Source organism: Abramis brama (genome assembly GCF_963993115.1).
Source record: "Abramis brama genome assembly, chromosome: 13".
Classification (NCBI taxonomy): Eukaryota; Metazoa; Chordata; class Actinopteri; order Cypriniformes; family Leuciscidae; genus Abramis; species Abramis brama.
This window is the reverse complement of record NC_139975.1, coordinates 5,789,321-5,859,886: the sequence shown is the minus strand read 5'-3', so window position 1 is coordinate 5,859,886 and position 70,566 is coordinate 5,789,321. Positions and strand designations below refer to the sequence as shown.

Sequence of the window (70,566 nt, the reverse complement as noted above, 5' to 3'; positions counted from 1 at the left end):
TTATCAGTTCATACCTGTTAATTTCACTGGGAATTGAACCCATGATCTTGGGGTTGCGAGCGTCATGCTCTACTGTTTGAGCTATAGACTTAAACGCTGTCTAAAATGATAAAATCTTTTTTTTTTGAAATGTGTAAAAAAATACTTACAGTTTTAAAATCATATGCTCTCATGTTCGTCTGTTTGTTTGTTTTTTTATAATGTGTGAGAACTATTAATGTTAAAGCTTTCTTGTTTTTACCTGATTTGTTTTACATGGAGTACACCTGTTTTCACTTAGTTTTGCATGTACTGTACACCTGCTAATCTAAAAAACATCATCAGGCATCTTTAATACATAATAGATGAATCATTCCCAGTCTCATTGCACACACAGGTGTGAGATTTTGACTCGTCTGCATGTTTCTGCAGGGAAGAGCCCGTATCCCAACGTCCTGGTGGACTCCAAGTTCTATAAAATGATCAAATGTGGATATCAGATGTCCAGACCTGACTTTGCCCCTCCAGAGATGTGAGTGAGATTTTCATTATCAGACACAAATATGAATTCTTTATTATGACCATTTCCCACAATTTACAATAATAATAAATCATCAAACCTATGAAATTATACAAATGGAAGTGAGGGAATGACGTAGTGATTTCTACGTGAGATCTACATCGTACTGTACGTTTAAACTCTTTTAAAGAAGGAATATGTGCAGAAGCCCACTTACGCCACAAAGAAAAAAAAGCATGCTTCAGTAAATCTTAATTATGACATAAATAAGTAATATTTATGGCATTCAAAAGCAAAATTATTAGATAAATAGTCGAAAATATGACATATATTAAGTCATAATTATGAGTTAAAAAATGATGACATAGTAGTAGTTGTGACTTTTATGTCACAATGACAAAAAGTTGATATTATGAGAAAGTCGAAATTACTAAATCGTAATTATCAGATTAAAAAATTGTATTTATCAGATTATAAAGTCATAATTGTCTTTCTGTAGTAATTACGACTTATGTAAATTTTGACTTGTTATTATTTTGTCTTTTAATGTCATCATTTTGATTGTTGTAGTTGATTGTCATAAAAATAGTTTTTGTCGTAATTATGACTTTTACATCAAAATTTCAACATTGTCATACATTTTAATTTTCATAAAATTTTAACTTCTCATAATTATGATTTAGTATGTCATAATTTCTACTTTTTATGTAATAATTATGAATTACAAAAGCATGATTTATTTCTCCATAAATATGTGTGATGATGAGGAGCACTTAAATATATTTCATTTTGAATAGACATTCATAACTACAATATTTGTATCCAAAACTAATTTCATGCATTTAATCAAGAAGATTCAGATGAAAATGTTTTAAATATCGATAGTCAAGTCAGGGTTTTCATTAACTAAAACTAAAGCCATTCAAAATATATATATTTTCTTGAAGAAAAAAAAAAACTTAACTAAAATGAAATAAAAGACAAAAAATTAAACTTATTTTATTTCAGCTAGTTGCCAAGGCAATGTTTCATATTTTCATTCAGTTTGACTTGATGCACTGCAACAACTAAAACTAAATCTAATAAAAAAAACTACATAGACATATTTTTAAAAAATGACAAAAACACAGTAAAATTACTAAAACTTGAATTAAAATTAAAACCAAAACAGAAAATGTACAAATAAAATCTAATTCAAAATATGAATAAAAACTATAATGATATATCAATGAAATAACAGGAGTTGAGTGTCCAAATCTTTGACTGATCATGTATGTAGTTTTCATTCTATTGACATCACGACAAGCTTGAATCTTTCTAGTGACTCTAGTGAAAAATAACGCACAAAATAAAATAAAAACCGTGGAAATTTCCCACGAGTGGCTCCGTCTCGGCTCCTGTTTGTGTCGTCCTGCACGGATCTTCAGTTCTGCGTGTTAAACACATGATGCGACTGCAAGCCTTTGATTTTCCACACATTTCATGCTCGTCCTCTCGTCTTCATCCACGCTCGTCCGTGTGTCTTTACTCTGCTTCACTGTCAGTGTTCTTACTGGAACTAAAACTATTACAACTGAAATAAAGCTGGTGGAGAAAAAACTCATTTAAACTTATTTTATTTAAAAATGAACTTATTTAACTTACACTTTTGAAGAATGAAAACCCATTTCTGCCACACAAGGAAGAAAAATCATGCTTTAGGGAATCTTAATTAAAAAAGATACAAATTTTAATTGACATACTAAGTCATAATTTTTCATAATTATAACATAAAAATACATAATTATAAGGTAAAGTCAAAATTATGAGATTAAAAATTAGAAATGATGACTAATAATTCTAAATGTTATTTTATTATTAATTTATTTCAATTAGTTGTCAAGACAATATTAAGATTAAGTTTGTTGAAGTACTAAAATTACTAAAACTAAAAATTAATTATAACTAGGCTATATAGAAATATTTTAAAATCAGAACTTCAGGGGCCTCATTTATAAACGTTGCGTACACACAAAAGAAGGCGTACGCCGCTCTCTACGCAATAATTGGTATTTATAAAAAGCAAACTTGACGGGAAAATGTGCGGTCCTTCACGCGAGCTCTGACCCAGGCGTACGCACAAAAACGGGTGAAATGAGAAATGGCGACACCGTCGGCAGATGGAAGAAACACGTGAAAGTGTGTGAAACTGTAGACCGTTGTGTAAAAGAAATGGCAATACTGCCTCATAAATAACATGAAGACTTCACAAAGCAAGTCTTACAATTAACAGCCTACACAAACACCCGTTTGATCGATCTGCAGTGTAAAACAAACAAAATCAAACGAAGATTACAACAGAAATGCAATTTAACACATATTTGCAAAAAGATATAAATATGTTCTGCAATAATATTAGCATGTTATGCAATTCATCCTCATAACACATCTGTAGCTTGTCAGATGCAATCAAATGGATGGTAATAAAATGCCATGATGCCATCACAATGCGTAATGACGCACAATGGCTGATCATGTGCTTCACGCTTGCGCGTGAGTGAAGTTACGGTTCTTGGTTTTCCTCTGTGTTTGCCATGATTTCGCAATCGATGAATATTAACTTGTGGGCGTTTCACGGACTAGTTATGGGCAACTATGGGCGTGACATGAAGCCGCAAAAGCTGCGCTACATTTAGAATTGATTGTGATTTATTAAGGGAAAACTGCGTAGGATGTGCGTGCGCACGGTTTTATAAATCCGAATATTTCTGTGCGTACGCACGTCCTATGTTTCATCCGTACGCCACTTCTGACGCAAATCCTACGCAAAGTTTTATAAATGAGGCCCCAGAACTTTAAAGCCACTAATACAACTATAACTATAAGAGCGTGTGTTTATTGCTTTAGTTTATGCGGCAGTGAAATTGCGTGCAAAAAACAATGTGACCCAAAAACAGCAATCAAGAGTTTAGTTCCGCTGAAGTGAACAGTGAGAGAGGCAGAACACACACACTTCACCTCGAAGTACAAAGAAAAACCTCAGAAAATGTCATGACAATGAAGAAAAAATAAACTGGTGTAGGATTTGCTTTTACATTTTCACTCAGAAATTGCTAATCATTTTCACAAATAATTACAAAGAAAAATACTCTCAATTATTTTTGACAAATTCCACAAATCTTTTTTACAGGTAATGATTTAATCACCATAAAGGCAATATAATACATATAATACAGTACATGCGTTACAGTTCATGTCAAATAAGAAATGTGCTAAAAGAAATGTGCTGAAATGGCAATATCACAATGCAAAAAATCATGATGCTCATCAAAATGAAGGCTCCATTTTCCATAATCCATATTTCATCTTGTGGTTTTGTGGTAAATGTGATTCAGACGACAGGTTCTGTGATGATGAAGCTCATGATCTTGTGTGCAGGTACACCATCATGAAGATGTGCTGGAACCTGGAAGCCTCTGAGAGACCAACGTTCAGTAAGATCGGTCAGCTGATCGAGAGGATGCTGGGAGACACACCTGACGCACAGGTAAACTGAGATCAACACAATAGATAGTCATTACCCGCTATCGGTGTAAGAATAAATAAACCGGATAGCTATTTGGATAATAAATAAAATAGTATAAGAAGAAATACCAGTTAACAGCATCGAACAGCATAAACAAGTGTTTCTGTTCGGCTTCAATAACTAGAAGCAAATGACACACATTCAAGTCATGAAAGGCCTCACTTTTTTTACAGTTTTTTTTTTTTGTGAAACTGTACAACACTTAACGGTCACATCACATTTCTGAGCATACATTTAAATTTTGTGTTATACATTTAAATTTAAAACTAAATTTTAGAAACATTTTCGTTTCGTTACTAGAAAATTAAATAAACATTAACTGAAATATAATGTAAAAAAAAAAAAATTATTTTATTTCAGCTAGTAGCCAAGGCAACATTTCTCATTTTCATTTAGTCTAACTTGATGTACAAAAATGATTAATAACTGAAATATATATATATATATATTATATATATATATATATATAACTTTAAAATTAAAGTGAAAGTGGAATATATATAAAAAACTATAATGGTGTGTCGATGATATTAAAATAACATTGCATCACCTTAGCACATTATGCATTTCAATTTTGTGTTTTGCATATATTGCATATTACAACTTTTGCATTTTAATTTGGAATTTTGCATATTTCACATTAAAATTTTCTGCAAAAATAGTCCCTGAACTTTTGTTAGTCTGATCAAATCATGAAATGGGATGTTAAAAATTGAGGTTGATATCACTTCAAGGCAAGCACATTGAATTGTGGGATACGGTATCTCACACTCTTCACATTTGAAAAATGTAGTCCATCCATGCATACAGTAAAACCGCATACTGTGCACAGTCCATACTGCAGTTAAAATAGCATGTTATTTCCAGTGTTTGTGAGTAATGAGCCAGTCACATTCTGTAATTATTTCCATAATCCTTCACAGGAGACAGAGTACCAAAATGTGCAGTCTGAAGAGCACAGTGACCAAGAACCAGAGTCATGTGACCCTGTGAAGCATGAAGAGGAGTCAAATGAGACATCATGTGACCCGGAAGAAGAAGATCAGCCACTTATGAATGCCAACAACTACCAGTTCTGCTGAGGACACACACATGTATGCATCATTCATTCATCTGATCTGTGGACGCTGGTTTTCGTCACAGAATAATACAAATAAAAAAGGTGATTGTGACTTTTTGCGAGTTGATTGTGGGTTTAGATCACACAATTCTGACTTTTTCTCTCGCAATTCCAAGTTTATGAGGGAAAAAAGTCAGAATTGTGATCTAAAAAGTCAAAATTACCTTTTTATTTTTTTATATTCTGTGGCAAAAACAAGCTTTCGTGGTTCTCAAACACAGTCCCGGTGTGATTTTACACGCTCTGGTTTCGTTGCTGCTTCGATGAAATCTAGTACACTTTGTCTGCTAAGATTAAGAGTGAACCGGTTTCACTTCTCTGCCAAGTGCTTGAGTGGAAAACTCCAAACCTCGGACGTGCCTTTTTTGGTAAACGTGTGTCTTTTTGTCGTTACTTGAACTTCTCGGTTGCCAGGGTTGGAAAGCATCGTGTTCAGCATTTAACACACATTGCATTTGCAAACGCTGCATGTTTCACTTCCACTTCATACTTTTGCAATCACTGAAAAACAAACAAACATGATGTGCATCTGCATCACACACCTCTCCTAATGTCAGCACGGGTTTCATGCAGGACGTAATCAGTGGAGGTCAGAGGTCAGATATTAATCATTCATGTGCTCTAGTTCTTACTCAATCCGTGCAGGAAAACAGTGTTTTATTGCTTCCCGCAGTGATTACTGGGGTCTGGAGTGATAGCGCGAGGTCAGCGCGGGTTTGGAGGACAGATTCACGTCTCCAACGGGGGAAATATTGACACTGCTGGTGCAATAATGTCGTCTTGTTTCTTTAGATAGCTGCGGGTCAAAGGTTAAATGCATTCTCATTAAACGACAACCTTAAAAAGCTTTAAAAATAGTGAGGAAAACAACGACTGACCGACCGCACTGAAACCATTTCAGGAAGAAAAACTAACCATTTGCTTTTTCCTGTAACGTAGAATGAAAGGTAGACAAGTTTCATTTCATGTTAATCTGCACATTTACACTGCAAAAATGATTTTCCTCAGAATTTTTGACTTGTTTACAAGTGATTCTTAAATCAAGATGCGTTTACTTGAGAAGAAAAGTTACCGGTAACACTTTACGATAAGGTTTCATTTCTTAACACTAGTTAACATAAGAATGAACAATACTTCTACAACATTTTAATCTTTCTTAGTTCATCTCAACATTTACTACTATATTTTAAAGATCAAAAGTTGTATTATCATTAATGCACTGTGAACTTGCATGAACATTTTTAGTAAATGCTATAAAAATCTATTGTTTATTGTTAGTTCATGTTATTAATGGATTAACTAGTGTTAATAATGAGACTTTATTGTAAAGTGTTTCCAAAATATCTGTCAGTTGGTTCAGAAAAATAATCTTTTCACTTTGATTTAAGTTTATTTCTCTGACCCAAATGGAAGATATTTACTAATATTTATAAGCATAAACTCACTTCATTATGATTTTGATGTTGATATTTTTTTCAGAAAGCAAGACTTAATATCATAAATCAAGATCCATTTACCTATGAAGAAATATGACTTAAAAATTAGATATTTGTAATGAAAAAAAAGTTTTCTTTTCTTTTTTCCCAGTGTAAACTCCTCTTTGATTATTTTGTGTGAAGGAAATACATTTAAATGGTGGAAATGTTTTAAGCTGAATGTCATATTTTGTGTTCAAACTTTATTACTTTGGTCAAACATTGTGAGTAGTGAAAAATCTGTGGTTTTGTTCTGTAGTTTAATGTTTGCAATGGTTCTCAGAGCATATATTAGCATCGTAGCATCAGACACGCACTGCCAGAGTAACTTCAGGTTGCTTAGAAATATATGATTAACCTGATGTTTTCTTTCTCAAAGCACAAACTGCCATATGTTTATGTTCATATTACATCTTTTTTTTTTTTTACATTTATATAAAGTTTAATTATATGAGATTTCTCAATCAGAATGATGTCTTTTCTCAGTGTGTATCTACATGTATATTATCTAGAAGTATATTAATAGTTCCCTTGATGCTCTCATTAATGAATTCTACAGATCTATGTATTTTTGTTTCGCTACTAATAAGGCAGGAAAATGTGAGGTGATCTTGTTTTCATCAGTGAAAATACAGTTTATTGAGAGCGAGTGTGAGGTCACTCAATGCAGCTGCTGCTCCAGTGATCAAGTCAAACACACACTTCAATATCTGAGTCCAATTCTGTTATGACAGATCAAAATGCACTCCGAATAAATACTTTAACTTGTCAAAGAGTCTTTCTATGCATGAAAAAAGCTGTCAAAATATGAAATGAAAATAAATACTGTCGGTTTTCCACCTGTAGTGGGTTTCGCTTTTCTGTTTTCTTCTTATTTACAATCATTAACGTGTCAGAAGATCAGGATTCAGAGACACGCTGGATTTTTCAAGGAAAATGAAACTGCCGGCATCATTTACTCGCCCTCATGTCCTTCCAAACTTGTTTTTTACACAAAAGTACATGTTCACGCTGCTCTTTTCCACACAATGAAAGTGAGTGGTGATTTATACGGGCTTTAAAGCTCTAAAAAGCAACATACACTCAAAAAAAATATATATGTAGGTGTAAATTTAAGATGTATTTTAATTGCATATAAAATATCCATCCATTTGGATTTCACCGTTTTAACAAAATAATAAACTTTAATGTAATGCATATATTTTCAGTCATACATAAATGAAACGTCATGGTAGTTTATTATTAACTAATTGCAACTATTTGATTTTTATTTCAATTATCATATTCGCAAAACGCATTTATCAGCATAAATCTGCTGATTGCGAAAATAATTTATTCAGTTAAAAAGTATAAAGTAAAATACGGCTAGCTGTGGAACGAGCAATATTTAATTTGTTAAAATTTCAGACAGAAACAAACTGTAAATATTGTAATAAATATATAAATATGATGTATAAATACTAATATGGTTATTGTGTATTTAAATTACATTACATTTTATTAGTTAAACTAATTAACTGTATTTGTTAACACTGATATCCAAATGGATTGAAATTTTGTATGTAATTTAAATATGTAAATCTTAAAGGGATAGTTCACCCAAAAGTGAAAAACCTGTCATCATATACTCACCCCTCAAGTTGTTGAACTAAAAAGAAGATATTTTGAAGAATATGAGCAACCGAACAGTTGTTTGGCCCCATTGACTTCCATAGTATGGAAAAATAAATAAACTCAAACAGGTTTGAAACAACTGAAACAACAGAATTTTCATTTTTGGGTGAACTGTCCCTTTAAGATTAGTATCTATTATCATAACAGTAAATGTGTGCTATATTCATGTTCTTCTGAAATCATAAGAGACTCTTGCTGTATGAAAAAGAGCTGCATGAGCTGCTTTAAAAATCATTTTGTGCTCCACATTTCCAGATGAAACACCAACAACATGCAGGTGAATAAATAACGACAGAGTTTATTTCTGCATGAATTATTCCTCCCAGTTTCAGTTCCTCTCCTCACCATCTCTTAAATAAAACCTGAAGTCATTTTCCAGGCACATTTCCGGCTTGTGTTTGTCGAGTAACCCGTCCCTGATTCAGTCGAGCATCACCTCCTCAAACACAAGTCCATCTGAGTGTTTGTCCAGTTCTTCTTCCTCCGGGTCAGTGTTGATCTGCGCCACCCCGAGCCTGTAGAGGGCGTCCCGGATCATCACCACCTCTCCCGGCTGGCACGCGCTCAACACCTCTGCGATCTGCTGGTTCACGATGTCTCTGCTGCTCAGGAAGTCCAGTAATCTGTTGTAGAGGTAGTAATACGCTGCGTTCTCGAACACTAGAGCCTTACGCCGGTCGCTGTTGCTGGTTTCACCCTCGGACTGGTCCCACATCTCGGAGACGAGGCCAGCGTAAGGCTCGAGCTCTTTGCAGAGGCTCATGGCGTGCTGGGCGTCGTGGGGGGCGTCGGGTCTGTCGGGTCGCACTATCCAGCGAGACGAGGATTTGGTGAGCGGGTGCAGATGAGGGTTTGATTCAGTTGCTGTGAGATCTAAGCTGTACGGTTGATCCTGAAGCTCCGAGCAGGACACGTACTGAGAAAGAGAAGAAGACAGCTGTGAGATTGACATGTTCAACAGACAATCAGTTGTCATAAGTTCACTGCAAGGAAAATCTAAATTACGTATAGAACTCAATAACACCTTTTTTTAAGGAATATTTTCATATACATTATCAGCACTTGTACACAAAACAGCAGCTTTTTGGAAATAAATTAACTAATTTCTGATAATTTAATGTCCTTCTTAGAGTTGTCAGTATATATATATATATATATATATATATATATATATATATATATAAATTCCTAAACATTTGAAATAAATAAATATATGAGGGTTTAGGAATTAATATATTATATAAGATCAAAAAAGTTCATCAAAGTTGTCCTAAGACAAGAACGAGTATTGTTCAAAATTCATGTATAACTTTGATGAAATGTTTTGATCCACTTCATATGTTGACTACTGTATTAATTCCTAAACCTCTGAAACAAATGCTTACAATTCTTTTACAATTTTAATTTCTTTTTTGCTTTTTTTGTTTCATTGAAGAAATCACAGCAGAATGACATGAGGATAAATAAATTATAATAATAAAAATAAATGTTTTTAATAATTATATATATATAAAAAAAATGCATTATGATAATATTATTATTTGTATCAAATTATACAATTATATTGATGATAATAATCATAATATTGTTATATTTATGTTTTATGTCACTCTAAGATTAAACAAAATTGTATAGAATTTCTTAAAAATGTTAGGTTTTTTTTTAATGAATAAATAAGGATGGATATAATTTATTTTTTCCTAAACCTTTGAAATAAATGCTTAAAAATTCTTTTACAATTTTAATTTATTTTTTGCTTTTTTTGTTTCATTGAAGAAATCAGCAGAATGACATAAGAATAAATAAATTATAATAATAAAAACAAATATGTTTTTAATAATAATTATATAAAAATAATAATGCATTACGATAAAAAAAAATAAAAATATATATATATATATATATATATATATATATATATATATATTTATATTTATATATATATATTATCGTAATGCATTATTATATATTATTATTATATATGCATATATATGCATTTTGTGTGATCTATTCCATTAAATGTGTCACCTGTGGTGTTGTAGTGGGATCAGAAAAACATCCCTGATTCTTCTCCCACATCTGTGACGCCAGTTCAGGGTATAATACGTCAGTGCAGAGCGCCACCTTCTGGGCACAGTCTGTGACGTACACCGGCGGCCAGAAGCGCGAGGACAGCAGCAGGTCCAGGTGATCTCGAGCGCTCTCTCTACGCACAATATACTTGGAGCCGCAAACCACCTGACCAGAGACCAGACATCAGCTCATGTGAACTCAGCATCATCACAGACGTTTATAAGAGTGAGTCCTGTGTACCTGATGAGGACAGACTTTACTGATCTTGCCTGCCGTCATGAGCGCTTGTGGCTGACGTCCCGTCCAGAGTCCATTTTGTGTTTGTGAATACAGCAGCGACACCGACTCCAGCAGCCCGTCCTGCCAACCCAAACCAGAAGCCCATTCTCTACATGTTTTACATGCTTCTTTCAGTTGTCACTATGAAATAAAGTTCTTTATTTATTTTTTTATTGTAAAATTGCAGAAAGTTTTCTGTTAGGCTTAAGTTTTTATAACTAGCTCAGTATATAAGCAATATAAGTTTATGAAATATTCCCATCTAGACGCGTTTTGCCGTGTACTTTTGCACTGTCTTCTGCAGGAGGAATCCCACATTTCTCCAGCACGTCCCTGAGCTCCTCTTCACTGTGCAGATCCATCCGATCGGGAATCAGAAGACCCTCGTGGATCAGACGCACCAGGACTGACGGGTCCCCTGAAACACACACACACACACACACACACACACAGAATGATGCTTAAATCAAGCTAGAAGCTTTCAGGTCACAGCTTTCAGGAATCAGAAACTTCACCTTTCGCCTGTATTTTTATAGCGCTTTATACAATATTAGATTTTTTCAAATCAGCTTCACAGAAATAAACAGGAAAATAGCCAAATGAATGATGCAAACTTCATCGGATAAGAGACTACAGAAGACAATAGTCATTATTCAGCTCGAGTCAGTTGATTCATGTTGATTCAGAAATCACAGTTCGATGTTGCAAAAAGAACTGAGAACTGATAAGAATGTAAAATGTATACCTTGAAATGCAATGTAAGTCGCTTTGGATAAAAGCGTCTGCCAAATGCATAAATGTAAATGTAAAAGTCGATTGAACTATAAAGCAAGACACTTCACCCTTCTTGTGCTCTTCAGTCATTCTGGACTGAATTTTTATTTTTATTTTTTTGTTACTTTATCTGAATGGTACGAAACTTGGTAAACTTGTTATGTGAACAAAAAAAATAAAATAATGGACATGATTTGAAAAGGTTAAATGGTTCTGAAAAAATAGTCACATCGCATTGGAAACATTTTCACCTAGTGGAAACGTTTGGTACTGCGCCCAAACAAAATCTTACTGAAGGATATCAAGTTCAAATTTGGAAAACAACTTGTTTAGATTTATGGCTTTGATTTTCTCGCAGTTGTAGAGTAAAACTTGTTTTGGAAAAATATATATTTCATATTAAAATTTGAAATGGCATTTTTCATAACAATAAAAGTAAAATTCTATAACTTTTTACATTCACTTTTTTAAAACCTTTTTTTCACTTTAGCAATAATCTGCCAAGTGTCTAAAAAAAAAAAAAACTTAAAGGGTTATTAGTTCACCCAGAAATGAACATTCTGTCATTATTTACTCACCCTCATGTCGTTCCAAACCCGTAAGACTTTCATTCATCTTCGGAACACAAATGAAGATTTTTGATGAAATCCGAGAGCTTTCAGTCCCTCCATTGGGAGCAACGCAATTTACACATTTAAGGTTCAGAACAATAGGAAAGACATCATTAAAGTAATCCATGTGACTCCAGTGGTTTAACTTATATAGAGGTAAATTATGTTTTTTTGCGCAAACAAAGCACTTCATAAAATTGAGGTTAAACCGTTGCTCCTAATGGAGGGACTGAAAATTCTCAGATTTCATCAAAAAGAATGAACGAAGGTCTGACTGGTTTGGAACAACATGAGGGCGAGTAATTAATGACAGAATTTTCATTTTTGGGTGAAAAAGTGAATAAATGGATTGTAACAATTGCATAAATATACTTTAGTACCATACAATATTAAATATAAATATAAACTAAAATATAGTACATTCATTTCCCTCTGGGCTTCTTCGTCCGAAAACGACCGAAAACTTGAACGTTTCGAAATGTTTAATTTTTTTGCTTCATCGGATGGGGGTGAAACTTGGTGACTTTTGTTGTATTACCTATATGAACACACAAAAAAATCAAGGAGATGATTCTGATATGTTAAAGGGTCGTAAAAAAAATAGTCACACTTAGCTTCCTCCCGGTCAAAAACGGGCGACATAGGAAATGAATGGGAAATACGAAAAAATAGGAAAACTCAGAGAAACTTTTGGTGGTACAAGCTACAGATCAGCCACTGTGCTGAAAAAAAGTGTACAGCAATGAAGGGGTGACACTCTAAAACATCAAGAGTGCAAATAAGACCCCCCCCCCACACACACACACACACACCCACGCACACAAACACACACACACATGCACAGATAAACTGGCAAGACTGCAACAGCAAATTTGTAGAATATGCAAAATAAAATCAATAAATGAAAAAAAACTCACTCAAATACACACACACACACACAGAGAGAGAGAGAGAGAGAGAGAGACTGGTAAGACTGCAACAGCAAATTTTGAGAATATGCAAAAATAAATAAATAAAAAATACAAGAGACTCTCGCTCAAATGCAACACACACACACACTCACACACACACATTCACTCACACACAGAGAGAGAGAGAGAGAGAGAGAGAGAGAGAGATTAAATTTTTTTTTAACACGAGCAGCACCAGAGGATTGAACACGTGTGTCTGTACCTCTGTGTTGAGTGTCGTCGGTGATCTTGTCCTTCTCCGTGTTGATGGCGACCGTGTTCCTCATGAGCGGAGGGATGAACGGGGCGATGATGGAGGCGTCGAAGCGTGTGAGAGGAACACTGGAGGGAAACACCGCCTGCTCCAGCGCCTCGTTCTCCATCGTCAGCCAAAACTCATCGACGTGCACCTCATCCGGTGCCTGGAAATCAGGCCACGTGAACTACAACACCCGTGACACAGTGTTCATTTACTGAGAGTTTTACACTATCACAGTACAATTTATTTATTCTTTAAATAAACATTTTTTTTTTTCATATTTTAATTGTCATCATTTTATATGCTTTTGTCATTTTTATTAGTTTGTTTTTTAATATTTCTATTCAGCTTTAATTTATATTTATTTTAGTGCTTCAACAAGCTTATTTCAGTTAGTTTAGTTCAGTGTCATTGGCGTTACCTCCACGTTTTTGAGCAGTAAAGTGTTGTTGGAGTTGCGTTGCGCGATCTCCAGTTTGGGTGCGATGCCACACACACCACAGATCATGTCGTTGTAGTCTCGAACCGTCAGACACTCAAACGCCCAGTAACCGCTGCAGAACAGATCCTGAACATGTGACACCTGCTCCGAGCTCAACACAGCGTCTGCACGAGACACAAAGAGGCACGGTAAACTTCACGCACACGTGCAGTGTGTGAGAGATGATGATGATGATGATGATGATGATGATGAAGCACCTGTTAGTGAGTGTTTGATTAAACTGAGAGCAGCATGTGCAGGCTCGTCTCCCAGTCTGATCTGATGTCTCATCTTAAAGAACAAATCCAGCGTCACCAGCAGTTTATTGCCAACATTAAACACACCTGAGAAACACACAAACACACAGAACCTGCAGTAATACATGTTGCATTGTCAGAGTTACGAGAGACGCTTCAGCACAGTGTTATTTCAGTATCATTCAGTTTTCATATTTCATATTTTCAGTTTTCATTTTAATTTAAGTTCAACTTTTAGTCATTTTGTATTAGGTTTTGGGTTTTAAAATGTCTATAGTTTTTATTTATTTATATGTATATATATATATATATATATATATATATATATATATATATATATATATATATATATATATATATATATATATATATATATATATATATAGGTTTTATTTTAGTTTTCATTTGTTATTTTTTATTTAGTTAGTTATTAATTTTGTTTATTTAAATGTCTATATACATTTATTAATTTCTATTGTATTTTGAATTTATTTTTATTTTACTTTTCAGTTGAATATTAGTTCAGGTTTTAGCAATTTTGTGTGTTTTTGTCATTTTTGTTATTTTTGTTATTATTTTTAATTGTCTTTATAGTTTTTTTTAAAATAATTTTTATTTTATTTTGAATGAGTTTTTATTTGATTTTTTATCTTAATTTTAGTTAGTTTTGGTAATTTTGCTGTTTTGTCATTTGTATTAGTTTTTTTCCCTAAAAAATGTCTATATAGTTTTTATTTATTTTATTTTGAATGAGTTTTTATTTAAGTTTTAATTTTAAGAAACGTTTTGTTGCGTGTTTCTGTCATTTTTATTATTATTTTTAATTGTCTATATCATTTTTATTAAGTTTTATTTTATTTTGAATTTGAGTTTTTATTTTCATATTTTCTGTTTTCATTTTTAATTCTAGTTAAAGTTTTAGTAATTTTTTTTCATATTTATTAAATTTTTTAATGCATGTCTATATATAGTTTTTATTAATTTTTATTTCAGTTTTAGTCATTTTAATACATAAAGTAAAATGAAAATGAGAAATGTTTCAATGAGAAATGTTTCCATGACAACTTTTGTGCTTAAATATGCATTTACACAAACAATACCACAAACCGTCATATTCTATGCTCTGTTACTTAAGACAAAAGGATAAAGGACTCTTAGGATAAAAGAGTCTGGTCTGACAAATGCATAAACGAACATGACAAACTACTTTCATGGCAAAGTAACAGTTTTAAAAGAATCTTTCAAAACAAATTATATTTAACACATTTGGTATAATACCAAAAAAAATTGTCTTCATGTTGCGGTAAGAGTGTGTGTGTTTGTGTGTGTGTGTGTGTACCTACTTAACTATATTTTGGGTAAAATTTGTACCCAGAAATGACCAAAACCTGACAAAATATCCAAAAACCTCCCTTTAGGGACGTCCTCATTTGTAAATCTGGTATAAAAAATAAAGTTATTAAAGTTTTTTTTATTTTATGTAAAACTGCAGAAAGTTTTGTGTGATGGGAAGGTTTAGGGGTAGTGTTAGTGTAACGGGAGAGAACATACAGTTCGTACAGTATAAAAACCATCACGTCTAAGTAAACGTGTGTGTGTGTGTGTGTGTTTACCTGGATGTAGGTCTGTGAAACTGTTTATCGCCAGACACTGGAGATTGGTACAGACCTTCAGCTGCAGAGTGACGGGACGAATCACACGATCCGTCAACAACCAGCAATCCTCCAAACCTGCGACTGAACTAAACCACACAAAACAACAACACAACATGAGGATCTCCCAGCGCTTCCCCCCATGCCTCCAGCACACCCCCATGCGTTCCTCTCACCTCGGGTCTCCTCTGAACAGCGCGCACTGACACAGACTGCAGTGTGTGGCCGCAGACTCGTAGAAGCTGGGCCAGCCGCTGCTCTCCTGCGTGTGTTTCTCTTCCTCTAGGCTGTTGAGCTCGTGAATGAGTCTGAACACGTCCTGCAGTTCACTCTCGCTCTCCGGGAACTGCAGACACGAGCGCAGGAGGCTGACGGTGGAGTGACGCTGATGCTCTTTCTGAGACCCGCTCAGAGCCTGAGACCAGTCCAACAGAAGCGCAGAACTGGACACATCCTCAGCGCACGGCTGGACCACACACACACACACACACACACACACACACACACACACACACACACACACACACACACACACACACTCATTAGTGTGGGACTCATCAGGGAAAACACCATTTTAGTTGCGCTGTATTATGCAGACATACAGTCAAACCAAAAATCATTCAGACACCAGATATCATTTTTGATATTTTTTACTAGTGTGTGCAGGACGCTATAGTTCATTTATGTAAGTGAGGAGAGCAAAATAAACTAAACTGTGAAATATTATACTCAAAAATTCTTCATACAGTGACTACCAGTAAATGTATAAAAATTGGGACCAAAATTATTCAGACACTTTGACCCGGCCATGTTTTGCTGAAGTGTTTTTTCTTTAATTGCTAATGCAACATTTTTACACACAGACTGAACAAAATGAAGCATTGCTTGCTGATTGGTTGAGCTAAATTGGTATTATCTAATTGTGAAGTTAAATTTAACAGCTGACAGATATTCAGCATAATTCATGTGTGAGACTGTGTGTCTAACAGAAGGATGGACAAAACCAGTGAAACCAGTGAGAGTTCTTGTCATATTTTAGCACCATTTTCTAAACTATAGCTTATAAACTGTGATAATGTGAGAAATGTTGAAGGTGTCTGAATACATTTTAGTTTGACTGTACATTCACAATGCCAAACTCCACCAGTCCACCAAGAGTGGAGCTGAAACCAGGGCTAAACTAAAACATTTTCACTTCTTGAAATGAAAGAAACATTACCAAACTCTTACTGCAAACAATGCATTAATTAATGATACTTGAATAACTTCAATAAAGCGACTGGTTCTAGTAGATACGGTGTGCTGAAACGCACCGTGAGTTTGTTTTTCTTGACGTGTTTGTTGGCGAGCTCGCAGCCACAGGTCGGACAGTGTTGAGGTTTGTGTCTGTTTTTATAGACGTAATCACACGCCGGATTCTTACAACGACCTCGACCTCTCGCTGTAGACAAACCCAGAGCCTGAAGAACACACACACACACACATTCAGCACTAGTCCACAATCTGATGATCACAGTTATCATAGGAAATCACAGAAGATGTTGAAGAGTGTGTGTTCTATAACACTAACTAGGGAGGATCCGGCGCTCTTCTTGAAGGGCACCATGGAGAGGATCTTCACACCGTTGTCTGTGATGATGTACTGGTTACTGCTGACCGTCAGCGGCTTCTACAATCACACCCGTAAACACATTTACACACCAATTTTACACACCAATTTCAGATTATTATTATCATGTCAGATTATTATTAATATATATATTCTTTCTGTAGTAGTGTTTTTATTATTATTATTATCTTAGAATATTTTAATTATTATTTTGTATGGTTACTATTATTATTACTATTGCTATTTTATTATTTTTTATTCTTCTTGTTGTTTTTATTACTTTATTATTCTCTATATTTTACTATTATTATTGTTGTTGTTGTTTTTAGTATCATTGATGTTGTTTATTATTGAATTGTTACTATCATTATTGCTATTTTTATTATTTTAGATTAAAAGTATTATCTCAGATTATTATTATTATTATTATTATTATTCTTACAGGTTATTTTATTGTTGTTATTTTATTATTATTATTATTCACTCATATCATTATTATTATTTTCAATGTTACTGTTATTATTATTGTTAATATTTTTCTGTCTTAGATTATTATTTATCCTTTTTTTTCTTGTTATTGTTTTTATTACTTTATTCTTTCAGAATAATTGCATTATTATTACTTTGTATTGTATTCTGTATTATTATTATAATGATTAGAATAATAACAACTAATAATTAATAATTATTATTAATATTACTATAATATGTTTTATTTTTATTCTTATTGTTTATATTATTATTACTATTTTGTACTGTTACTGTTGTTATTATTGTTAATATTTTTCTCTTTCTCGGATTATTATTTATTCTTGTTTTTCTTACTTTATGCTGTCTTAATATTTGCATTATTATTTTGTATAGTTTTGTTGTATTTTGTATTGTTAATTTTATTATTAATGTTATTTTTATTATTTTCCTTGCTGTTTTTATTACTTTATTATTCTCTCAGATTATTATTATTATGAACATTACTATTATTATTATTATTGTGCTCATCTCGGAGTGTTGTGTACAGTAATCTCACCTGTTCTAAGGCACTGGGTGTGATCATGTGACCCAGCTGTTTGAGGGTGCTGGGCTTCAGACCGGTCATGTGTTCACTGGGTGACGGTTTCACTACAAACACGACATATCACAACTAATAGAGTCAACAATGAAGATAAGATGAATGCAACCCAACAGAAATATCATCAGATCACTCCTTGGTGTTTGACTCACCAGCTCTGATAATATTCGTGTCAGTTTTGACTTTATCAGGGGGGACCGTGATCCACTGCACCACTGTGGACTGGCCGGACGCATCTATGAGAGACAGGCTACATGTAAACATCAGATGCAGTTCATTTACAGATTCATTAGTGCTTTTAAATGACGGCGGACTCACTGTTGTGGGCGGGTGCTGGAAGAATAGCTCGTATCCGGCGTTTCTGAACTACACTGCTGTTTTTCTCTCGCGCGACAACCTGAATATGCCCACCACCCAATGCTCTGAAGCACACGACACCAAACACACACATTAGAGAGTCGCAGTGAATGAGGAGGACAAAGATGATCAAACATGCATTACTTCATGCATATTGTGCAGTTCACATTGTATGCAAACAGTAAACCGTATGCAGTAATATACATTTCATACAGTGATATGCTACACTGTAGTTAAATCATCTCATTATATTGCATGTTCAATTTAGCAAGTGTCCAGTTATTAGTTATTTTGCATTTTTAATTAAAAAAATTGTGTTAAAATTGATTAAATAATGAGTCAAGAAAGAGATGCTAATGTTCATGTCACACTCAAAATTTAAACTGAAAACAAAACCTATTAAATATTGTTTATATAGCAGAAACTAAATAAAATATAAATATTACATGAAAAACTTAAACAACTTAAAAATTAGAATAAATTATTATAATGAAATAATTCATTTTACATTTCAATTTAATTTAGTTTTTAAATCATTTTAATCCAATCAATTTAAGCTAAATAAAAGAAAAAAAAATTTTTTTTTAAATGACAAAAGTACAACAAAATTACTAAAACGAAGTAAAATGAAAATTCAAAATATAAAAAGAAACACAAATTCAAAATATAAAAGTATATAAATAATGTTGTAAACTGCAGATTTTGTTCAGTATAGCCGGTCATCCAGGTATACAGCAGTAAGAGTGTGAGAAGTGTGTGATTGAGTTTCTTACAGGACCGCAGTGTGTTCAGCATCAGATCTGGTGACACCAGTGCCATCAGGTGTTTGAGGAGCTGACACTGCATTCATCCGCTCTCTCTTTCTACGGCTCACCCTGCGGACAGCAGCGGCCCCGCCGTCCTCAGCTTTATCTGAAGAGCTTCTCTGAGGAATAACGGAAGCGCTCGTGTGTTCTGTGTCTTTGGACGACGTCTCATCAGGGTCTGTCACATGATCTGGAGGCTTGGAGTCGTCACACTGTTTTGCTGAAGACGGGTCTCTTTTAACTGAGCTTCTCTTAGCCTGTGAAACAGGGAAATACAACTTGTTTTAAATTCCTCTAACTTTAAGATTATAATCAGAAAGGAATATTTAAGCACAAAAGCCACATATTTCAGTTCAGGAAGTTTAAAATAACCGTTTTCTGTTCTAATATATTTTAAAATGTAATTTATTCCTGTGATCAAAGCTGAATTTTCAGCATCATTACTCCAGTCTTCAGTGTCACATGATCCTTCAGAAATCATTATAATATGCTGATTTGATGCTCAATAAACCTTTTATGATTATTATCAATGTTGAAAACAGTTGTGCTGCCTTATGTTTTTGTAGAAACTGTGAGACACTACCATTCAAAAGTTTGGGGCAAGTAATTAATAGTAATTAATACTTTTATTCAGAAAGAATGCATTAAAAATGTTTGAGCATCAAATCATCATATTAGAGTGATTTCTGAAGGATCATGTGACTCTGAAGCTGGAGTAATGATGCTGAAAATTCAGCTTTGATCACAGGAATAACATTTTTTTTTTTTTTTTTTTATATTCACATTTTTGCTGTAATAAATGCAGCATAAGTGAGCATAAGAGACATAAAAAACCCACAATATGGATGTTTAGGATTTTGAACTGTATGCTTTGATCATCTATTGTATGAATGTATGTGAATGAGTATCGGCCACGACTAAGCTTGACTCATAGCACAGGTTTGAGGACTCACTGCTGCGACCCACTTCCCCCCGAGGTGCTGTCCACAGTCAGGGCACTGGGGCGGTTTGTGACGGGTGACGTATGAAAACACACACCCGGGTGTGGTGCAGTTGCCCCGTCCTCTCCGTGTGTATTTGATGGGCTGAGAACAGAACACATGTGAGAGTTACAGAACATAAACTGACCTTTTCATTTCATGCATTGTGCACAGAAAACTGGACTGCGGGTTTATTATATATGAACAAAACGTGTTTAAAAGGCAGTGGATTAATATAATGCTTATGAGAAAGAGATTTGTATAAATATTGTATTACTTATTGTTTTTGCTGATGCAGTAATGTGATCAGCTAAGGACAATAAAGGAAAAACACATTCAATGTGTATACACAACAATAACAAACGAGTATTTTTTAAATTATTATCATTATTTATTATTATTATCATTATTTTTTTGTTTTTATTTTATTAATTTAAATTATACAAATTAAATCAATAAAGAAATATATTACTATACTATTGGATTAATACTATTACTGCCAGATTGTAAAAATAAATAAATTATTGTTTACTTCTTTTTTGTTTTTATCTTTTAAATTATAAAAATTAATTCAATAAAGCAATATTTTATTATTACATTAATATTATTACTGCAAGATAACATAGTATTTAATAATAATAATAATTATTATTATTAAAATTATTATTAAAATTACAATAAAAATCAATAAGGAAATATATTGCTATTGTATTAATACTATTACTGTAACCATTTTTTTTATTTATTTAATAATAATAATCATTTTAATTTACCGAACAACAATAACATTACAGTACTAAGATTTATGTCTGTCTATATTAAACAATGCAGCCTTTATTTTGTAGAAAAACATCAGGGAGAATTTTAAAGCTTCTCTTTTGTCAGCAACAGATTTATGAATGATGATCTCATTCTCAAACACACGTCATCAGCCACTCAAACTCAGAGCAGAGGCAGAGATGAAGTTTGTGTGGAGAAGCATTTCCACAAGCCCCGGAAACACAAACCGAAAGAAAGCAATCCATGCATGAAAGAAATGCATTTTAAATGCATTTGAAAAAGCCATTTTATCCGTTTTATTTATTTCTCGGGTAGGAAAATACGGAAATCTGTATGAATATGTAAACATCACATCTCTGCAGATGATTTACTGACCAGTTTAAAGGAAGGTTTGGGTTCTGGTTTCATAGCGCTCATTAACGGAAACATCATTATTGGGCTGGCCGTGCTGATCACTTTATTCTCGAGGCCCTGAGAAACACATGGCACAGGATAAATATTAATCATTTAGAAAAACTGAAAAACTAAAGCTGTACATTCATTAGTTTAGCTAATCAAGGCTCCTTCATTCATGTGCTTTATGTTTTAATGTTGCAGTGATGATTGACAGCCCACCTGATTGGGTATTATGGCAACTAGATGAGTGGCATCTGCTTTAATCTGAGGCATCAAAGCCCCGCCCTCCATTCCATTCTCTATCGCTACGCCAACGTCACCATAAGACACTCGAGACTCCTCCCTCTTCATCAGCAGAGTAACAGCTTTGTGACCGTCCTGCCTAAGACTCGTCAGTCGGTCACTGGGATTGTGGGACGCGGTCGTGTCCTCACTGAGCGCCTCGATGGCGATGCACTGCTCCGAGAGCTCCACCTCACTGCCCAGAGTCATGGGGGACACCAGAGGCTCCTGAGCGGGGGCCCGAGGGGCTCCATCCACCGCCCCGTCCGTGAGGGCATCCATGTCGCTCTCGCCCTCGGCCCGCTCTCCTCCCGCAGAAGTCTTGGGCAGGAGCACATAATTCGCCCTCGGGAGGATCTTGCGGAAACCTGGGACGTCCTGAGACGACGCAGCTGCTGACTGGCTGCTCTGTGAAAAGAGACGTAAAATTTACGGTCATAATTTTATCAATGAAAAAATATTATTTATAAATTATATATATTTTAATATTTAAAATATCACACACACACTTAAAAATGTATTATAAATCTAAAGACTATATATATATATACAATTTTCAGGTTAATTTTTTTATATATATATAATAAATTTGAATTGTGTGTATTTGTATGTATATATACAGTATATACAAACTTAAAAATGTATTATAAATCTAGAAATTACATACACGCACATATTGTTTAAATGACAATTACATTTAATCTAATCTAATAAATTAAAAAAAATAGGCCCAATTTTCAATAAATACTTTAGTGAAAACAATTTGATGAATTAAAAACAAAATAGGATTTTCTTCTTATTACCAGGAGAATTAACAGAATGAAGCACTTTTAAAGTCATTATTATTATTATTAGTTTTTAATTATTATTAATATAATAATTATTTTTATTATTATTATTATTATTATTAGTTTTTAATTCATGCGCCTACTAATCTTTAATCAAAGCATCTTCCCCTCCCTCTTGCAGCTCATCTCTTCTCTTCTCTGATGATGTGTTTACTGGCGTGAGGGCGGGGCAACCTGTCACTCACATGAGATCCACCAATAGCAAACCACCACCATCCAATCAATTCCCCACGGACAAAATCCTGCCCGACATTTATTCTTGACCGAGTTTTCATACATCATAATAGAGAAGAAAAGACTTCCGAATAGTTATGCTGATTGGATTAGGATTGGTAACACTCTAGAGTCTAAGGCGGGTTCCTAAACCTGGATACTTCATTTGCATGCTTTGAGGTCATCACCCAGGTGCTTTGTCTCCATATCTAAGCACTGCCCCTATATAAACTACAATGTACACTGCCAGTTAGACTTGATGACTGCAGCTACCGACAGCTCGCGTTCTCAATAAAGAATCCTGCTGAAGATACAACCAAGTTTCCTGGTCTTCGCTTCTGAGTTTCCTACACATGGAATTAACCATATTTAGCTATTCAGTAAACTTAAAAACACTTAAACTCAAAGTGACAGACTTACAGGGTCGACGCCGTCTTTCTCCATGCGCGCTCTCTCCAGGTAATAACCTCGATCCGCCACGTTCAGCCTCTTCCAGCTGTCGCTGATGCATTTGTTGATCTCCGACTGGGGCAGATCGGGATGCTCCTGCTGAACGCTCTGATGCACGTCAAAGTAGTAGAGCAGGTACGCTGACCTGTGACAGCAGACAGGCTGTTAGAGCAGCTCAAACAACTACAGATGTTAACGCTTCTCACGCCTTCAGCTTTCTCCATGACGGTCTACCTGGGCTTCTTGGGTTTGTCGGAGTTCTCCATGCTGCTTTTGCTCTTGCGTTTCTTCTTGGGCGAAGGAAGCTCCAGAAGCGTGTAGCAGCTCTCCACCTCCATCTCTCCATAAATGGCCTCCATCTCTAGGAGAAATAGAGAAAGAGAATGAAAGAAAAATGTCAAAATGTTTCAATTCAAGCCTTTAACAGTGTTTTTTTGTATTACCGAAAAAATTAGAGAGGTATCATTTAAAACCAGATTTATCCTGTACGACTGGAGATTGCAAGGTTTTTGACTTGAAAACATAGCACTGTACATTTATTTTATGATTGTATAAATTATAAAAAAATAAATTGTTAAATGCAACTCAGGGAAAAGATGTGTTATGTTTCTATGATATTGATGCTGAATTTAAAATGTGGTATATTATAAATGTATGTAGTATATATATGGTAAATTCTTTATCCGCAAATGTAATGGGCATCACAAAAACCTTCTTTTACTTATTTTAAAATAAAAATAGGTCACTACCTTCATTAACAGCAACAAGAAATAACGCAATAAACACTGTAAATTACTGCAAAGCCTTAAATCTATCCTTTGACCGATTATTTGACAATGCACAACATGTATGTTCTTTGCTTATCAAGATGCAGATATACCCTATTTGTATGTTTTATTTATTTATTTTTATTCTTCTATTATTATTCTTGTGTTTATCTCCAACTTAAATAATTCAAATGTAATTAATATGAATTATGCAATTCAAGGTGTGTAGTTAACTTTAATAATAAATAAAACAGAAGCAGAACTCAGCTGTAAGGATTTTTTCATCATCAGCCTTCAGGAATCAATATTTTATTGCCAACCCTTTTTTGGTTGGAAATGTGTTTGCACCATGCCCATAAATAGACAAAATTGACAGAATATAAATAAATAAATAAACTAATCTTTATTCTTTTAAAAAAGACAATCATTGGTATTTTTCTTTCTGCAAATATATATTTTCTTCAGTTTTATATTTCATTTTGGGGTGAAATATCAATGTTTACATGCTCTTTACGGGTAAGTTATCCTGAAATTCCTTATATGATCCTAACGGACTTCAGAGAATACTATAGTATTACTATAGTACATATACAAGACATGGTGGTACGTGTATGCACTGTTTTGTTAGCATTAGTTACACAGCTGGAACAGATGCAGCAGGTAAACAACAAAAACGTTTGAACAACATCACGTGACACTCCTCAACAGCTTCATATAAAAAAATATATACGCATATTTGATTTTAACTGCAGTATATTTACATAAAGCCACGGCTAAAGTGTGTATGCAGACATGTCAGAGTGTGTTTTATTCCCTCCCGTCACCGTGTGTGTGTGTGTGTGATGTCGGTTGTTGTTGAGTGCTGATACTGACTGTCTGCGGCCAATGAGCGCGTGTCTTATTGAAGCCTTACCTGAATGAGCGCAGGATCGGTCCAAATCCAGCCGAATCTCTCAGCATAACACCGGTAAAGCCGCGGGATCGGGGATCTGGATCATGTGTGTGTGTGGGGTGTGAGAGCTCAGAGCTGAGCCGGTGTTTTAGCGGTGTGTTTCCTGCAGAATAGTGCCGTAAAAATGGCGGAGGAGAGATCAGATGAACGACTGGAGGCCCAATGAGAGTTTGATCTACAGCGTTTCCAACTGAATAGAGTACGAGCTTTATTTTGCCCTTGGCTTGTGTTTAAGCGATATTTATTTTTACACTATTTCAGGTCTGGTACATATATATAAAAACTAAGACGCAAATAGAAATCAGCCCCTACAATCTCTATAGAATGATAACACAAAACTGAATTATGCCGCAAAGAGGAACGACAGTGATTGGTCAATCATGAACAGCGATTAGAAAAGTAACAGATAGCACGTGACAACCGTCATTCTGTAAATAACACTGAGAAATTTGAATAGATATTATTATTATTTTTTTTTATTTTTTTTTTTTTTTTGGACTGTTTAGTTGTTCTGGATCATGTTCTGTTGTATGTTTGTAGAAACCATATATGGTAAATATCTGTTTCCTAGGAGACAACATTTTTTGAAGGTTTATATACTTTATTAACAGAAAACCATTTTTTATTTTTTCATAACATGCCGTTTTTATTAATGCAAAAATACAGAGGTGACATGTACACGAAATTGAACAGCAATACCCATTGTCAACAGAATACAGAGGGGGGAAATTAGTTAACAATTTGCTAACGACAGAAAAGGGTAAATCAGAAAGATATGAGGAAAAAGAATAAGAGATTAATTTATAAATCAATTAATAATATTTATTTCTCAGGCGACATAGTTGTAGCTCTGTTGCTCAGGGAGCCGAATAATCCGTTGAGCTGTTGTCAAATCTCAGGATATTTTTGTCATAAAAAAATAATAATATCATTTAAGTCTTTCCAATAGAGGCATGTTTTAATAAAACGCAAATAGAAATCAGCCCCTACAACCTTGATAACACAAAACTGATAACGTAAAAAAAAAAAAAAAACTGATAACATAATGAAAAACTACAGTGATTGGTCAATCAATGAACAGCGATGAGGAAAGTAACAGGTAGCACGTGACATTGCCGTTTATCCCAGATCGGTCTGGACAATTATTTACACCTGAATAATGATACTAATAACTTGAATAAACATTTAGTGGAAAATATGCATTTAAAATGTGATATTTATCATTTCAAGCCATTGTACTAAAAGTAAAACAGCGTGAGTAGTTGTGTTCGAGCGAGTCGTCATTCATTCAGGTCAGATGAATCGAGCGCACATTGAATCGTTTATCATTTCTGCAGTATGGCGGAAGACAAGGTGAGAAACCACGGTCTGTCTCAAACAACGCTGTTTTTATAATGAATCAATGTACAGATAGGAACAAATCTGGTATGTGGTTTATATTTAAGTGTTGTGCTATCAATGTCACCTGCTGTTTGTTTATTAGAGCTGTTGTGACGCTTTATTGGAGTAATGTAAAGTCACTGCTGCCTTTCTGAACTCTTGGCATTTGACGGCTGTCATAGAAAGCAAAGCATCACACTTGTAAGATCTGATTAACTGCAATTACTAGAAATAAGAAATGTATAGAAACGCATCTTATTTTGAAAAATGTAATCTGTAGAATTTAATGTTTTCCTTGTGGGATACAAGAAAATATGTAAATTGATCAGGATAAAATAATGTGTAATTTATGTGATTCACAATACCAATAAATATGTCTATACTTTCTTTCTATTACTGTTCTTAAACAGAAAATACATCCCCTAAATTGCATTCATGTAACATTATTCAAGTCAAATGATTTATTAAAACATTATAATATAAGGAAATAAAACTATTCGATTTTAAACCTGCCATAGATAAAGAGTATGTGTTTGAATTGGAAATATGTAATTATTATTATTATTTTAATTAAAAGTAATAAATTAATTATGACATACAAAAATGGCCACTGATATAGGCCTAAATTACATCTCTTTTACTTAAATAGCTTGTACCTCCATTATATCATAGTGCAAGTGTTTTCAAACTCTTTAATGCTAACGACCCCTAAACACAATAATAGAAGATCTGTTATATGTATATCCTCCTCTATTGTTTGATGTTAAGAGTCTTTGCATGTTTTCTGAAAGTTAATAATAGAAAATAAAAAAAGATCTCATTAATCAGATTGAAAGTGCTTAGAAATTGAGCAAAAGGACTTCATCTGTCAAAGAAATGTAATTATAAAATGGATTGCTCCAGTCCTTGATTCTGATTGGTTGAGCTGCGTTCAAAGCCATTTTAAATTAATATACAAACACACATTGTGACTGCATTACTGTGTGTTGCTTGGCAAACATCCTGCTTCTGAACTTCTGAAGAATACATTTTTTTATCAATAACATTACATTTTGGTGTCTGTGTGTTTTGTTTATGAAACCTGGCAGGTGTGTGGAATAACTGATTTATGAAAGCAATAAGCCAGTGAAGCCGTGATTAACAGTGAATTTCACTGTACAGTAAATCACGCCACGGCTTCTTAGGGCTTATTACTCTTATAACTGTATATTGTTTTAGTGTATTGATCTGGATGTGTGTCAGTGGTCTCATGTGATCTGATGTGTGTCGGATCCGTTTCAGGATCCGGTGACCCGACTGAAGGATCTGGCTCAGCTCAAAGACCAACTGGAGGAGATCCAGAAGAAGGTGGAGGATGAGGTTCAAGCTGGAATCCCACAGGTACAGCAGAACCAGATCCACGGCTGATCCAGATCCTAACATACTGAGGAACACATACAGAAACTTTGGTTCTGAACTGTTTATTAGTTTTGCTTTAGCCGATAATAAATATGTTGGTATTATAAATCGATACGGTTTTGCCTGTTCTTAAACAGAAAATACTCACACACTAAATTAAATTCATGTAACATTATTCAAATTAAATTATTTATTAAAACATTATAATATAAATTAGGAAAGGAGAGAAACCTGCCATAGAAGAAGAGTGTGTGTTCGGAAAGATATAGTTATTTTCATTTCAATCAAATGTAAATATAAATGCAGCCAAATATTCTTATGTATAAAAATCCATTTATACCGTGTGAGGAAAATATTAAATCTAATATTATTATGACAACAAAATTAAATTAAATAATTTCCTTTACATTATTATTATTATTATTATTATAAAATAAATTAACATAATTTCTGAAAAATAATTACTTTTATGTCATATACAGATGAAACTCGAAAAATTTGAATATCGTGCAAAAGATCATTTATTTCAGTAATTCAACTTAAAAGGTGAAACTAATATATTATATAGAAAATTACATGCAAAGTGAGATATTTCAAGCCTTCATTTGTTATAATTTTGATGATTATGGCTTACAGCTTATGAAAACCCCAAATTCAAAATCTCAGAAATTTTGAAAATGTTCATAAGCTGTAAGCCATAATCATCAAAATTATAACAAATAAAGGCTTGAAATATCTCACTTTGCATGTAATTTTCTATATAATATATTAGTTTCACCTTTTAAGTTGAATTACTGAAATAAATGATCTTTTGCATGATATTCAAATTCTTCGAGTTTCACCTATATAGCATTATAGCAGATTTTTTGCCACAAATATTTTTTTATTTTAAATTATTGTAATTAATGCCATGATTTTTTACCAGTTTTTAGAAAGCAAAATTAAATATTTATTTTAGTAAATGAAGAAAAAATAATGTAAAAAAAAAAAAAAAAAAACACAGAACGTTTAAAACCCCTGTCCTAGTGGTTAAAAGTGGGCTGGTAAGCAAAGATAGTATGTTATATAGATGTTGCTCTTTATATACTGTAATATTGACAGCTCAATGACTGCACACTTCCCAGGCTGCAGCTGAAACTGTCCTGTTTGTGTTTCCTAGGGTGGGTCATTATTAGCGTCTCCTTTCCTGAAAGGATTCCTGGCTGGGTATGTGGTTTCCAAAATGCGTTCGTCTGCCATCTTAGGAGTCGCTTTGGGAACGCTGACGGGAATCTACGCTGTTCAGAGCTATCAGGTGCCCAACATCGAGGACACCGTACGAGACTTCCTGAACTCCCTGAAGAAAGGACCCAGTGATTAGAAGTGGACTGAATTCAGACTGAAGAGGAAAGCATGTCATTCAGCGTCACATCGGAGCTCCTTCCCTCATGAGCAAAACTGTTGATTTAGAAAAAACTGTGTTTTGAGGTCTATATGTGAGTGTGGATTTGGACTTTATAATGAAGACTGTTATAATGGGAATCATGTAGGGCTGCACGATATGGCTCAGTGCGATTATCACATCGCAAAGGCTGTGATTTAACCAAATAAATATATGCTCTGCGTGTTTCAGAGTGAAGCGCAGCACTGTGTTTATTTACACACGCCGGTGTTTGCAACACGATTCACAATCTCTGCATCTGCATTGTGCAAAAGAGAAGCTTTATTTTCGCCAAAATACAAGTTCGATGGTTTAACGTTTGAAAATTAAGAAATTAAGACACCCATAAATATTAGTATTGTAATTTTATAGTTAAAATTATATTATTTTTCTTAAATTCTTAATTTCTTACATTAAAATATTACAATAGTTTTTTATTTAATAATAATTGTCAGAAATATTAGTATTTTAATTTTACAGTTGTACTTATTTTTCTAGTTGTACTGTAAAAATTATTATTATTTATTTTTAGAAACTCATTTTTTATTTTACTGTGAAATATTACAATAGTAACATGTTTAATATTTTTATTTAGTAATTATTATTATTTTATAATTATATTGATAGATAATTACAAAATCTTCGGCCAAATTGTGCAGCCCTACAAACAAGCACAGCAAACCTCAAAACGGGGTTTTTTAAATCACATTTTAAATTGCAATTCCAATTTTAAGCAGGAAAATCGCAAACCGAACATTTTTCCCAAGTCGTGCAGCCCTAACATCATGTCCATTTTGTTTTAAACTGCGCTGTTCAAGAATCAAGTTCGTCCTAGTGCTTTTTTTGTTTTGTTATTTTGTAGGGTTTGCTGAGTTTGTTCTTTCGAAAGCAGATCGCGAGCATGATTGCGGTAGATAATGTTGGTTCTTCTGAAGCAGAACCTCCTCTCAGAAGACGATGGGTCCTTCTCCTGCTTCTCCTGGTTCTCATTTACGGTTCCCACGCTCCCCTCATCTCGCTCACCAAAGTCGATGGTCACGTTCCCTTCAGCCCGTCGTCATGTGTGGTTCTGATCGAGTTCGCCAAGCTTCTGGTCTCATTCGCCTCCCTGTTGGCATCTGGGAATCTTTCCTCCCTCAAGGTGTCGGTGTCTGTGATGACGGTGACGCCGTACGCCGTTCCTGCTGTGCTCTACGCCTTCAACAACAACCTGGTGGTGTTCATGCAAGCCTACATGGATCCCAGCTCCTTCCAAGTGCTCAGTAACCTGAAAATCGTGTCCACCGCTCTCCTCTACTCGTCCTGCCTGGGAAAGCGTCTCCGGCGCGGGCAGTGGATCGCTCTCGGGATGCTCGTGGCCGCCGGCGTTTCTCACAGCTACTCCGGTTTAGATCGGGAACCATCAGAGGAGGACGAATCCACGGGCCGGCTTCACATCACATCCTGGGGTTTGCTGTTGGTGCTTGTGTACTGCTTTATCTCAGGATTGGCTGCCGTCTACACCGAGCGGGTGCTGAAAACCCAACGGCTGCCTTTGAGTCTCCAGAATTTGTTTCTGTACGTCTTCGGCGTGGCCATCAATCTGGCGTCGCATCTCTCCGGCGGCGGGCGGCAGGGCTTTTTGGAGGGTTTCTCCACGCTCGTTTGGCTCATTATCGCGGGACAGGCCGCTAACGGGCTCCTTATGTCCGTCATCATGAAACATGGAACGGGAATCACACGGCTCTTTGTCATATCTTCTGCTATGCTGGTAAATGGTGTGTTGTCTTGGGGGCTTCTGGGAATACAGCTCACACCTTACTTCCTGTTTCCTGTTGTGCTGATTGGATGGGCTGTGTTCCTGTATTACAGGTAGAGCGGACGACACCAACAACAAAATTAAATAATTGGCCTTTACATTGTCATCGGTATACTAAAACAAATTGTTGAAATATTTTTTTGGAAGATATGTAGTAAGTTGAGAGCATATCTGAGATTAACACTTCCCACAAATATTTTTATTTTAAATGTAAAAAAAAAAAAAAAAAAATGTTAAAATGTTAAACATGCTTCATTAATATCTTGTGCAATTTGTAAAAAAATAAATAAAAATAGAGCGTACGCCACTGAGGACAACCACAAAAGACTTTTTCAAAAGACGTATATCATTTCAATTGCTTTTTTATCGTTCTTTATGTATGAACCACAGCGTCTCTCGTTATTTCATTTCCCTCTTGTTTTTTTATTATTATTTTTTTCTCAGCATGTGCCCTAAAATATCTCTGTTGCCTTCGTCCTCATTCTAGAAGTGCATCTTACTGTAAATGGACATCATCTCATGAAGACTGAATGTCTGCTGATTTGTTGTTGTTTTTATTCATATGCATCTGTCTTGATTAGATGTGTTGAAATAAATACGAATTGTACAGCGTTCATATTTAAGACTGATTTATGCAAATAAATATATATGGACTTGGTAAGCGATTAACATGTCTAATGGTTTTACTTGTAAAATATATACTTTAAATTTTAGACTTTTTCATTTTGCAAAATGCATACTGGGCAAAAAAAAAGGCAAATTATTTTGTGGTCTTTTAATGGTTTTAACCATTTTAAACAAATCACTGGTCAGGAAATTAGCAATAATTGGACAAATACTGTAGATAAAGTAGCTTAGAATTGAATAGCCTTATTTGTTTTCTTTAAATGTTAAACTTGCAGACATCGTTTTACAGGAAGAAGAGTCAGTGTTGATCCACTCAATGTCTTCAAACTGTTTATTAGTAGTTGAAAAATGTCTTGTGGTGTGTTTCAGTTTAATATGAGACTAAATATTCACTATAAAGTTCAAATCTGGACTCTGACCAGGTCAAAACATGAGCTTGATGGACTTGATCTTTGAGCAAGAGCGTCTTGTTAAAAAATAACATCTGATCATTCCTAGATAACAACTTTCCCTTTGTGGGAAGCAAGCTATTCTGCAATATTCTCCTGTTCTTTAAAGCATTAACTGACTTTTCACAGTGAAGTAGCTCACCAATACGTAAGGGATAATGTAGAGCGAGGCAGTTGTTAATGCATTGAATTTAAATTTACATTGTTTAAATAGATTTAAACATGAATACGTCTATTAAAGAGTGTAGGCTATATGTGTACAAAGAGAATCGCAATGCTGACAAAACTTTCATGGTTTGTGGTACAGTTGTGGATCAGTTACACACTGCAAAACACTGCAAACGCAGCATGTGTGAAAGCACTAAAGTGTGTGCTGCTCCTGTACTGCATACACACTGCACACGGTGTAGGCCTATGTGTGAAACAGGCGTTAACCTCTGCTTTCTCATCTTGCACATCACACTCCACTGTTATGGTGGCCATTTCAGTAGATTTACTCACTAACATTGTTGTGGAAACACAATAAGCATGGAAACTAAAATATGGAAGTATCGTGCTAAAGCACACTTTCTATCAGCTGCAGTTCTGGCATCTCAGTCCCATACTGTAAAACGTACTCGGTTACTAACGTAACCTCGGTTCTCTCTAGAAGAGGGAACGAGTACTGCGTTTTATCAAAACGCTACGGGAAAAGTCTCTTTTCACGAAACACTGAAGCAAAAATTATCCTTTAATTTTCATATATGTAAAACGCGTTGCGGCAGCAGCAGACAGCTGAAGCAAGACGGCTTGTCCGCTCATTGGCTGCTCTGCGGCAACTGCATAAGCCTATCGAGCGCAGGCTGATGCAACATCAGACCAATGAGGGCGCTTCGCGCCCTCCTCGCCACTTCCCGCCGAGACGGGCGTGGCTTACCTCTATAAAAGGAGCTCGAGAAGGCTGATTCACTTGATTTTGATCGCCGAAGCGAACCAGAGTGAACCAAACGCACGGCAAGGGAACGCAGTACTCGTTCCCTCTTCTAGAGAGAACCGAGGTTACGTTAGTAACCGAGTACGTTCTCTTACGAGAGTTCTCTCGTACTGCGTTTTATCAAAACGCTACGGGAACCCCTTGCAAAACGCCGTGCGTGCTGGGATAAAAACACTGATCACCGGAAGCTATTTCAGGCATACAGTGCATAATCACCAGATAGACTCACACAGAGTCAGGGAATAAGGGGGGGAGCCTTAATTCCCTATACTGTAGCGTCCGCAGGCTTAACATGACCTCACAGGGAGAGTCTAAAGACAGGAGGGGTTTCCTCCGTCCTTATATAGACATGTCCACAGACGCGAATATGACATCACATAGCCAGGGTAGGGAGCCTGCACTAATGTGGGAAAACGTGGGTCTTACACAGTTCTGCCCAGTATAGTCGGTAGCGCGTTGCGCCTGTAAATAGATTACACCGACAAAAGCTTAGCCTGTAAGGCGGGAACCTCTAGGTATAAAACCTGATAAATGTAGACGGAGAGGCCCAGCCTGCCGCCGTACATATATCCTGTAAGGAAATCCCGCTGGACCAAGTCCACGAGGAGGCAACGCCTCTCGTAGAGTGCGCTCTGACTCCCAACGGGCATTGAATGCCCTTGGCAGTATAAGCCAGCGCTATGGCGTCAACTATCCATCTGGATAGACTCTGTTTCGAAACAGCCGTTCCTTTGGAACGTCCGCTGAACGAGACAAAGAGCTGCTCTGTCTGTCTGAAGGCAGCAGAGCGGAACATATAAGTTCTTAAAGCCCTAACAGGGCAAAGAAAACTCGAGTCCCCTTCCTCACTTGATGCCGGCAGGGCAGCCAGGGAAATAACCTGAGCCCGAAAAGGCGTGTTGAGGGATTTCGGCACATAGCCGTGCTTAGGTTTGAGTATGACTTTAGAGTCATTAGGACCAAACTCCAAGCACGTCGGGCTCACAGAGAGCGCGTGCAGATCGCCTATGCGCTTCACTGAAGCGAGAGCCATCAAAAACACTGTTTTGAAAGACAAATGTTTGAGGCTGATAGACTGGATAGGCTCGAAAGGGGCACCTTTCATGGCCGCCAGGACCGTAGAAAGGTCCCACATAGGGACTGAAGGAGGTCTGGGTGGATTCAGTCTCCTAGCTCCCCTGAGGAAGCGGATGACTAAATCATTCCTTCCCAGTGACTGACCCAGCGTTGAACCGGAGAACGCTGAAATAGCCGCCACATACACTTTGAGCGTGGAAGGGGATCTGCCCTTATCCAACAGCTCTTGTAGGAAGGAGAGAACCTCCGCTACCTCACATTCGAGGGGTGAAAGGCTCCGAGCTGTACACCAGCTGGAGAAAACCGACCACTTTGAAGCGTAGAGCCGCCTGGTCGACGGCGCTCTAGCCTCAGTGATGGTATTCATGACTCCCTCTGCGAGACCAACGGGTATCCGTTGAGCGCCCACACATGAAGGGACCACAGTTCCGGGTGTGGGTGCCAAATCGAGCCCCTGGCCTGCGAGAGGAGATCTCTCCTCAACGGCACTGGCCATGGAGCGATGTCTGCTAACTGCATCAGAACTGGGAACCATGCCTGGTTTTTCCAGAACGGTGCTACAAGCAGCACTGGGCATTTTGTTTTCCTGACCCGTTCCAACACCTGTGGCAGGAGGGAAACGGGGGGAAAAGCGTATAGCGGGCAGCGCGGCCACCTTTGGGATAGCGCGCTGTCGGTCTTTGAAAAGAATGCGGGGCAGTGAGCGTTTTCGTGGGACGCGAATAGGTCCACCTCCGCTTTGCCGAATCTCTCCCACAACAGCCGGACTGTTTGTGGGTGTAGAGACCATTCGCCTGTAGGAACGTTGTTCCTGGACAGTCTGTCCGGGCCCACATTCAGAAGCCCGGGTACATGCACTGCTCTCAGCGAGCGTAAGTTGTGCTGAGCCCATAGTAGGAGGCGTTTCGCCAGCCTGTACAGGGATATGGAATTCAGACCGCCCTGGCGATTTATGTAGGACACCACAGCCATGTTGTCCGAACGGACTATGACGTGTTGGTCCTTGATGTGGGGACAAAAACGCGTCAGCGCATTGTGCACTGCCAGCATTTCTAGGCAGTTTATGTGTTGGAGCTTTTCTCGTTCCGACCATAGGCCGAAGAACGGTCTGCCCTCGAGCAGCGCTCCCCATCCCGAGGTGGATGCGTCCGTCGACACCATCCTAACCCTCGAGGAAGTCCCCAGGCTTACACCTGATTGGTACCAGTCGTTCGCCATCCAAGGCACCAGGGCTGTGACACAGTCCTGATTGACCTTGAGGCGTAATTGACCGGACACCCACGCTCTGCGCGGTACCCGCGCTTTCAACCAGAACTGCAGCGGGCGCATGCGGAGCAAGCCCAGCCGGAGAACTGACGATGCTGAGGCCATGAGACCCAGCATCCTTTGAAATTTCCTGAGCGGGGTGAAAGCGCCGCGGCGGAAAGACTTCGCCGCGCGCTGAATGTTCAGCACACGCTGTGGCGACAGCTGCGCTGTCATAGACTGTGAGTCCAGAACTATACCCAGAAACGAAATCGTTTGACTGGGGTTCAGTGAACTCTTCGCCCAATTGACCGTGATACCAAGATTCTCGAGGTGATCGAGTAAAATGGCTCTGTGCTCTACGAGCTGAGATCGTGATTGGGCTAGGATCAACCAGTCGTCCAAGTAGTTCAGCACTCGCATGCCTCTGAGTCTGAGAGGAGCGAGCGCTGCATCCATGCATTTCGTAAATGTACGAGGTGCCAGGGACAAGCCGAAAGGCAGGACTGTATACTGGTATGTCTGACCCTCGAAGGCGAATCTCAAGAATCACCTGTGATGTGACGCTATCTGTATTTGAAAATACGCGTCCTTCAGATCTATCGACATGAACCAGTCTTCCCGGCGAACATGCGCGAGAATTTTGCTGGTCGTGAGCATTTTGAAACGGCGTTTCACTAACACTCTGTTCAGTCGTCTTAGATCCAGAATGGGTCTGATACCGCCGTCCTTTTTGGGGACTAGAAAGTATCTGCTGTATATCCCCTGTTCGCTTTGATCTCGGGGAATAAGCTCTATCGCCCCTTTGCTTATCAGTTTTGATATTTCGGCGCGAAGTAGGTGTGCTACTTTCAGCGGTACCGAAGTTTCGACGCGCGCTGTGAAGCGCGGAGGGCGTCGAAAAAACTGTAGCGAGAAGCCTCTCTTTATAATGCCTAAGACCCAGTCCGAAACCCCTGGAAGCGCTGCCCATGCATCTGCATGGTTGGCTAAGGGCCGGATACAGAGCGCGCTCTGTTCGCCGTGCGACAGAGGTGCTACGGGGCTCACAAACGTAGGCGTTATGCCTGCGGCATTTGAGGCGGGGGGCGCGCTTAATACAGCGGGCGGAGCGCTCGTCCTCGACCTTACAACAGTGCTTGGCTGAGTGAGGGAGGGCTGCGCGAGTCCCGTGGGACTCATGTGTGCGAGTAGATGTGGGCTGGGAGCGGACACATTTACTGCTTTGGGCGCGCTGCCTGTGTAAGCAGCGCGCGCGCTCATAGGTCTCGTTTTTACAGAGAGCCTGTGATCTGATAGACATAGTGTTCGTGGGCACTGAGTAGTGGGCACTTTTACTATGTGGGGAGCGTAATCGACCTGAGTCGATTTTATTTGCGCGAGCCCTAAGTGCAGGGCTGTGCTTGTGTGTAGGGATGGGCACTGAGAAGTGGGCATCGACACTACATTTATAGCACCATCGGCCGTGGCCGGGACACCAGAAATACCGTGAGTAAGTGTGGGCGCGGGAGAGCGGGCACAGTTACTGCAATGAGTGCACTGTCTGTCTGAGCAGAGTGAATGCACACAGGTTTCGTCTTTACGGAAACCACAAGGCATGCAGAACATAGTGTTTGTGGGCACTAGGCAGTGGGCACGTTCACTATGTTGCGTGCGTGATCGACCCGAGTCGAATATATGAGCGCGGGCCCTGTGTGAAGGGCTGTGCTAGTGTGTAGGGATGGGCACTAGCAGTGGGCATCTTCTCTACACATATAGCATCATCGGCCGTGCTCGTGGGCAGCAAAAAACACGTCTGCAGTTGTCTCTCGGGGAACAAACAGAGTGATTTGCATTCGGCGGCATAAATATTTTCTGCCGGCCGGCCTGGGGTTCGAACCTCCGATTCCCCGCGCGCAAGTCTAAGAATCTACCACTGGACCACAGTGAAGATACATAGACAAAGTCAGCGCGAGTATTATCCGCACTGGCGTTTGCTTGCAGGCATGTACCACGTGCTCGTGGCCAGCAAAAAACACGTCTGCAGTTGCCTCTCGGGGAACAAACAGAGTGATTTGCATTCGGCGGCATAAATATTTTCTGCCGGCCGGCCTGAGGTTCGAACCTCCGATCGCCCGCGCGCAAGTCTAAGAATCTACCACTGGACCACAGTGAAGATACATAGATAAAGTCAGCGCGAGTATTATCCACACTGGCGTTTGCTTGCAGGCATGTACCACATGCTCGTGGCCAGCAAAAAAACACGTCTGCAGTTGCCTCTCGGGGAACAGACAGAGTGATTTGCATTTTCGGACGCCTGCAAAATGCCAGAATGTGAGAAGAGTGGAAATCGCCCAGTTTCAGCGGGGCTGAAAACACTCCATTCTCCTTTCGCCAGTGACGCGCGGGAACCGTAGAAACGGTGTTCGGTTGCAGGCAAGCGGGTACTACGCGCTCGCTGGCTGCAAAATGCATCTCTGCAGTCGCCTTCAGGGGACTTACAGAGCAAGCATTGGCGGCATAAATATATATGCCGCTAGACCGGGATCCGAACCCCGGTCTCCCGCGTGGAGAACCTATAATTCCACCACTGAGCCACAGGGGGATACAGGGTTTGAAAGCGGCGTCAACATGTATTCTTCGGCGTTTGCTGGCAGGCAAGCGTGTAACAGACTCACTTGCTGCAATAATATTTCCAGTCGCCGAACAGGGAACTGAGAAATGTGAGAGAAAAGAGGTCAGACCGACCAACGGTGGGACTAAGAACACTCTTTTCTCCTTCGCCGGTGAATGACGCGTGCAGAGGCAGGGTAGCTTTTCTTGTAACGTAAAGAAAAACTAATCCCGCCATCCGCTTCCAGGAAGGGCAGCCTCGGAAGGATGCCCGGTGAGTCCTCAGAGTCACCGTAGGCAATTGGCTCGGAGTGAAGGCGTTCGCCGTCAGCGAGCGCGAGCGCTGCATGAGAAGGCATCTTGAAAAAGACGCAGCTCTTTTAGGGGTGTGTGTTGCAAAGCGAACACACACACACACAAACACAAGAACAAGAATGTAAAGGATATGGCGTCGGAAAGCGCAGCAGGTACGGCGGTAGAAGGCGGCGTTGGCCAGCGGCTTCAAGGGCTCGTCCCGCTGAAGTGCTTGCATCAGACGACGCGTGCTTCCTCGTGATCCAGCGATGCGTGCGCTTCGCTGAAGAGATTAAAATCAAGTGAATCAGCCTTCTCGAGCTCCTTTTATAGAGGTAAGCCACGCCCGTCTCGGCGGGAAGTGGCGAGGAGGGCGCGAAGCGCCCTCATTGGTCTGATGTTGCATCAGCCTGCGCTCGATAGGCTTATGCAGTTGCCGCAGAGCAGCCAATGAGCGGACAAGCCGTCTTGCTTCAGCTGTCTGCTGCTGCCGCAACGCGTTTTACATATATGAAAATTAAAGGATAATTTTTGCTTCAGTGTTTCGTGAAAAGAGACTTTTCCCGTAGCGTTTTGATAAAACGCAGTACGAGAGAACTCTCGTAAGAGAACTCGACGTACATTCACATCACATGTTAATGCAGCGGTAGAGTTACACTCACAGGACACTGCACTTATTCGCAATCACAAAAGTTCATTATTTGCTCGTGCTTTAAGGCTTAAGGTAAACATTTCATTGGCTTTCTGTTCTGACATGATGCACTTTTTCTGAGCGTGTACGCCCGAAGCGCGCACACTGTCAACTAGCGCCAAACTGGAGTTTTGTTGGGTCAGACCCATCTGCTAGAAATGTGGGGCCGAGACTAAGAGAGACTGAGAGAGCTACATGGAAAAATATGCACAAAACAAGCCACTTTGAAATTTTGCTGTTTTCATGAATACAAAAGTTGGGTGACCCTCCCCTCAACAAAGAATAAAAAGACATGACCCTCCCCTATTTTCCTCCGGTGGTCCATTCCATAAATACCAAACGGTCCCTAATATATTAAAGCATCTTTGGTGTTTCCATGGTTTACAACATAAAACCGGAAATGATAAGCGATTCACAGACACGATCCGTGTCCTGGTTAAACTGCTACATTTGGGATAATGTAAGTAGCCTACACAAATCAACAAAATATATAACATTGTTCTAGTGATTTTTGGTTATTTTGATCAAAAAAATCTTACATAGTGTGCCTTTAAATAGATATCAAATATAATACAATGTATTTTAGTAAATGAGTCCAGCTGTAACTCTAGTTTCCTCCTGCAGATGTCGCTAATAACCAGGAAAGTGTCTGACTTTGACACTTATTTGTTAAACATGAATAGACTTTTATTACAGTGTTAATATTAATAAAGTTATTTGTTTAAAATTGCGCTAAAGAGCTATAGGCTATCATCCACCATCTGTGTGTGAAACATGAAATTGCATGTGATGTGTGGAGTAGTTTGAGTCAGTTGTGCTTCTTCTGTACTGGTGAATCTGCTGGTTTGAGGAATCGTACTGGTTAATACTCTCTGTGCCTTAATTCTATAATTGACACATTTGCTATTACACTGGATAGGGGGAGACCGGGGACAGTTGCAACACTTTTTGCATTTTTCTCAGTTACTCAGAGACTTAAAACTTGCATCTGTCTGCTAATTACCCATACCATTTAAAGATGATTATATATGACATATCGTTCACAGTATTTATTTGAATTGAAGAAGTCAGATGTTGCAACTGACCCCGACCCAGGGACGGTTGCAACACAAACCAGGGACGGTTGCAACACGTTAAAAATACCTTAAATTTCTCTAATTAATTTTAGCTTTTTGTCTCAATGAGCATATAATTCTGAAAATATTAACTGTTTTAGGCCTACTATAATATTATAGTATTATTTATTTCAATAATATTATTGTAGCCTATAATCTATTTATTTAGTCATATTTATCAAATAACAGTTATTGAGTTTTGTTTGTTTATGTGTAGAACATAGGCCTACATAGATTCAGTGTGCAGGTGTAACAGATGCTATTCAATCTCTCCATATTTCAGTGTCAGACAGGAAGAATTGAACCATTTGTAATGCAGCAAACCTTTATTAAACATGCAATTTATAACTTGTTGCAACTGTCCCAAACCCTATCAGCCATGACAGAACATCATAGGGGAGAGTGGGGTGAGTTGTGCCAGTTTTTACTCAAAGTGACTTTAAAGTGAGGCCATGGCAGTAATGCCTTCAACTTAAGGATGTACATATATTTCAGGATGTGGTACATCCCTGAGAACAATAACTTTGGATCTGAAATAAACTGTTTCAGAAATATAGCTCTTGGGAAAAAAGTGGTCTCATGGCACAACTTGCCCCTGGTGCGGGGGAAGTTGTGCCTTTGGGGGAATACATTGGGGGTAAATTGTGCCAGTGATTTCTGAAGTAAAACAGAACATTTTAATGTTATGAACCGTAATGCTATATGAAAGCAAGATAAATTCAATACAAAATGACTAATTTAAGGTTTATTTAGATATTGTCACCCTGGAATACCATAGCATGCGTTTTTCCTACTATGGTAAATTGTATAGGGATTTTGTATTGAACATAACTCTGGATCACAGTGTCATAGAGACAAGGGGGCGGGCTCATTTTACTCAGACGACCAATCAGTCTCTCAGGATCATTGTGAAGCTATCAAGCTACGCCCTAGCAACCATTTAGAGCACCATAGCAACACAATATATGATATTTGTGAATCATTTCAGGCAAAAAGGCTTTGGCAATAGATGCCTGTTGACAGCGCTGTCTGTCATTTATGTAACATATAAGAATAAAGTGACTAGGCTAATTTCTAAACATCCTATTGTGACATAGGCCACTTAAAAACGGAATAAAACTTCTTTTTAATAACATAGTGCAAACTCAAAACTGAAATCAGTGTTAGCTAAATTAAACAAATAACAGGCAGGCCTAAGTCAAACAATGATGAGGCATGCCCATCTCCTCACTTCTCAAGATTATCCCCTGTGAGTATGTAGGTCTAGGTGGTCTGGATCTGGCACAACTTAACCCAGGCCCTTTGGCACAAATCACCCCGGACCCACAAGTTTGAAAAACTAGCATGATCCAGCAGTTAAGAGCTAACATCATGCTAACTGTATAGACTCATTATGTAGCCTACTAAAGCACTAAAACATGTGTGAAATGTTTTCAAACTTGTCTATAATTGTTCAGACACTACAATCAAAAAACCTTAATCATAGAAATTTTACTTTGAAAGGGAAAAAACAGTTTTTTGCACTAAAATATGCTTAACTCTCATGCCATGTGTCTCTCTTCTTTGGAGGACGAGTAAATGTGATTGCTTTTCAAAATTATGTGGTCACATGACCAATTTCTTCTATGGTTTTCCAGAAACAAGGGTGGAACTACTTCCCCCCCTGGCACAAATCACCCCACTCTCCCCTACGCCTGCTAGACACACTGATCTGACACATGCTAACCATGTCACTTAGAAGTCAACAAAACAATAATTCAAACTAAGTAAGTTTTGATTAATTCATACAAAATGTCTGGACAGTATGACAAAAAATATATCTCATGAAAAAATGTACTTTCATACCTCCAAAACAAGTTTTGTTCAATAAATGCAGCAGCAGATGCATAATATGTTTAGGATTATTCACAAAAGAACAATCATGATAACCATAAGCATATATTTTTTTATACACCACCTTCCCACTTGCTGTTTTAAATATATGATTAGCACTTTTACACTTATTTTTGGAAGTGTGCCTGAAAATGTTTCATCTTTTTACACCTTTCTAGTTTCACTGTCTTTAGTTAGGCTTGATCTGTCAGTGCACCCATCATCTGCCTTCCCCCATATGAGGAAACTTCCTCTTTTCTCGTGAAGCGGTCAGATATTTCCTCATGTGTCAGTCCAGAGTGAGTCTCTCTGTGAGGAGCTTCATGAGAGCCAGAACACAGACAGACTGAAGTCCAGACACTCATGTCCTCATCTGAAGCTTCATCCACACTCTTCTGCTGCCGTTGGGCTCTTCTGGAAACTGGACTTTAGAGAATTGATGCTCATCTTTGGACTGATGCTGATGCTGCTGCAAACTGCTGCATGTGAGTCGACTTTACAGTGCTGTTCAATCTCATGAATCTCTGAAATAAAAACACTGTAATATTACATTAACAGTGTTTCCAAAACAGTCTGCAGTGATCTCTAGTCTTAGTGTTACTGATCTTATTCATAGTGTGTATTTGTGGAGGATTTACAAAATGTGAGAGGAAGTGTGTTTGATTCTTAGTTGTCATTGCACAAAAAAGTTTCATATTTTGTAAATGTAATCATTCATTTATATATATATATAATATGGGGATTCATCAAATCATGTTTCTCCATTACACAAAGACCAAGATATTATTTAAAAAGAAAGAAATGTCACAGTTTGACTGGATTAAACTTTTTTGTACTACATACTAGACCAAGTTAAATCTCCAGTAATGTGGTTATATTCAGTAATTCATGAGAGTAATTCCTTAGAGAAAATATTTGAGCATTTGTGTTTATGATTTCAGTGATGATGAGAGAAATATTTACATCAGCAGTAGCACTCTGTATGTTGATCTCTCTCTCTCTCTGTGTGTGTGTGTGTGTGTGTGTGTGTGTGTGTGTGTGTGTGTGTGTGTGTGTGTGTGTGTGTGTGTGTGTGTGTGTGTGTGTGTGTGTGTGTGTGTGTGTGTGTGTGTGTGTGTGTGTGTGTGTCTGTGTCTGTGTGTGTGTGTGTGTGTGTGTGTGTGTTCTTCAGGTATGGAGTTTAATTGCAGGTTTGATCAGAAAGATCCCTGTTACGCTGCTCTGGATCACAAACTCAATCTGCAGATGGTGGATGCTAGATATTATAAACTGAAGATAATAAAGAGAATAAACAACAACACAGATGATCCATTTTGTAAAGTAAAGAATGACAGTAAAAGTGAGAACGAATGTGATCTTTATAATAACAGACCTGAAGTGACAGTCATTAATGGGACTCTGATAATAAACCATGTGATCAGAGCAGATTCAGGGAATTACGCTTTAGAACTCATTCACTCAGACGGCACAGCAACATATGAACATCTTCAAGTGAAAGTTGAAGGTACAGTAACTCTCATCAGACTCATTACAATCTCATGATCTACAATGATCTCACTCTCATGCAAATGAATCAGTGGAATCTCTGTGAGGGTTGATATTATTATTATTATTATTATTATTATTATTATTAAAAAGGATCTGAACTTTCCATGTATAAGACTATTTTCAGAATTGAAAACTAGTTGCTTACTGTATATTGCCGACTGTTTCAAAGTAGTATGTGAAAGCATTTCAAACAGTAATTTGTTGTAATTGTTGTCACATGAATAACCTATGCTGCATGTTTAATTCAGTGATGTCCAGCTATCATCACAGCAATAAATGTGGTTAAAAAATGTCTTGAAATTGAGTTGTGACTGTACTGTCATGTGACTGTCATGTGTCCCGCCCTCCAGCTCCTATTGGCTCAGTGGAAGTGTCAATCACCTGCTTCTCCAGTGGGGTGAAGTCAGTGTCCTGCTCTTCTGACGGGGATCAGCTCATCTACAGCTGGACTCTGAATGGAGATCCACTGATGGATGGAGACACCAGCATTGAGCTGAATGACACAACTCATGGAGACATCATCTGTAGTGTGAAGAACCACGTCAGTGTCGGACAGAAGAGCATTAGTCTAGACTGTCCTGGTGAGCTTTTCATACATGAATCTCCATGTATTTACTATACAGCAACAAGACTTATGCAGATGAGTGAATCTCACTAAAGATTGGTGAGATTTTAATTAATTAATGTCCATGTATTTATTAAAACCACACCAACACCAGTGATGCAAAACAGTGAGTTCTCTTCAATGGACACAGTTCATTCTCGCAACGTTTCGGACTGAAAATGAGTTTATTTCAGCCCGATCTCAGCAGTAATTTGTGTTGAAGTGTTTTCAGTTTCGGTGATTACAGTGATGTTTTATTACAGGAACAACTACTGAAGCTGTGATCTCTCGTTTGACCTCTATAGTGAACAATAGCACACAGACACCAGAACATGGTACGAGTTTAAAAGAACACGCTACAGGAAACATGATGGATCGGTTTTCTTTCTAATTGTTGTTTTCAGTGTGTTCAGAGTCTGTGGTGTTTGTGCTGGTCTGGAGTTTTCAGATGATGGTTCTGTTTGGTCTGTTAGGAGGGTTTCACATCTACATGAGACGCACGTCAGGTGAGAGACATTTATGATCATTATTGTGGATTTAACATGCAAATATTAAGAGATGATGATAATGTGATGCTTTTAGAAAGAAAACAGGACGATCAGAAACTGAGAATGAGAAGATTTGGAGAAGAACATGAACACACAGCAGAAGATTCATGAGACCAGCAGCAGATCTCAGCACATCTATGAGAATCTCCTCCTTTTGCTTTCCTGTTTCTACGATGTTTTCAGGCGATGCCAACAATTGCGAAGATTTCAGATGATGGCAACTTTGCATCGACATGCCAAACTTTCAAATATTATCCTATAATATTTTAATATTATCATTATATTGTAATCGTTAAGCACAAGTTGTAATAGCTAACATATACGCTGTGTCAGCTTAACTGAAAACATGAAGTTATATAACTAACATGTACTATATTATAGCTGTATATTACTGCCATATTACTGTGCACACTCATCTCTGGCTGATAACAGAATATTTCCTAAATTGTAACATTAAAACAAGCATTTTCTGTAAAGCTGCTTTGAAACATGTATTGTGAAAAGTGCTAGAAAAATTAACTTGAATAAAAAACTGTTGCTCTTGATCATGTCTTGGTTTTGTGGTGTCTGGGGTTTTGCCATCCATGCTTTTACACTTCTGCTTGCATTTGCAGTTTTTTTTAAGATGTTTAACACGTTTAGCCACATGTGTGCTGTGAGGCAGCAGAACTCGAATCCACTGTGGACATGTTAAGATCTGAGAAAAATTAAGGCTATATATCTACTCTTCAGAGAATGGTGGTGTTTATTTACAAGTGCACCAAAAGCCCAATAAACGAGTGAAGGGCATCATTTTCATTGCATGATTTATAAACACACACCAGTTTGAAAACACCCACAAATTTAGAAACACCCACTTTTGTTCCCATAGACCCCATACTCAGTGAAGACACAAGTGTACAGTCCCGTAAAACAATGTAAAAAAAACAAAACAAATCAAAGATATATACCTATACAATATTTACACTGATTCATGAGTATCCACAATGTACAGGAAGGGTTTTAATTACAGGCGAGTTGGGAGCACAAATCACAAAATCTTTTAGTGGTCATGAAGATGTATTCAGATATAGCATATTAATGATGACACAGAATACATGAGCTTGTGTTTGACGGCACAGCCCCCAGCAACCCGGCTAACATATAACTCACGATTTTACAATAAAGCATGTGTGATAGACTATGTGTGATATGTCCAGTGAGAATAACACAAGGGAATGTGGGAATGTACTCCTGTTCCCAGCGGTGAAGATCATACAGTATCAGTATATGTGCATTAATCTTTACCAGATCTTTTTCATTATAATATTGATAAATATTCTTTAAGAATTGTAAATTGAGTCTGTGTTGACACTGTTAAGTAAATGAAAATAAAACTGTTATATGCAAGCTCATTTGACTGTTTTATATTTATATATTTTTTTATAATTTTCATTTTAATTAACAGAAAGTGCACATTGTTCAAATTTAAACATTTGGAAGTTTGCAATATAGGCTACAAAAAAAATAATAATTAAAGGCACACTATGTAATTATTTGCCACTAGAGGTCGCGTTATCTAAACAGAGGCGTAGCTTGATGAAGGCTGGATTTCGCAGGATCATGGCAGTTGTTGGGTCCCATCATATGCATATCATGCATATGATGGGACTCGGCAGAATTCATATTCATGGATGACCGGTAATGTATTAAAGATTTATTAACGTTACGAAAGCTGTTGTAGCGGAACAAGGCCGCTGGAGAGATTGCTAATGAGAAACGAGTGCGACACACGTCTCGAGAGCAGAGGAGCTTTTATTATGACACGCTTCCGCTTCTTCTGGTCAAGGGTATATGTGGGGAAACGCAGCGCTGTTTTATCATATTAGATTTGAGTGTGTTGAAAGTTGTTATAATGCTAGTCTGTGCGTTCGCTCTACTATATGAGACACTTGTTGCACACTGCAGTGAGCTAGATCGATATTAGGCATGGTAAATAAATATGGTACTTGCGGTAAATCAAGAAAACAAGATTTAAACAAATAGACTAACTGTGTAAAGCTGTATAACAATGATTAGTTTTCTGTCGATGAATGTATCCAAACAGTTGCTCACCTGTCTAATAAAGCACATAATATATTAAAGCATCTTTGGTGTTTCCATGGTTTATACAGTATTAAACCAGAAATGATAGGCGATGCACAGACACGATCCGTGTCCTGGTTAAAACTGCAACATTTAGGATAATGTAAGTAGCCTACATAAATCAACAAAATATATAACATTGTTCTAGTGATTTTTGGATATTTTGATCCAAAAATCTTGCATAGTGTGCCTTTAAATAGATATCAAATATAAAACAATGTATTTTAGTAAATGAGTCCAGCTGTAACTCTAGTTTCCTCCTGCAGATGTCGCTAATAACCAGGAAAGTGTCTGTCTTTGACACTTATTTGTTAAACATGAATAGACTTTTATTACAGTGTTAATTTTGGGACGGTTGCAACACAAACCAGGGACGGTTGCAACACGTTAAAAATACCTTAAATTTCTCTAATTAATTTTAGCTTTTTGTCTCAATGATCATATAATTCTGAAAATATTAACTGTTTTAGGCCTACTATAATATTATAGTATTATTTATTTCAATAATATTATTGTAGCCTATAATCTATTTATTTAGTCATATTTATCAAATAACAGTTATTGAGTTTTTTTTGTTTATGTGTAAAACATAGGCCTACATAGATTCAGTGTGCAGGTGTAACAGATGCTATTCAATCTCTCCATATTTCAGTGTCAGACAGGAAGAATTGAACCATTTGTAATGCAACAAACCTTTATTAAACATGCAATTTATAACTTGTTGCAACTGTCCCAAACCCTATCAGCCATGACAGAACATCATACGCCTGCTAGACACACTGACTTTTACACATGCTAACCATGTCACTTAGAAGTCAACAAAACAATAATTCAAACTAAGTAAGTTTTGATTAATTCATACAAAATGTCTGGACAGTATGACAAAAAATATATCTCATGAAAAAATGTACTTTCATACCTCCAAAACAAGTTTTGTTCAATAAATGCAGCAGCAGATGCATAATATGTTTAGGATTATTCATAAAAGAACAATCATGATAACCATAAGCATATATTTTTTTATACACCACCTTCCCACTTGCTGTTTTAAATATATGATTAGCACTTTTACACTTATTTTTGGAAGTGTGCCTGAAAAGTTTCATCTTTTTACACCTTTCTAGTTTCACTGTCTTTACTTAGACTTGATCTGTCAGTGCACCCATCATCTGCCTTCCTCCATATGAGGAAACTTCCTCTTTTCTCGTGAAGCGGTCAGATATTTCCTCATGTGTCAGTCCAGAGTGAGTCTCTCTGTGAGGAGCTTCATGAGAGCCAGAACACAGACAGACTGAAGTCCAGACACTCATGTCCTCATCTGAAGCTTCATCCACACTCTTCTGCTGCCGTTGGGCTCTTCTGGAAACTGGACTTTAGAGAAATGATGCTCATCTTTGGACTGATGCTGATGCTGCTGCAAACTGCTGCATGTGAGTCAACTTTACAATGCTGTTCAATCTCATGAATCTCTGAAATAAAAACACTGTAATATTACATTAACAGTGTTTCCAAAACAGTCTGCAGTGATCTCTAGTCTTAGTGTTACTGATCTTATTCATAATGTGTATTTGTGGAGGATTAACAAAATGTGAGAGGAAGTGTGTTTGATTCTTAGTTGTCATTGTACAAAAAAGTTTCATATTTTGTAAATGTAATCATTCATTTATATATATATATAATATGGGGATTCATCAAATCATGTTTCTCCATTACACAAAGACCAAAATATTATTTAACCCTTTCACACATAGTGGTCACTACAGTGGACAGCTATTAAAAAAGCATTTTCTTGAATTTGCACGGGTTTTTATGGCAAAGTTGCACATCAGCCTCTTCATTGGACCCTGGTGCATCATCCTATAAATTGCAACCAAGTGGCAAGCCTTTGTGTTTCGATTTTTTCCCCCTCCAAACCAAGATGACCAAGGGTCAGTCAGACATGCCAAGTTGCTCCGGAATATCCACCCATTCCTTCTATCCTAGGAGACTCTTGTAGGTAAAAAAAATATTGCAGCATCAAGCAATATCTAATGAGTCATATCACAGTAAAATTTTCCAAGTTTTGATTTTAGAGTGAGAGAAAACTCTGATTAATCACATGTCCACTGTAGTGGACGTCATGCATCAATTGCTATATTTCAGCTACAATTCATAATTATAATGTGAATATTGTTAAAAACTTAATCTGCAGTGACTTTTTTTACTGTAAATAAATGTACTTGTATTATTAGAATGTAATTTTCATTGACATCGTAAAAAGTCATGTGATTACATAATGTATGACACTTGTAATGCATTATTTTACTTGTTAGATCAAAAAGTAATCTGATTTCGTAATGCATGTTACTTGTAATGCGTTTCTTTACTCGTTACATCAAAAAGTAATCTGATTAGGTAATGCACATTACTTGTAGTTAATTACTTGTTAGATCAAAAAGTAATCTGATTAGGTAATGCATGTTACTTGTAACACATTACTTTACTTGTAACATCAAAAAAGTAATCTGAATGCGTTATGCATGTTACTTGTAATGCATTACCCCCAACACTGATCATTTCAGATGAGATTGAAAAAAACGTATCGCTAGGTTTTCTCAGAGGAGGGCTATGATAGAAATGTGCATGTCCATCTTGAACATAATCAGAATTATCAGCTAATAAGGGTAAATCTCCATACTCTGGTACACTGGAGGGAGCATCTGAGTGGTTTCCACAGTTGTACCTTGACAGACCAGAAAATTCTGATGGAATCACGTCCTCATGTTCTGATATCAAAGATACACGAAGTGCAACTTGTATGAAGTTGTATGAAGCCTTTGCAATATTTTGCATTTATATTTTTTGTATATATTTTATAGTTTTCACATGATTTGATATAATTGTATTGATTAGTTTGTTAAATTCACATACTTTATCTGTTTGATTATTGTCTTATATTTAATATAGTATATCTTAAAGAGCATGTTGCAGGTTAGAAGACCCAATGAGTCAATGTATAGAAAAATAATGTAGGAACTAGATTTTCTTTAAAAAAAACTTAAAAATACGCTACAGTGGCTTCTGGAGTCGTTTTTGTGAGAAAATTTTACTTCCGCATCTGAAAATGGGCGTGACGTAGCACGAGGGAGAGGTTGATTCAAACAACAGGGAAATAATGGATCGCATGACGTTTCGGACGCTGAGGAAATTGTTCATACTTACTCGTATGACGGACCACAGCTATACAATTATGAGCCTGCTAGGCAGCCAAGAAAGCAGGGACAGGCCAGAATTAATGTTAGACAGAACAACGGTCAGAGGAGACAAATTGAGTTGTGGTGTGAGGAGATAGTGAAGAACAGGGCAGGTGTCTTGGTGAGAGACCAGTGTTAGCTTATAGATACGTTTCCTTGAAATTTCCTTGAATTAATTAATTTTTTTTTATTAAAACTAACATCATAAATATGATATTTTTTAACTTTGAGCAATGATGGAGCTATACTTGACTCTTCTTAGAAGCAAATAAAAGAAAACAGCTCCTTGGACAAAATGAAATGTAATATTGGTAGTAGCTATAAACAAAGGTTTATTTTAGTTCAGATTAACATTTGAGGGCAGCAATTGTATTCATGTCAAAATAAAACCGACGTAATGTAAATTGAAAGCATTTTATCCTACTATTCCTGTCAAACGTCCATGGTTGCAGACAGTAGTGTTACTACAGTAAATCCATGGTGAATGTTGTTGATCTGTGGACACTGGATAGTTCATTCATTGCACAGTTTATTCCTGGTTTCCACGTCAGCGCTGTTTGATCCGTTAATAACGGAGAAATGTGAATATTTCTCACTAGATCTCGCAGCGATGTTATTACTTCAGTGGTGAATTCAAATGCTTTATTTACTGGATCTGGCAGTAACAGTGTTGCTTGATCAGGCTTGATCAGGCTCGCGCTGCACTGGTCCAAACTGATAAACGGTCCACACAAACACAATGATGAGTAGCTCAGTTTTCGTTTTCCGAAGCCGATCTTCACCTGCACAAACCGCGCCCAGGCACGAAAGATACGTCCCTTTTCTTGTTAGGAAACCGGTGGACTCGATGTCCTGACAGGCTGGAGTTTTTGCAAGCTCCACAAACACAATAATTTACCATGACGATGATAAATTGAAATACAAAAACTACTGAAAACACACTGACCCACGACCGCTCTTACTGAATACCAACCTACTCTGCACTGAGCTGCGGCAGAGCACAGCACACATTTCCCTCTTGTGACGTAAAATGACGCGATGTTGAAAAAAAGCGCTTTTTACGAGCAGTCAAAGAAACGCTCACTTTATCTACTAAATTGGTGTCCTTGTGTCGTTTTAAAACATTTTAAATCCTGCATTATCTTTTCATATGATATTTTCATACACGGTTATATATTCATTTTGATTTTTTTTTAACCTGCAATATGCTCTTTAAGTTTAAACCATAACCGCATGCTGTCCACTCAATCCTATAAATTGCAACCAAGTGGCAAGCCTTTGTGTTTCGATTTTTTCCCCCTCCAAACCAAGATGACCAAGGGTCAGTCAGACATGCCAAGTTGCTCCGGAATATCCACCCATTCCTTCTATCCTAGGAGACTCTTGTAGGTAAAAAAAATATTGCAGCATCAAGCAATATCTAATGAGTCATATCACAGTAAAATTTTCCAAGTTTTGATTTTAGAGTGAGAGAAAACTCTGATTAATCACATGTCCACTGTAGTGGACGTCATGCATCAATTGCTATATTTCAGCTACAATTCATAATTATAATGTGAATATTGTTAAAAACTTAATCTGCAGTGACTTTTTTTACTGTAAATAAATGTACTTGTATTATTAGAATGTAATTTTCATTGACATCGTAAAAAGTCATGTGATTACATAATGTATGACACTTGTAATGCATTATTTTACTTGTTAGATCAAAAAGTAATCTGATTTCGTAATGCATGTTATTGTAATGCGTTTTTTTACTCATAACATCAAAAAGTAATTGATTACGTAATGCATGTTACTTGTAATGCGTTTCTTTACTCGTTACATCAAAAAGTAATCTGATTAGGTAATGCACATTACTTGTAGTTAATTACTTGTTAGATCAAAAAGTAATCTGATTAGGTAATGCATGTTACTTGTAACACATTACTTTACTTGTAACATCAAAAAAGTAATCTGAATGCATTATGCATGTTACTTGTAATGCATTACCCCCAACACTGATCATTTCAGATGAGATTGAAAAAAACGTATCGCTAGGTTTTCTCAGAGGAGGGCTATGATAGAAATGTGCATGTCCATCTTGAACATAATCAGAATTATCAGCTAATAAGGGTAAATCTCCATACTCTGGTACACTGGAGGGAGCATCTGAGTGGTTTCCACAGTTGTACCTTGACAGACCAGAAAATTCTGATGGAATCACGTCCTCATGTTCTGATATCAAAGATACACGAAGTGCAACTTGTATGAAGTTGTATGAAGCCTTTGCAATATTTTGCATTTATATTTTTTGTATATATTTTATAGTTTTCACATGATTTGATATAATTGTATTGATTAGTTTGTTAAATTCACATACTTTATCTGTTTGATTATTGTCTTATATTTAATATAGTATATCTTAAAGAGCATGTTGCAGGTTAGAAGACCCAATGAGTCAATGTATAGAAAAATAATGTAGGAACTAGATTTTCTTTAAAAAAAAACTTAAAAATACGCTACAGTGGCTTCTGGAGTCGTTTTTGTGAGAAAATTTTACTTCCGCATCTGAAAATGGGCGTGACGTAGCACGAGGGAGAGGTTGATTCAAACAACAGGGAAATAATGGATCGCATGACGTTTCGGACGCTGAGGAAATTGTTCATACTTACTCGTATGACGGACCACAGCTATACAATTATGAGCCTGCTAGGCAGCCAAGAAAGCAGGGACAGGCCAGAATTAATGTTAGACAGAACAACGGTCAGAGGAGACAAATTGAGTTGTGGTGTGAGGAGATAGTGAAGAACAGGGCAGGTGTCTTGGTGAGAGACCAGTGTTAGCTTATAGATACGTTTCCTTGAAATTTCCTTGAATTAATTTTTTTATTTTTATTAAAACTAACATCATAAATATGATATTTTTTAACTTTGAGCAATGATGGAGCTATACTTGACTCTTCTTAGAAGCAAATAAAAGAAAACAGCTCCTTGGACAAAATGAAATGTAATATTGGTAGTAGCTATAAACAAAGGTTTATTTTAGTTCAGATTAACATTTGAGGGCAGCAATTGTATTCATGTCAAAATAAAACCGACGTAATGTAAATTGAAAGCATTTTATCCTACTATTCCTGTCAAACGTCCATGGTTGCAGACAGTAGTGTTACTACAGTAAATCCATGGTGAATGTTGCTGATCTGTGGACACTGGATAGTTCATTCATTGCACAGTTTATTCCTGGTTTCCACGTCAGCGCTGTTTGATCCGTTAATAACGGAGAAATGTGAATATTTCTCACTAGATCTCGCAGCGATGTTATTACTTCAGTGGTGAATTCAAATGCTTTATTTACTGGATCTGGCAGTAACAGTGTTGCTTGATCAGGCTTGATCAGGCTCGCGCTGCACTGGTCCAAACTGATAAACGGTCCACACAAACACAATGATGAGTAGCTCAGTTTTCGTTTTCCGAAGCCGATCTTCACCTGCACAAACCGCGCCCAGGCACGAAAGATACGTCCCTTTTCTTGTTAGGAAACCGGTGGACTCGATGTCCTGACAGGCTGGAGTTTTTGCAAGCTCCACAAACACAATAATTTACCATGACGATGATAAATTGAAATACAAAAACTACTGAAAACACACTGACCCACGACCGCTCTTACTGAATACCAACCTACTCTGCACTGAGCTGCGGCAGAGCACAGCACACATTTCCCTCTTGTGACGTAAAATGACGCGATGTTGAAAAAAAGCGCTTTTTACGAGCAGTCAAAGAAACGCTCACTTTATCTACTAAATTGGTGTCCTTGTGTCGTTTTAAAACATTTTAAATCCTGCATTATCTTTTCATATGATATTTTCATACACGGTTATATATTCATTTTGATTTTTTTTTAACCTGCAATATGCTCTTTAAGTTTAAACCATAACCGCATGCTGTCCACTCAAGTGGACATCTGAAGATCTCTTTGAAAAATTTGTAAAAAAATAAAATAAAAATCAATTCTTGTTTTTCATGCCCTAAGAGCAATAAAAACACATAGGAAAAAAATCCTGACTGAGGTTATCATAATTCATGCATGAAAGGGTTAAAAAGAAAGAAATGTCACAGTTTGACTGGATTAAACTTTTTGTACTACATACTAGACCAAGTTAAATCTCCAGTAATATGGTTATATTCAGTAATTCATGAGAGTAATTCCTTAGAGAAAATATTTGAGCATTTGTGTTTATGATTTCAGTGATGATGAGAGAAATATTTACATCAGCAGTAGCACTCTGTATGTTGATCTCTCTCTCTCTCTCTGTCTGTGTGTGTGTGTGTGTGTGTGTGTGTGTGTGTGTGTGTGGTGTGTGTGTGTGTGTGTGTGTGTGTGTGTGTGTGTGTGTGTGCTTCAGGTATGGAGTTTAACTGCAGGTTTGATCAGAAATATCCCTGTTACGCTGCTCTGGATCACAAACTCAATCTGCAGATGGTGGATGCAAGAAATTATAAACTGAAGATAATAAAGAGAATAAACAACAACAAAGATGATCCATTTTGTAAAGTAAAGAATGACAGTAAATTTGAGAACGAATGTGATCTTTATAATAACAGACCTGAAGTGACAGTCATTAATGGGACTCTGATAATAAACCGTGTGATCAGAGCAGATTCAGGGAATTACACTTTACAACTTGATCACTCAGACGCCTCAGTAACATCTGCAGATCTTCAAGTGAAAGTTGAAGGTACAGTAACTCTCATCAGACTCATTACAATCTCATGATCTCCAATGATCTCATTCTCATGCAAATGAATCAGTGGAATCTCTGTGAAGGTTGTTATTATTATTATTATTATTATTATTATTAAAAAGGATCTGAACTTTCCATGTACTAAGACTATTTTCAGAATTGAAAACTAGTTGCTCACTGTATATTGCCGACTGTTTCAAAGTAGTTTGTGAAAGCATTTCAAACAGTAATTTGTTGTAATTGTTGTCACATGAATATAGCCTATGCTGCATGTTTAATTCAGTGATGTCCAGCTATCATCACAGCAATAAATGTGGTTAAAAATGTCTTGAAATTGAGTTGTGACTGTACTGTCATGTGACTGTCATGTGTCCCGCCCTCCAGCTCCTATTGGCTCAGTGGAAGTGTCAATCATCTGCTTCTCCAGTGGGGTGAAGTCAGTGTCCTGCTCTTCTGACGGGGATCAGCTCATCTACAGCTGGACTCTGAATGGAGATCCACTGATGGATGGAGACACCAGCATTAAGCTGAGTGACACAACTCATGGAGACATCATCTGTAGTGTGAAGAACCACGTCAGTCACGGACAGAAGAGCATTAGTGTAGAACAATGTCCTGGTGAGCTTTTCATACATGAATCTCCATGTATTTACTATACAGCAACAAGAGTTATGCAGATGAGTGAATCTCACTAAAGATTGGTGAGATTTTAATTAATTAATGTCCATGTATTTATTAAAACCACACCAACACCAGTGATGCAAAACAGTGAGTTCTCTTCAATGGACACAGTTCATTCTCGCAACGTTTCTGGCTGAAAATGAGTTTATTTCAGCCCGATCTCAGCAGTAATTTGTGTTGAGGTGTTTTAAGTTTCGGTGATTACAGTGATGTTTTATTACAGGAACAACTACTGAAGCTGTGACCTCTCGTATGACCTCTACACTGACCAGTAGCTCACAGACATCAGAACATGGTACGAGTTTAAAAGAACACGCTACAGGAAACATGATGGATTGATTTTCTTTCTAATTGTTGTTTTCAATGTGTTCAGAGTCTGTGGTGTTTGTGCTGGTCTGGAGTTTTCAGATGATGGTTCTGTTTGGTCTGTTAGGAGGGTTTCACATCTACATGAGACGCACGTCAGGTGAGAGACATTTATGATCATCATTGTGGATTTAACATGCAAATATTAAGAGATGATGATAATGTGATGCTTTTAGAAAGAAAACAGGACGATCAGAAACTGAGAATGAGAAGATTTAGAGAAGAACATGAACACACAGCAGAAGATTCATGAGACCAGCAGCAGATCTCAGCACATCTATGAGAATCTCCTCCTTTTGCTTTCCTGTTTCTACGATGTTTTCAGGCGACGCCAACAATTGCGAAGATTTCAGATGACGGCAACTTTGGATCGACATGCCAAACTTCAGATATTATCCTATGACATTTTAATATTATCATTATATTGTAATCGTTAAGCACAAGTTGTAATAGCTGCCTAACATATACACTGTGTCAGCTTAACTGAAAACATGAAGTTATATAACTAACATGTACTATATTATAGCTGTATATTACTGCCATATTACTGTGCACACTCATCTCTGGCTGATAACAGAATATTTCCTAAATTGTAACATTAAAACAAGCATTTTCTGTAAAGCTGCTTTGAAACATGTATTGTGAAAAGTGCTAGAAAAATTAACTTGAATAAAAAACTGTTGCTCTTGATCATGTCTTGGTTTTGCTATCCATGCTTTTACACTTCTGCTTCCGTAAAAGAAAAAAAAGAAAAGAAAAAAAAGAAAAGAAATCAAAGATATATACCTATACAATATTTACACTGATTCATGAGTATCCACAATGTACAGGAAGGGTTTTAATTACAGGCGAGTTGAGAGCACAAATCACAAAATCTTTTAGTGGTCATGAAGATGTATTCAGATATAGCATATTAATGATGACACAGAATACATGAGCTTGTGTTTGACGACACAGCCCCCAGCAACCCGGCTAACATATAACTCACGATTTTACAATAAAGCATGTGTGATAGACTATGTGTGATATGTCCAGTGGGAATAACACAAGGGAATGTGGGAATGTACTCCTGTTCCCAGCGGTGAAGATCATACAGTATCAGTATATGTGCATTAATCTTTACCAGATCTTTGTCATTATAATATTGATAAATATTCTTTAAGATTTGTAAATTGAGTCTGTGTTGACACTGTTAAGTAAATGAAAATAAAACTGTTATATGCAAGCTAATTTGACTTTTATATATATATTTTTTTAATATAATTTTCATTTTAATTAACAGAAAGTGCACATTGTTCAAATTTAAACATTTGGAAGTTTGCAATATAGGCTATAAAAAAAAATGAAAGGCACACTATGTAATTTTTCGCCACTAGAGGTCGCGTTATCTAAACAGAGGCGTAGCTTGATGACGCCTTGATTTCGCGGGATCATGGGAGATGTTGGGTGTTTCTCAATATGCGTTCTTCAGCGATCTTGCGTCCTTGTGTTCTCGTTTTACGTCATCATTAACCGTCGAAGTTCAGACCCAATTCTCAAGAACGCAAGTACAGAGGACGCATGAAAGAACCCGGATGTGTTCTTGATACCGAGGATGCATCGAATGCAGACTTGAGCTATACCAGAGAATGTCTAATAGGAAGAGAATTGGCACTCTCTGCTTACTTCCGGGTTCTGGATTGGTTGCAGTAACACGTCTCTATCCATGCGGGGGCGCTCGCGAGCGAGTGCAGAATGAATGGAGGTCTATGGCGAAATACCCCTCAAAACCCACTTTTCTCAGGATATAATTTTAGTAATTTGAATGTTGTAATCGAAAGGAGATGCAAAGAAATTACACATTGCTGGGTGTTAGATTTTTTAGAGTCACTTATTTGCTTTAAAAAGTCTTTTAAAATGTCAATGACGTCACACACATCGTACGACCAGAGATACTGCTTCACGGCAATCCTTCAGTCACTCTGGTGAGTTCGCGCTCTGCACTTTCTTTTCTCTCGAGGCATCGACAACACAGCTGACACAGGTAAATACACGTGCTAGAAGAGTTTTTGTTTTGTTTGTTTCTGGTCCCGCTTCGGATGCCACGATGCCATCAAGCGGTATCTCTGGTCGTAATCAGTCCTTCACTGACCAATCAGCATTCATTAGCAGAATGCTAGCGTGTTATGGGCAACAACAACTCAACCTGTAAGAAATCGAAAGGACATACGTACTCGTTCATTCAACTTTCGACCTATAACCCATGTTGAACTTGCAAAGCCTACAATAAAATCTGAGATTTCTCAACGGCAATCGGGTGAAAGAGACACATTTAGCCGTATAGCCCCATTGACTCCCATTCAGTCTGCACTCGCTCGCGATCACCCCCAGTGGAATTCTAATGGAACTGCAACCAAAATCAATACAATGGGGCTGAATAGGGAGTGCCAAGGCTCTCCGTAGTCTGGCTATACTCGCCTGGTGTCCCAGAAGTCATTGCGGCCGGTTCCGAGTTCGTTCTTCCAAGAAAGCTTGGCAAGACCGGTCTCCACGAGAACACAAGTCCGTTCTTCTCTGCGTTCTTGGAATTGAGAAACAGCCATGGTCTTCACTTTTACAGCTGGTGGAGAATACGACGAGACTCGGGCAGAAAATCATATTCATGGATGACCGGTAATGTATTAAAGATTAAAGATTTAAAGATTTATTAACGTTACGAAAGCCACTGTAGCGGAACGAGGCCGCTGGAGAGATTGCTACGTGTATCATATGTGTCGAGCACGACACACGTCTCAAGAGCCGAGGAGCTTTTATTATGACACACACTTCCGCTTCTTCTGGTCAAGAGTATGTGGGGAAACGCAGCTCTGTTTTATCATATGTGACCCTGGACCACAAAACCAGTCTTATGTGTAATTTTTTTTTTTATTGAGATTTATACATCATCTGAAACTGAATACATAATCTTTCCATTGATGTATGGTTTGTTAGGATAGGACAATATTTGGCCGAGATACATCTATTTGAAAATCTGGAATCTGAGGGTACAGAAAAATCGAAATATTGAGAAAATCGCCTTTAAAGTTGTCCATTTCTATTGGCGATAGTGCTGCATCCATTCACAAAAATAAATGATATTTATTAACTCCTAATAATGTAATTCCTCCTGCAGATGTCGCTAATAACCAGGAAAGTGTCTGTCTTTGACACTTAATTGTTAAACATGAATAGACTTTTATTTCAGTGTTAATTTTAATAAAGTTTTTTTTTTTTTAAATTGCACTAAAGAGCTATATCCACCATCTGTGTGTGAAACATGAAAGTGCATGTGATGTGTGGAGTAGTTTGAGTCAGTTGTGCTTCTTCTGTACTGGTGAATCTGCTGGTTTGAGGAATCGTACTGGTGAACAATGATCACAGTATCAGAGCGGATCTGTCATGTTGTATCAAGACCGCTGACACTAAGAAAAGTGTAGGCCTATATCAAGAGGCCATATGATCTACTGTGTATTATATTTGTCGCTGTGGGTTATTCCACAGGGGTTATTTAGTGTTTCTCAACGGGTCGCGGAGTGTGCCGTCAAAGACACAACATCGACAAACATACGAGTAAAGGAAGAGAAGAAGAGCCCTCAGTGAGAGATGCAAGAGCAATGTATGAGCAATATTCCTATGTTCAGATCAGGAAAGAATATGTTAATCATGTCAAAAATACATTTATAAGAATCAGCTCTGGTTTCTTGGTATCACATTCTGCGTAGCTAAACATTGCAGTTTTAACACCATAGTGAATAAATATATTATATATATTGAAGAAAAACGAGCCAAATAAGCCTTCATGTCTGAACTTAATGCTAATGAGGCAAATTCAAACTTAAAAAGTCAATAGTGTCATTATTCAACTCTAGTCAGTTCAGTGTCGATTCAGTTCAGCTCATCAATTATGAAATGATTTCCATTTATAATCACTGAAAAAGCTTGATTTGATCTTTTACAGTTACTTATTGGGTAACCATGTTGGATCAGCGGTGTCATTGAGTGGGAAGTGAGTTTTCCGGAGCTGCTGAACTTCCTCCTGGAGCTGCAGGTTTTGTGAGGACAGCTGAACCGCGTCCTGGATGGCGTCTATGAGAAGAGCCCTGTACCTGCTCTCTGACATCGTCCTCTGCTCCTCCAGAACCTCACGAAACGCCCTGAACACCTGGACAGAGTGCAGAACACAGACCTGACACTAGATGACAGCATTCAGATGGGAAATGGAAACTTGGGCACTATATTGAAACAAAACTTTAGCACATGAGTCTAGCCTATAGTCTTCGCATTCAGAACAGGAAGACGACAGATATTAATGGCGTTCTTATAACATGTTGGGTTTTCTTCATTTCTTAATTTGGTTTTCCAGTCATTAAAAAGCCGTAAATGTCCCGTGTTGTCACCTGTAGACTCTCCTCTCTGAGCTCATGGACCTCCTGCTGGTGGTGTTGGTTCTGGTCCTCCAGGTCCACATACGCTTGCTGGTTCTCCCTGCGCAGCGCCTCGATCTGAAGAACCAGGATGTGTCTCTCTCTGCGCAGGTACGACATCTCCCCCTCTACACCACTCACCTGCGGACGGGACGGAGACAGTCACATGATCAGAACGGCTCATTTGAGGTCTTCTTGTTCAGCTGCTCTCACCTGCTCCTCTTGTAGTTCTCTCTCCATCTTCATCAGTTCATCCTCGATCAGCCTCTCGTGAGTCTCTCTCAGTCTCGTTCTGCGCTCCAGGAGTTTCTCATGAACCCCCTGAGAGACAAACACATTCACACACAAGTTAAAACACCTGCTTTATACGTTTTTGTGCAATATGCTAACACTTTAAAATAACGTCCCATTAGTTAATGCATTTACTAAAATGAATGCTGGTTGAGTGCTGGACTGTGTTATCAGGTATCAGCACAGGACTGAGTTCCTGACTCCTGATTGGTCACTCACCATGCTAGTGGCGTGTGATTGGTGGGATTCTCTGTGTGTCTCCTGTAATCTGATCTCCTCTTTCAGTTGTCTGATTCGGCTCATCCTCTCCTGATTCCTCTGAATGCTGGTCCTGCCCTCTGAAACCATCATCATCATCATCATCATCATCATGCTAGTTCAAGGATGTAAGTTCCCTCCAATAATTAGATATGAACAAATTGTCCCCCAAGATTTGATATTATTTATGTTGCTCTGCACTGCATTTTTCTTTGTGTTGTTAGGATGACAGCAAGTTTTCAGAGTTATTTTATTAGGCCGATCCGCCTTTGAGGTCTAGTGCTCGTCAATGTCAAAATATTTGAGATGGCCAATCAAATAAAAGAAGGCGGGGTTTAATGTTCACAGAAGCCGAATATATATTCCAGCACGATGCTTCCATTCAGGGCTATTATTGTTAACTACAACTAAAACTATTAAAAGCATTTTTGTTAATCGAAATCAAGTTGAATAAAATTAAATATAAATATTAGAAAATAATCTAACAAACAAACAAATTTGTAATTGAATGGGAGACCAGAGACTTTAACAGATCCGTTTGCATATTAGGCATATGAAATATTATAAAATGCATATTTTAAAATACAAAATATAATTTGCATATAGTTAAAATGCATTACTATACACTAGATTCTAGTTGATTTTCTACTTTTTTCTTCTTCTTTGATCCCTTTTAAATCCCTTATTTCTTTAATTTCTTTAAAGAAATTATATATTTGTGAAAGCAAAAAATCTAGCAATTGTTCAGTCGTGGTTATGGTCAATATGTAACCGATGTACCAGTAATATGCATCTCCATCTCCTGTCTGAGGAGCTCCTGCAGATCTGTCTTACTGTCCGCTGTCTCACACACCTCTTCAGCTCTGCCTCCATCAGCCACCTACAACACACACACACACACACGGTATCAACTCCATCAGCATTAAACTCATTTTTCACACAAAACACGAGCAGTTATGTATAGCAGATTTATTACTCTTTTGTTACTCACGGATGTGTCCATGTTCTTGTGTTGAGCTTCTCTGAACTGAAGAGAGAGAGGGAGAGTGTGTGTGTGTGTGTGTGTGTGTGTGTGGTTTCACTCTCCTGAAATATTCATTACTCAGTGTTCACTTTCACCCGTGTCTGTGTGTGGCTGTTTAAATGTTGCATCCAGGGTTATAGGGTTATATAACAAAGAAGAAAAAAAAAGTTTGTTACTTCAAATAAAGTAAACATTAACTGAAATAAAATAACATATAAAAAAACTTAAACGTACTTTATTTCACCTAGCTGCCAAGGCAACATTTCTCATGTTTCATTCAGTTTAACTTGATGTACTAAAATAACTAATACTAAAGCTGAAATGTAAAAAATCTAATACAAATAACAAAATGTACACACAAAAAATACTAAAACTTTAACAAAAACTAACAATAAAAATTAAAATGAACACTGATTAAATGTATCTGTATGAGTCATAATCATGCGCTCAGTTTATTCTGATTGTCTTCCGTGAGATTCATCTCCTCGCTGATCTCCTGTCTATTTCTCATTTGCAAATGCATCATTTTAAGGAAGTCACAATGTTTTTTTAATCATGTTACTTTTACTTAAACAGGGAAATGAAACTGAGCATTTCTGTTTTGAGAAAGAGAAGGAAGATTGAGATATTTAACAAGAAATAGATATTTTAGCATCAGCTGAACTGAGCAAATCATTCTTCTTATCAGTTTCACTGTATACGTTTAGTGGTTTCAGTGACATCACAAATTATTTCTACCATAAATTCAGCTGTGGACTTGAGGAGAACTGAATTAAAAACCATGGAAACTCTACCTGATACAATCAACAAAACTTCAGATATGATGAAAGAAAGTGACGTTAGTGAAGCATACTGTATATATATACATACACACAAGTTTTCATTTTTATATTTTCATTTACATTTTAGTCTTCAATGAATTTCATTCAATTTATTTTAATTTTAATATTATTTTATATACATTTAATTTCTATTTAGCTTTAATTCAATTTTATTTTAATTTGTTCATCAACTTACACACATAATTCTAATATGCTGATTTTATGCTAAAAAAACATTCATTATTATTTTCAATGTTGAAAACTCAATGTTCAGAATTCTTTGATGAATAGAAAGTTCAAAAGAACAGCATTTATTTAAAATAGAATATTTTCTAACATTATAAATGTCTTTACTGTAACTTTTGATCAGTTTAACTCATCCTTGATGAATAAAAGTATTGATTTATTTTATTTATCAAAAATAAAAATAAAATTCTTACTGACCCCAAACTTTTGAAGGGTAGTGTTTAATGTTACAAAAGCTTTAGATTTCAGATAAATGCTGTTCTTTTGAACTTTCTATACATCATAGCATCATGAAATAAAAATGTAAAAAAGTGTTTTAAACATTGATAATAATCATAAATGTTTCTTGAGCATCAAATCATCATATTACAATGATTTCTGAAGGATCATGTGCACTGAAGACTGGAGTAATGATGCTGGAAATTCAGCTTTGATCACAGGAATAAATTACACAACTATATATTCACATAGAAAACAGATGATTTAAATTGTAATAATATTTCACAATATGTTTGTATTTTTAATCAAATAAATGCAGCCTTGGTGAGCAGAAGACACTTCTTTAAAAAACATTAAAAATCTTACCGATCTAAATCTTTTGACCGGTAGTATGTATATATATATATATATATATATATATATATATATATATATATATATACTGTATATTAGTTCATATTTTTTTATTAGGCTTTATTTTTATATTTACATTATCTTTTATATTATATTATGAATATTGTAATAACACACCAAACTCATAAGTAAGTCAGAACCCAGTTGCTGGAGGTTTATTACAGTAATAAACTGATCAGACAACAGGAGATCAGTGATGACAGGTGTTCAACACAACAGAGATGAATACATTTACTCAGGTAAAGTCTCTTCTCTCTGTAAACGGTGATGAAAGAGGCTCTTTATACAGTGAAACAGCAGGTCACAGTAGTTCTGTATTTTCTCTTTCACAGGGTTTTCATCAACACACAGCTTAAGCGTCCACACATCAGGATATAAACTGAAACTGAACTGAAGATCTATCTATCTATCTATCTATCTATCTATCTATCTATCTATCTATCTATTATTCAGTGAAAATGATCTGAAAGAGGAAGTGCATGAGTCAGACCGGATATTTAAAAAACCCTAATCTGCATGTTTTTCGCATAACTGTTCATATTTACATATGAACTACGCACTCTATGTGCAGCTGTTTTGCACAATTATTGAATAATGAAATCATATTATCGCATATATTATTACATTGATCAACATATGTGATCTGAAAAGCACTTCATATAACTTTTCCTGTTATTTTACTGTATTGCAAAGACTTATTGTCTTATTTTATTGCCATGTGCGATTTATTTAGTTTGCTCAGACAGCATATGTAATATTATTCAGTATATTTTAACCTCCAGCTGTGGCTTCATGCATTTATGTGCATATGATCTTCTACTTTAATGCATAGAGATTATTCAGATATTCCTGTTTAATAAGTAATATTCATTCTTACACCCTTTTCTGGCTTTTCTATTATTTTTATAGTGTAAATAATCTTTAAATAAATTAAATTTCACCGTTTCACAGATCACAGACACAGTCACATTTGGAAACAGCATGTGTTTATTAAAGGCCTTTTATTTACACTCTTACAATCGCTCTGATATTCATCCGCCTCGAACAACATGCCTTGGGTTAAAAATTAAAACAAAGAGATGGTATCACACAGAAAACTTACTATAGATATTATTAGAATAAGGGTTAGGCCAGCGTTAACATCTCCTAGAAACATCATACTTATGTGTATCTATATTAAACGCAGATCATTAGAGACCTTGAGTTGAAAGGTTATTAGATTATTTCCATTGAAGTACGTCCAAATGGACAGATTGATCCTCAGGAGCGGCAATAGTGACAGTTATTAAGATTTAAACTGTTATTCTTTATTGCTGGAGAAGATGGTCCTGTTGTGGATGCACTGGCTTTACTCTGGAGAGAGAGAGAGAGAGAGAGAGAGAGAGAGAGCATTAGTGCTGGTATTTTAGCACACTATCACTACATGAGTGTTTTGGGGTAAAGCAGTAAATGACACGCATAGAGACTCACCCGAAACTTCAGCAGGAGCTGTGATGAACCATCATCAGAGAAATGCACAAAACAAACAGAGAGAAGAATTACATTACAAGTGATTGACTAATGATTTATTTTGATTGACTTTTCATTTCTAGTTTATATTCCACTGGTTGTTCACAGTATGTACTTACGGTAAACTGTAGCCTATTTACTGTACTACTTTGCATTTAATTCAACTCTTTCATGACAAATTATATTAGCAGACAATGTTGCTTGCGGGTATTGAAATAAAGCCGAAATAAATAATAATAAAATATAAATCTTAGATGAAAAATTTAAACTTAAAAACTTGCAACTGACTAAACATTACATTGCAACTGACTAAAATGACTAAACATTGCATTGCAACTGACTAAAATGACTAAACATTGCATTGCAACTGACTAAAATGAAATAAGTTGAAGTTTAAGAAATAAAATTTAAATAAATAAAATAATAAATTAAAGCTAAATAGATTTTTTAATGAATAAAAATGACAAAAGCACATACCAATATGAATATAACAAAGTAAATTGAAAATTGAAAATGTAAAATTAAAAGCTAATTTATAATATTGTTAAATATTATAATGGTATATAAATAATACTAAAATTAGTCCAGATTTATTTTTCATTTTTATGACACAATAAAAAAAGAGACCTGAGTGTTGTTATATTGTTAACTGAAACTATTAAACATTTTTCTTTATTTGAAATAAAGCTGAAATAATATAAAATATAAATATTAGATGGAAAACTCAAAAAACTTGAATGACCATTAGAAATGTTGCCCTGACGACTAACTGAAATAATTAAGCTGAAGTATTAATATTACCAATAAAAATAAATTAAAGCTAAATAGAAATATGTAAATTATGTGTACACTAATAATAATAAATAATGAATAAAACTTAAACTAAAATTAAAAAAGAAAAGAAAAAATATTAAAATAGTATATAAATAATTCTAAAATAAAAACATAGTATAACATAGTCATAACATAGCAATTTTAGTGAACTGTTACTGTACTAGGTACTTGTTTCTCAAAGGATAAAGCACATAATAAAGGATTTTCTAAAGCACATTAATACCCTTGTCATGAAACGCACCTGAGTCACACTGGAGTGGCCCGCGCGTGAGTGTGCCCTCGACCTGCTTGCCGTCTTTGTCCACACACCAGCAGAAGCCGGTGCTGTGCCAGCACTGCTTGGGCAGATAGTTGCCCTGATCGTCACACTGAGGCTGGTAGAACCCGGGCTTCACCTGCTTCTCAGAATCCAGCTTACACTTGCTCTCCACCTCAACAGCTGCAGAGAGACACGCGTGTCACATGGAGATCTGCGTGAGGTGTGTGTGAGTGTGTGAGAGTGTGTGTGTGTCTCACCTGATGCAGGTGAGCTCTTAATCTCCTCATCTGCGTCCACCAGCAGAGGCAGACTCCTCATTGGCACATTCATCCTCTTCGGCATCAGTCTACCACCTTCTGACAGAACATGAAGAATTAGTTCAACAATAATGGATAAGAGCTTGTGAGACAGTATATTGAGAATGTGGTCACAGGTGCTGTTACGCATGACATTTTTTTATTATTTTTGTCAATTATGTGCTTTTGTCATTTTTAATTTTTTTTAAATATATTAATATTTTTTAGCTTTAATTCAATTTCACTTTTACCGCTTTACAGCTTTATTTCAATTACCAAAAATGCTAATATATATATATATATATATATATATATATATATATATATATATATATATAGATAGATAGATAGATAGATATAGATATAGATAGATAGATAGATAGATAGATAAATAATGTAATATATTACATTTATTTTTCATATTATTTATTTATTTATTTAGATAGATATATAAATAATGTAATATATTACATTTACTTTTCATATTATTTATTTATCTATCTTGTGTTCTGGTGATTGTGTTGGTGATTTTCAAACATATTTTTTTTTTAGTTTTTGGTTTTTAGTTTAATTAATTAATTTTTAGTTTATTTAATTGTATGTGCTTTTGTTTTTTATGTTTTTAATATTATTTTAAATAATTATATAATATATTTTTAATATTGAATATTAATATTTCTTTTTAGCTTTTTTTCAATTTTCTTTTTCATCAACGTAAACATTTTATTTCAGTTAGTTGCAAAGGCAACAAGTTTTTCCATCTAATGTTTATATTTTATTTAATTTTAGCTTTTTTATATACATAATTTTAATTATATGTTAAATAATGTAATATATTACATTTATTTTTCACATTATTTATCTTGTGTTCTGTAGGGTGATGTTTTTCAAATATTGTATATTAGCTTTTATTTTTATAGTTTTGTATATTTAGTTTAAGCTTTATTGGTTTTTATATATTGGTTTTATGTGCTTTTTCATTTTTAAAATATTTAAATATATGAATATTTATTTTTGTAACATTAGTACTTAGTTAGTTGCGAAGGAAACATTTCTAAAGTTTTTCATCCATCTAATTTTTATTTTTTCCGGCTTTATTCAATTACTAAAAATGCTGCCAATATATTATTATTATTATATGTTAAATTTGTTTATAATATCTTATATATTTAATATATAAATAATGTATTACATTACATTATTTTTCATGTGATTTATTTATTTCTCTCTCGTGTTCTGTGTGTTGGAGACTGTACCGTCCAGTTGTCCGCTGCCCTCTCTCTGGTTTGTGAAAACTGGCTGCAGTTTCTACAGAAAAGAATAAGAAACAGATATTCAGAATTGAATGAACAGAAACCCAAGCGCCACTATTGACAACTATCATCATTTGCTGTTTCTCCTCACCAAGAGGGGAGAGCTCTTTTTCTTGTCAGTGGTCTTGTCAGAGGTTTCGTCAGAGAAATCCTTCAGGAGGGGCATGCTGTTCATGGGAAGGTGCATCACTTTTGGAGGACCAGCTGACATGATGAAAGATGAAAGATGAACATGATATGCATATAAGTCTCATCTGCCTTTTAAACAAATATTTTTGAAAGGTGTGAGAACTGGTATTTATAGGCCTGGGACAATATGCATGAATAATTTGATGCTTGTATTTCTGTAAATGAATAGCATGTAAAGCGATCCGTGTTTGATGAATGTTTTTGATGCACTGGTTAAATATACCTGACATCTTTCGGGTCAGCTCAGTCTTCAGCTTCTCCTGGCCGCTGGTCAGAGCACTGATGTGTTCCTTCTGGCCCCAGACGAAGTACGCGGTCAGCGCCTGACCCGCCAGCAGAAGACAGGCCAGAACCGTCAGTCCGGCCACCTTCAGCGCCTTTCCATTGGGGTTCCTGCAGACGGAGACACACACACACACACCATTAGACGAGGCGTTCTGCTGTTCAGGGGAGTTTCCACACTGAAGGTCACTGCTGTGGGTGTTTATCTGTAATAACACCATCATCTGACCGGCAACAAAAGTGCATTCCCCTTCAAGTAAAAGGGAATATTTCTATGATTCACGCCACTATCGTTTGAGATCCTGGGAATTTTTTTGTGGGTGATGTGCTTTTCATTTGATTAAAAGAAAAGAGAAGGAGAAACAAATCCTGCATCTATTTTTGGATGATTTCATTTGAAATAATCCTCTTTTGTAAGTCACTTTGGAGTCTGCTAATTGAAAAAATTTAAATCTATATGGTTTAAATTCTTAACTAAAAATAAGATTGACTGATTCCGGTTTTCAGGAAGACAATAAACAACAATGAATGTCCAATGCAGGGATATTTTAGTTAGTCAGAACTCAAATTAAAACCATTAAAACATGACTATTTTAGTTGCTTTAAATAAATAACATTAACTAAAATAAAATAAAATATGAAAAAGTTGCCAAGGCAACATTTCTAATTTTTATTTAGTGTAACTTCCTGAAAAATAACTAAAACTGAAACAAGTTTTAAAAATAACTAATATACATGAATAAATACAAAAAAATATATGCCTATATATAAAATGAACAAACCTAACTACTGCTAAAACTGCTAATTAAAATTTAAATGAACATTTGATATGATATGATATGATATGATATATGATATGATAAGATTTGTTTGGGTATTTTATGTGCTATTTTAAAAAAAATCTTGTATAATAGTCTATTACATTCAGATTCATGGCGTCATATTAATTGAGACTACATAGAATATTTGTAGTTTTAAAAATGTATTTGTCACACCACAGGACTTTTTCAAATGTAGGCTATTAGTGAAGGCAAAAAAAAAAAAAAAAGTTATTAAAACAATACAGCTCCCAAAATATAGAGTTAAACATTCATAAAATTCCATTAAAAAAGAAAATAATTTGTCAACAGCTCATAAAGAAAACAAAACAAAAAACCTGTCCAATATATAAACAACCAATCAATCACGGCAGCGCGTGTGACGTCACCGGTAGCGAGGCAGAGTTTTATTTCCATCTTTCTGATTTTCCATCTTCCTATAGTGGAATTTTAAGATATGTATCAAAATGAGTTTATACTTGTTGCGTCACTTTTGAGCCACGGCATCATTGTAACAATTATTCATTGTCATTAATAGGCCTAATTAATGCTTTTAAATTTACACGCACAATACTGGAGTTTTGCATGCAAGAAAAAGTTCAAAGGATCATTCAAAGCATGCATTCTTGAACATTTACCCTCACACATGCTATATTGTTATTGCTATCATGCACTAATGCCATTTAATAATATATAACTTACTGAAACTAACAAATTATTTTTATTATGTCCAACAAACAAACAAACAAACATCACCGTGTTCCGCGGCTCAGGACGGTCTCTTGGCTCGGCACGCGCTGAATCAGCGCATCGTTTTGATGATCTTCCATCACAGCTGTTTCTAGAGTGAGTGAGTGAGAGAGTGTGTGTGTTTATCCCGAATGAAAGTCACTGTGACTTCCAGAAGGTTTTATGCACTTACGAAACCCGCTTTTCAGGATGTGTGTGGCGGAAAGCCCCTGATTCTACAGATGTGAACCTGAACCTGATTCGGGCATCTTCACATCTGAAATGTGATTGGCTGATGAGAGCAGCGTCATTAGTTGATGGAGAGACTGAAACTTCAACTAATATATGGCCATGAGAAAGTGCTTGATAAAAACAAAACACTGAACATAAATATTCCACTTTCAGTTTTTTGAGCAAAATGATAAAATATTTCAGAGAGGGATTTGACATCAATAGGGTGACACTTTCTAATAATTCCGTTAAATCACTATTAAGATCATGTTTAGATTAAATGCATTCAGGTCCACATGAAAAAATATGCATCAAAGTGTGACATTTATATTTCTATCTCTCTGTCTTGTATAGCCTATTATATACAATATTATATTACTATAGCCTTTTTGAAATTCACATTAATGTATATCAGGCTTACATACAGTACACTTTAAAAAAGTTGCTGCCTTACA

The 70,566-nt window shown here is 36.5% G+C and overlaps 8 protein-coding genes across 18 annotated transcripts in view; 5 read left to right on the top strand and 3 right to left on the bottom strand.

Annotated features, from left to right (window-relative positions):
* csf1ra (colony stimulating factor 1 receptor, a) overlaps nt 1-7,504 on the top strand; it is a 23,768-nt gene extending 16,264 nt beyond the window's left edge. Inside the window, exons 19-21 of the mRNA XM_084133120.1 lie at nt 412-511; nt 3,917-4,025; nt 4,988-7,504. Of these exons, the coding sequence (XP_083989246.1) occupies nt 412-511; nt 3,917-4,025; nt 4,988-5,146 (368 nt within the window). The 3' untranslated portion in view covers nt 5,147-7,504. The remainder of the gene's footprint in view (nt 1-411; nt 512-3,916; nt 4,026-4,987) is intronic.
* Nucleotides 7,505-8,611: 1,107 nt separating this feature from the next.
* Nucleotides 8,612-25,488, bottom strand: hmgxb3 (HMG box domain containing 3). Its single transcript, XM_084133116.1, has 21 exons — nt 25,140-25,488; nt 23,694-23,820; nt 23,430-23,604; nt 21,886-22,356; nt 21,646-21,741; nt 20,464-20,595; nt 19,478-19,767; nt 18,666-18,769; nt 18,500-18,583; nt 18,306-18,397; nt 17,240-17,338; nt 16,983-17,129; nt 15,846-16,135; nt 15,631-15,758; nt 13,979-14,104; nt 13,701-13,885; nt 13,244-13,463; nt 10,970-11,103; nt 10,647-10,766; nt 10,362-10,571; nt 8,612-9,249 (listed from the first exon to the last, which is right to left on the bottom strand). Exons 2-21 carry the CDS (start codon nt 23,816-23,818, stop codon nt 8,755-8,757), a joined length of 3,723 nt encoding a protein of 1,240 aa, XP_083989242.1. The 5' UTR covers nt 23,819-23,820; nt 25,140-25,488; the 3' UTR covers nt 8,612-8,754.
* A 984-nt stretch (nt 25,489-26,472) lies between these two features.
* On the top strand, nt 26,473-29,458 carry LOC311094914 (SLC35A4 upstream microprotein-like). Its single transcript, XM_084133128.1, has 3 exons — nt 26,473-26,531; nt 27,840-27,938; nt 29,116-29,458. Exons 1-3 carry the CDS (start codon nt 26,517-26,519, stop codon nt 29,314-29,316), a joined length of 315 nt encoding a protein of 104 aa, XP_083989254.1. The 5' UTR covers nt 26,473-26,516; the 3' UTR covers nt 29,317-29,458.
* LOC311094913 (putative UDP-sugar transporter protein SLC35A4) lies at nt 29,295-31,834 on the top strand. Its single transcript, XM_084133127.1, has 2 exons — nt 29,295-29,431; nt 30,239-31,834. Exon 2 carries the CDS (start codon nt 30,278-30,280, stop codon nt 31,229-31,231), a length of 954 nt encoding a protein of 317 aa, XP_083989253.1. The 5' UTR covers nt 29,295-29,431; nt 30,239-30,277; the 3' UTR covers nt 31,232-31,834.
* A 10,195-nt stretch (nt 31,835-42,029) lies between these two features.
* LOC311094606 (uncharacterized protein) lies at nt 42,030-45,354 on the top strand. Of its 4 annotated transcripts, none has more exons than XM_084132672.1 (6): nt 42,030-42,594; nt 43,281-43,613; nt 44,008-44,238; nt 44,525-44,596; nt 44,666-44,767; nt 44,855-45,354. In XM_084132672.1, the coding sequence occupies exons 1-6, from the start codon at nt 42,549-42,551 to the stop codon at nt 44,896-44,898; spliced, it is 828 nt and encodes a 275-aa protein (XP_083988798.1). In that variant the 5' UTR covers nt 42,030-42,548; the 3' UTR covers nt 44,899-45,354. The 4 variants fall into 4 exon arrangements, with proteins under 4 accessions (XP_083988798.1, XP_083988800.1, XP_083988797.1 ...); XM_084132671.1 differs by having other exon boundaries at nt 42,041-42,594; nt 44,844-45,354; XM_084132674.1 differs by lacking the exon at nt 44,525-44,596.
* A 2,781-nt stretch (nt 45,355-48,135) lies between these two features.
* Nucleotides 48,136-56,626, top strand: LOC311094604 (uncharacterized protein). 7 transcript variants are annotated; one of them, XM_084132665.1, is made up of 6 exons: nt 48,137-48,363; nt 54,551-54,883; nt 55,274-55,507; nt 55,794-55,865; nt 55,944-56,036; nt 56,124-56,626. In XM_084132665.1, exons 1-6 carry the CDS (start codon nt 48,315-48,317, stop codon nt 56,153-56,155), a joined length of 813 nt encoding a protein of 270 aa, XP_083988791.1. In that variant the 5' UTR covers nt 48,137-48,314; the 3' UTR covers nt 56,156-56,626. The 7 variants fall into 7 exon arrangements, with proteins under 7 accessions (XP_083988794.1, XP_083988791.1, XP_083988790.1 ...); XM_084132664.1 differs by having other exon boundaries at nt 55,935-56,036; XM_084132663.1 differs by having other exon boundaries at nt 48,141-48,363; nt 56,113-56,626.
* A 2,925-nt stretch (nt 56,627-59,551) lies between these two features.
* On the bottom strand, nt 59,552-62,472 carry LOC311095518 (uncharacterized protein). The gene is made up of 7 exons (XM_084134052.1): nt 62,186-62,472; nt 61,919-62,062; nt 61,708-61,807; nt 60,889-61,007; nt 60,592-60,699; nt 60,352-60,519; nt 59,552-60,116 (listed from the first exon to the last, which is right to left on the bottom strand). Exons 2-7 carry the CDS (start codon nt 61,928-61,930, stop codon nt 59,913-59,915), a joined length of 711 nt encoding a protein of 236 aa, XP_083990178.1. The 5' UTR covers nt 61,931-62,062; nt 62,186-62,472; the 3' UTR covers nt 59,552-59,912.
* Nucleotides 62,473-64,615: 2,143 nt separating this feature from the next.
* Nucleotides 64,616-70,166, bottom strand: cd74a (CD74 molecule, major histocompatibility complex, class II invariant chain a). Of its 2 annotated transcripts, none has more exons than XM_084132599.1 (8): nt 69,908-70,166; nt 68,275-68,444; nt 67,954-68,066; nt 67,806-67,857; nt 66,511-66,606; nt 66,236-66,433; nt 65,122-65,139; nt 64,616-65,004 (listed from the first exon to the last, which is right to left on the bottom strand). In XM_084132599.1, exons 1-8 carry the CDS (start codon nt 69,979-69,981, stop codon nt 65,000-65,002), a joined length of 726 nt encoding a protein of 241 aa, XP_083988725.1. In that variant the 5' UTR covers nt 69,982-70,166; the 3' UTR covers nt 64,616-64,999. The 2 variants fall into 2 exon arrangements, with proteins under 2 accessions (XP_083988725.1, XP_083988724.1); XM_084132598.1 differs by having other exon boundaries at nt 66,511-66,609; nt 69,908-70,093.
* Between the last annotated feature and the right edge of the window lie 400 nt (nt 70,167-70,566).

Bases quoted from the DNA above. Each gene is read 5' to 3' on its own strand.
- hmgxb3 (XM_084133116.1), bottom strand. From the start codon at position 23,818: ATGGAGGCCATTTATGGAGAGATGGAGGTGGAGAGCTGCTACACGCTT. The intron at 21,742-21,885 runs GTGGGCTGTCAA...TGTGTTTCTCAG, and splicing joins TTGCCATAATACCCAATCAG to GGCCTCGAGAATAAAGTGAT. The intron at 18,584-18,665 runs GTGAGTCCGCCG...TGTCTCTCATAG, and splicing joins TCCAGCACCCGCCCACAACA to ATGCGTCCGGCCAGTCCACA.
- LOC311094914 (XM_084133128.1), top strand. The intron at 27,939-29,115 runs GTACAGCAGAAC...TGTGTTTCCTAG, and splicing joins TTCAAGCTGGAATCCCACAG to GGTGGGTCATTATTAGCGTC.
- LOC311094913 (XM_084133127.1), top strand. From the start codon at position 30,278: ATGATTGCGGTAGATAATGTTGGTTCTTCTGAAGCAGAACCTCCTCTC.
- LOC311094606 (XM_084132671.1), top strand. From the start codon at position 42,549: ATGCTCATCTTTGGACTGATGCTGATGCTGCTGCAAACTGCTGCAT. The intron at 42,595-43,280 runs GTGAGTCGACTT...TGTGTTCTTCAG, and splicing joins GCTGCTGCAAACTGCTGCAT to GTATGGAGTTTAATTGCAGG. The intron at 44,597-44,665 runs GTACGAGTTTAA...TGTTGTTTTCAG, and splicing joins CACACAGACACCAGAACATG to TGTGTTCAGAGTCTGTGGTG.
- LOC311094604 (XM_084132662.1), top strand. From the start codon at position 48,315: ATGATGCTCATCTTTGGACTGATGCTGATGCTGCTGCAAACTGCTGCA. The intron at 48,364-54,550 runs GTGAGTCAACTT...TGTGTGCTTCAG, and splicing joins GCTGCTGCAAACTGCTGCAT to GTATGGAGTTTAACTGCAGG. The intron at 56,037-56,112 runs GTGAGAGACATT...TGATGCTTTTAG, and splicing joins CTACATGAGACGCACGTCAG to AAAGAAAACAGGACGATCAG.
- LOC311095518 (XM_084134052.1), bottom strand. The intron at 61,008-61,707 runs GTACATCGGTTA...TGATGGTTTCAG, and splicing joins GATGGAGATGCATATTACTG to AGGGCAGGACCAGCATTCAG. The intron at 60,700-60,888 runs GTGAGTGACCAA...TTTGTCTCTCAG, and splicing joins AATCACACGCCACTAGCATG to GGGGTTCATGAGAAACTCCT.
- cd74a (XM_084132598.1), bottom strand. From the start codon at position 69,981: ATGGAAGATCATCAAAACGATGCGCTGATTCAGCGCGTGCCGAGCCAA. The intron at 68,067-68,274 runs GTATATTTAACC...TCATCATGTCAG, and splicing joins GCTGACCCGAAAGATGTCAG to CTGGTCCTCCAAAAGTGATG. The intron at 66,434-66,510 runs GTGAGACACACA...GTCTCTCTGCAG, and splicing joins TAAGAGCTCACCTGCATCAG to CTGTTGAGGTGGAGAGCAAG.